The sequence below is a fragment of the Bactrocera neohumeralis genome, unplaced genomic scaffold (assembly GCF_024586455.1).
Source record: "Bactrocera neohumeralis isolate Rockhampton unplaced genomic scaffold, APGP_CSIRO_Bneo_wtdbg2-racon-allhic-juicebox.fasta_v2 cluster10, whole genome shotgun sequence".
NCBI lineage: Eukaryota > Metazoa > Arthropoda > Insecta > Diptera > Tephritidae > Bactrocera > Bactrocera neohumeralis.
Genome location: NW_026089623.1, coordinates 6,307,857 through 6,379,945, shown reverse-complemented (window position 1 = coordinate 6,379,945; position 72,089 = coordinate 6,307,857). Strand labels below are relative to the sequence as shown.

General features: G+C 36.1%; 2 pseudogenes; both read right to left on the bottom strand.

The window, feature by feature from the left end:
• Positions 1–23,825: 23,825 nt before the first annotated feature.
• LOC126765156 (uncharacterized) lies at positions 23,826–24,908 on the bottom strand (annotated as a pseudogene).
• Positions 24,909–43,829: 18,921 nt separating this feature from the next.
• On the bottom strand, positions 43,830–46,402 carry LOC126765155 (histone-lysine N-trimethyltransferase SMYD5-like; annotated as a pseudogene).
• Between the last annotated feature and the right edge of the window lie 25,687 nt (positions 46,403–72,089).

The window sequence follows — 72,089 nt, the reverse complement described above, 5'->3', positions numbered from 1 at the left end:
CCAACGTGGGGCTAGTGTTTTAAATTGATTCAGAAGTAGCGATTAAATTAAATAAAAAGTGTAATTTAATTTAGTCAAAATTTTGTACCCAGCTATCTAACATAAGTCTATCGTGATTCGTGCTCTTGGTGGTCATCATAAGGCTCGCGCATAATAATCATCATCATCATTATCGCTGGGGGATCGCATCGTTGTACAACTTAGTTGGACATTTCTTCGCAATAAGTTGCAGAGGCTTGGATAAAGGTCATTGTAGTCCATACAAAATACAGTAATACCTTACTCTTAGACCTAAATCAGTTATACACCGCTGCTCTGCACTGCTCAGAATTGAACGCCGTCGCTTCTGCTAATTCTGCCATCGTTGCTGTTCGCTGCCACTGCGAACGTTTGTCATCTCTGCTACTCTCATACTGCACTGCAAATACTGGATTCGTTGTCGCTACTACTGCTTAGCTATCAATATCGCTGAAAAGCTAATACGTCGCTTGTATGTGATCACGCATCACATTGCATCGCTGCCGCTGCACTTGCAATTCTTTCGTCGCTCTTATTTCGTCATACCATCGCTATCGCTTACTCGCATTTCGCTGCAGCTCCCAACATATTCATTTATACCCAACGAACCATTTGAGCGGAATTCTGGATTCAAAGCAATCTAATCGCAAGTATAAAACTATTTATATTGTATTCATTCGTCGTTATATCGCAAACTTTATACCCTTTTCTAACAAGCATATTTTTGGAATTTTTCGTAAATTGTTGAACATTTTAAACATGTCTTTGGAAGAGCTCAAACAACAATGGGCTAATATTAAGAAAAATATTTCTCGCATAAAAAACATTGTCGAGGCCAGTCTACGGCCAGGTGCTAAAATACTTTCAGCAGCCGAATACAAATGCCGACTTGGTATTCTTGAAATTTTATTTCAAAAATGTGCTGTCTACACAGACGGAAATTGAAAGTATAGGTCCTGAGGATTGCGGTCGCATTGATCTTGAAGAGCTGTATATAACCAAAAAGTTACTTATTCAGTCTCAAGTTACCGAGGATTCCAACACCACACTCTCAGACACCACTTGCGTAATGCAGGCAGGATCGAAGCTGCCCAAACTCAAACTTCCTACATTCAGCGGCAAGTACTCAGAATATCAAAATTTCATAACTTCCTTTCAGCAAATTATTGATCGAGAATATTGCTTGTCCAACATAAAGAAATTTAATCATTTACGCAACTGTCTCAATGGACCGACATTAGAAACCATTGACGCCTTTCAAGTTTCCAATGAAAACTATTTGAAGTCATTGGAGAGACTCAAAACTCGATATGACAACCCAACTCTCATATTTTTAGAAAATATTTCCTCTTTATTTGAGCTTTCGTCTATTTCTAAGCCTAATGGCTGTCAGTTGAGAAGTTTAATTGATAAGGCATCTGCAATTTACGGCTCGTTATTGTCATTGGGAACTGAAAGCCAAATTTCACAGGCAGTGCTTATTTATTTAGTTTTAAAGAAGGCAGATGAAGAAACCAATCGCAAATGGAAGGGGTCTCTGGACTTTAAAACTTTGCCGAGCTGGGAAAATTGCACCCACATTTTGGAGAGACGTTGCCAGTACCTCGACTCAATTGATAACGCTCACACCGTTGGATATGTACACCAAAGCACTACCAACACGCATAAGCAAAACCTTTACGTAAAGGCTATTCGTTTTCCTGTTCCAGCTCATGTTGTTCGATGTGTTCCAGCAACAATCATAAAATACACAACTGCGACCGTTTTAAGGCACTTAGAGTGTCGCAACGCTTTGACCATGTAAAAAAGATGCCTCTATGTATTAACTGCTTATCAAGGGAACATTAGTTATCGAACTGCGCATCAACGCATAAGTGTAAGATTTGTTATCGTCAACACCATACCTTGTTACATCGTAGGAATATCCCAGATTCGTCAAAAACTACTTCGACATCCGCTGTTCATACACACATGAACAACTCGTTTGACAACATCATCCTCGCCACAGCAGATGTTCCAGTTCTCGACGTTTCCGGAAACTATCATCTTGGCCGTGCTTTGCTGGATTCTTGCTCACAAGTTAATTTCACAACTGAAGAATTTTCACAAAAACTGATGCTTCCACGTAGCAAACACAACATAGAGATTGAAAGTATTGGTAAGTCCTCTACCAATATCAAGTATAGAACTTCCACAAATATTAAGTCGCAAGCAACAAGCTTGGAGTTACCTCTCGATTTTTGCCTTACTTCGCACATCGCCTATCATCCAGAACCGGAGATAGATACATCTACTTGGCATATTCCTCCAAACATTGTGCTTGCTGATCATCAATTTAACAAATCAAGGAAAATTGATTTACTTTTGGGGACAGAGAGCTTCTTTAGTTTACTTTCTGTAGGACAAATTAAACTTGGTAATAATTTTCCGATTTTACAGAAAACGTTATTAGGATGGGTAGTTTCGGGACGCTATCGAGCAAACACTAACGTGCTTAATGTCAAATGCTTGTTTGCATGTGAGGAGTCTATAGATTTAAAATTGGAAAAGCTGTGGCAAATTGAAGAAATTGCAACAAAGCCGAATGTGTGGACACTTGAACAGCACAACTGTGAATGGTTATTTAATGACACCGTATCTCGAAGTCCCAACGGTAGGATCATAGTGAACATCCCGTTCAAAGATGGCCCTTCTTGCTTGGGTGAATCATATAATACAACTTTGCGCCGATTTAATGCGCTAGAACGCCGATTGCAACAGTCCCCTATGCTCAAGAAAGAATACGTATACTTCATGGATGAATATGGGAGTCTAGGCCACATGGAAGCACTGCCCAATCCAAAATTGGATGAACCTCACTACTATATCCCTCATCACTGCGTTTTGAAACCAAATAGCACTACAACGAAATTAAGAGTTGTATTTGATGCATCTTGTCGAACAACTACGCAAAAATCGATAAAAGACATTCAAATGGTTGGACCTACAATTCAAAGCGAACTTGTAATTACCTTGCTTCGTTTTCGTTCACATCGCTTTGCTCTTACTGCAGACATCGTTAAAATGTATAGGCAGATACTAATCAATGAGGAATATCGGAGGTTCCAATACATTTTGTGGCGGAGTTCGCCTAAAAAGAATATTCAGACATTTCAGCTCAAAACTGTCACCTACGGAATGGGAGCCGCACCCTATCTTGCTGTGCGTAGTCTACACTACATCGCGGATCAGTAAGTGTCGCAATTTGTTGTTGGGTCAGATGTAGTCAAGTCATCATTCTTCGTCGACGATCTTCTGTGTGGAGCTGACTCACTTGCGGAGCTATCAAGGATAAAACATGAAGTAACAGAGTTGCTAAAATTAGGTGGATTTGAGCTGTCAAAATGGCATTCGACATTGGAACCAAAGATGTCATCACAAATTATTGCGCTAATCAATTTTCATTTAATCCCTCCTAGGGCACCTCATTTTGGTGGCATTTGGGAGGCCGCAGTTAAATCAGCCAAAGGGCATTTGAATCGTAGCGTTATGAATACTAAGTTAACATACGAGGAAATCACTACAGCCTTGGAAGAAATAGAAGCAGTTCTCTATTATCGGCCTCTATCACCACTTTGGCTAATTGGTCGTGTCATAGATGGTATCCCAGGAAAGAATGCACGAATCAGAGTGGTTGATGGGCGAACTTCAAAGGGTGTAATTTGTCGCCCAATCCACAAAATTGCAGTTTTACTTATTTGAAAGTCCTTTCAACGGGGCCGGGATGTTGGGTCACCTAACTTTACACCCTATTAGCTATTAAGTTATTTTAAGTTTAGTTACTCATAAGTATATAAGAGCACAGACTCAATTGTACTAACAAACTAAGGTATTATAAATTGTACGTGCACAATGCTCCCACATAACACATTTGTATGCATGGCTACATATGTATGTTCGCAACAACATAACAGCGAGAGTTTTTGTCACTCATTTTGTGTGACTCTTTCGCATGTGCAAGCATATCGTCCCCTCAATATAACAATAGCGTATAATTTTTTTTGAGTTTTGAGAAAATCGAGTTTAAAGTTTTTGTCAAATTAGATGTCTATTAAAACCTCAATATAGCGGTAAATAAAAATTCTTCATAGTGGATTTTTCTATGAGTACATTAGACCGTTTCTTGTCTTTAAATTTACCAAGTTTTTTTATTCTACGCATCCTTTAAGACCATAATTATGTTATTCAAAGCGCAAGTCCTCCATATAGGCCATTTTATTTTTTAAGGAATTCGTATGATGTATCTGATACACTATTTTATTTTGTATGGTATACGCTGTTTTATTCAATAATTTTACCGTATTTTTAATAAAATATCTGATCTCAAAAGTATCAATTTGTAACATTATAAAACAGTAATTAATTCAGAGTTTTGTTAATTCAGTGGCATTTATTCATTACTTTCCAATTTGGGTTATTATAAACAAAAAATTATGACAAATGAAGGTATACATTGCGTAAATCAAAAATAACTAGAAATTCATTCGTCTTCATTCTCTTCCTCTGCTACATCTGGCTCATCTAAACAATTTCGCTTGTTTCCAGCTCGTAAATTAAAAAAAATGACTGCGAGCCAAGAGGAATTACACTCTTTTTGGACAAATTTTGAAGATCATGCAGCTTTCGATTACAAATTGGCAGCTCTTTATTGTATTTGCCAGTAAGCGAAAAGTTGAACACCTCTTTTTGAGGTATCTCTATGTCCGGCAATCCCACAGCGAAATCAAACTCATCAGTCTTTGGAGCAATTTCCACAACGACTGGTGGTTTCGTGTCACAGCCTGTTGATATTTACTTTACTTACTTCACTTACATTATATAAAAGACGATACTCACTCAGATGTTTAAAATCCATATTTTTAATGAACAAACTTTCTCTGCGAAATGAATTTGCAAGCTGAAATTTCAAATGACTACAATATTTCCTTGGCATTCATGTAGTCAAAACAACGTAAAAATCGCATAGGCTACTACACTTGTAAATTTCTGATAAAACTTTCGAATTTGTATTGAAAATAAAACAGCTTATGTGGAGTATAGAAATGGTCGGAATAAAACTATTTCTCAAACAATAGTGTATATTATTATAAGCTATTTTATGAGTTAAAGTTTTGATAAATTGTATTTATTTCTACAGGCTAAAATGGAGCATAATGCGCATACACTATTATTCTTTTAACAACTTTGCAGTAGCAATTTCAAGCAAAATAGCGCATATGAGCTTATACACTTATTGAAGGAAATTTTTGAACATGAAATTATACACCATTTTTTCCAATGACATTTTGACCCACTTTGTGGAAGTAGAATTTGACGAAATTTTGACCAGACATAGAATCAATGACGGAGATTCTAAATATGCAATAAAAAAATAATGGCGTATGAGCACATACGCTATTGTTATATTGAGGGGACGATATGGACATCCATCGAAAATATAAGCATAAACCTAATCTTGTACCTAATTACATTTTATTTACCTTAAATAATATACATAGTCTACTGATGACCACCAAGGCGATAAGTTTGGATTTCCTCATTCTTCTTTCAATTTAATTACACAGCCCAAATTCTCATTTAAATTATTGTTGTTTCGTTGAACTAACGCGGTTGGGAAACACTTTTCCTGATCCTACACAGGGGTTGCCCTGTATATAAAGATTTGAAATCGAAGTTGTCACAGGGCATTCAATCACGCCGTAACCAAATGCTGAATATTTCTCCCTAATATTGAAATCTTCGTACATATTTCCAAACCAGTAAAGACAATGCTACACAAGGGAGCTATACAAAAGTTGTGAAATGTAATACTGCACAAATGCAATTTCCCCAAAACCAACCAAATGGAAGCGTTGAAACTATAGGGGTATTCGTTTGCTCTTGCAAGATTGCAGATTGCAAAAATACTATGTATACCGAAATATACAAGAGCACGAGAGCACCCATTGCAGAATCTAGTGATATATGAACGGCTGATTCGGTCAATTTATTGTGAATGATTATTATGTATGGCTGTTTTGAATTGGCCCACTTTCTGCATACACTTTTAACAAAAATAAACTAACAAATCTTTATAATTTAAATAGAAATTATAAAATCTATTTAAAACTTACCTTCTTCAACGATGTAATATGTCTTTATGTAAAATGACAGCTAAAACAGGGTTGCAATTATATTTTTGCGTGACATTGCACGCAAATATACATGGGTTTTGGTCTGACATATTTTACAGCCATTGCAAATAATTGTCTGCGTGTGTTTGTTGTTGTGCCGGTGCACCAAGAGGAAATATATGCAATTCTTGCACCGTGCAAGGGTTTTGCAAGAGCAAGAGAATGTCCCTTATGTTTTTCAACCTTACCCAATGTATGACACAATTTATGGCTTAAATGCAAAATATGATTTAAGAGATAATCAAATCACAAAACCAAATGTTGCAAACTTTTTTAAGTAAAAAATTAGTGTATTGAACATATGTTGGTTAGAAAACGGTTAAATCAGATTTCTAGCAGGTGGAGATTATAATGCAAAACACTCGTATTGGGGCTCACGACTAATTAATCCAAAAGGACGACAGTTGTATCACACTATAATAAATAGGCACAATAACCTTGACATAATATCTCCTGGTAAGCCGACATATTGTCCCAGTGATCGTAACAAAATACCAGATTGAATTGATTTTGCTGTAATAAAAAATATAGATAAATCGCACATAACAGTTGATACATGCACTGACCTATCTTCTGATCACTCTCCTGTACTAATAAAGACTTGTGAGCAACATATATTGGTTGATCCAAAAGTGGGTCTAGCTTCTTATAAAACGAATTGGCTAAAATATAAAAAATACGTGACTAGCCACATTAATATTGAGCACAAAATAAATACAGGAAGAGATATTGACGAAAGCATAAGAGAACTCAATGATATAATAACTAACGCAGCTGTCTTAGCAACACCAAACAAAAGCTATAAGCCGCTTGGTCCCAGAAAAATCCCTAATAGAGAAATAGAAAAGCTTGTAAATGAAAAAAGGCGTGCAAGACAAGAATGGCAGATCCATCGCCTCCATTCCACTCAGCTTCAATTAAAATCAGCAGTACGTAAATTAAAAAAAAAGCTTAAACGTGAGGAAGAATTCAACACTGAAATGTATAATATAAAGAAGCTGTGTCCAAATTCAAACAAGCAATATTCCCTTTGGAAAGCCCAAAAGTCATGAAGCCACCAACTGACTCCAACATGTCTATACGAGACATGGGTGGAAATAGGGCTCAAAGTGACGAGGAAAAGGCTAATTGTTTTGCAAATCACCTAGAAAAGGTATTTCAACCAAATTGCCCAAAGAACAACTTTGAGTTGTCCAGCTTACCCAACACAGTCAACGAGTCACTCGAGTCTTTTAAGACTTCACCTTCTGAAATTATTAGAATAATAAAAGCATGACATGATAATATTACCCCAAAAATGCTAATTGAGTTACCAAATATTGCTATAGAAGTGCTCTCTTTGCTCTTCAATGCAATTCTTAATCTCGGATACTAACCTAATTCATTGAAAAAGTCGCAAATTATCTTAATAGATAAACCTGGGAAAGACAGCCGTCTTCATACAGACCAATCAGTCTTCTACCCTGTCTTTCTAAAATATTTGAAAAAGTGTTACTATCAAAGATGCCTCCTTTCCTCCTCGAAAATAATATAATACCAACGCACCAATTCGGGTTTCGTGAAAAACATAGCACGATAGAGCAAGTAAATAGAATTACTAACGAAATAAGAAAAGCATTGAGCACAGAGAGTACTGTTCAGCTTTATTTCTGGGCGTGGATCAGGCGTTTGATAAGGTGTGTCAAGAAGGGCTTTCATATTTATATAAAATTAAAAATATTCTACCTTTAGAATTGTATAAAACATTGGAGTCTGGAGTGATGAACGACAGGGCTGGTGTACCACAGGGCAGTGTTTTAGGCCCAACTCTATACGTCATATATACAGCTAATCTTCCAACAGCTAATAATGAATTAACATCAACTTTTGCGGATGAAACAGCTTTAGTGAGCCGTAACAAATGCCACATAATACATAATAAAATTTCTCACTACTTTCTCTGACCTTTTGATTTGCCGGCTGATTGCTCTGTTAGAAAGACCATTTTCCTTCAAAATGTGAATTTGGCCCTTTTCCACATAATTTAAAAACTTTTGTTTAGCCATTTCAATCACACTGTTGTCAACTGAATATTATCAAATAAAATAAGTGTAAATGTTACCAAACTTCACAAAAAAATATATATATGTATCTTACCTAGCAACTATTCTTTACAAAAACGAAAATATCAAAACTGTCGCGTGTACAGTTATTTTTTTTATAATTTAAGAGTGCGGCTAACTAAAATTCGCGCACTGTAGCATCAAGAATATTAGCCGAGCACTTAAGGTCTGTCGAAGAAAGGCTAGCCAACTGGCGTATAAATGTGAATGAACAAAAGTGTAAGCATGTTACGTTTTCGCAAAGACCAAAAATGTGTCCGACAGTAAAAATTAACAATATTTTAGTACCCCAAGTGGATGAAGTAACTTACCTTGGTATTCACCTAGATAAAAGACTTACGTGGAGAAAACATACATCTAGTAGAATAACTTGCATGAAAATAAGAGCTGCAAATTTAAATTGGCTTTTAAATAAAAACTCCAAACTTAGCCTAGACAACAAAGTGCTTTTATATAATGCGGTCATAAAGCCGATTTGGATGTATGGCATTCAACTGTGGGGCACGACCTGTGAAACTAATATTGACATAATACAAAGGTTCTAATCAAAAATGCTTAGAACTATCACGTGTTCACCATGGTACATGCGTAATGAAGATATCCATAAAGACCTTGGTATTTCTATAGTAATGAAAGAAGTAGAATATTATATATATATATTAAGGTGGGCCAAAAAAAAATTTTTATTTTTTTTTTCTTAGTTACCATGAAAATCTCATCCGACATGACTAAAAACAAGTTCTGGTAAAACCTGAGCTCTTAATATTCATATTAAGAGGTGCCTCATCGACATTTCCGACTTCCCATATAAATAATACAGGTAATTTTGTTTTTTTTTGTTTGGAGTTTTAATGTACACAAACAAATAATTGGTAAGCGAGAATCAACACTTATTCTTATAGGAAATTTAACGATCTACAAAAAAGGTCTAAAACATTTTTTGGCTGAGTCAACTCATTCAAAGTTATTCGTAGTTAAAGTCCAAAAAAAAAATTATAAAAAATGATTTCCACAATTTTTCATCTTATATTACAAATTGATGGCTAAGAAACATAACAAATCATATTTTTCGTAAAACTTATCGAGTGTTTAGCGATGTAACCATAGAATTTTCACAAAATATCGATAATCGTTTAATAAAATCAATTTTTTAAGTACTTAATTTAAACAAAAACTTTGAACTCTACTCTGTGTGAGTGATGACTTAGAAACCTTAATCGTTGCCTAAAAAAATAATGTGTCCTATTTGCTCCTGACTCTCGGGAAATGTAAATTAATAAGAGCCATTTTTCAGTAATTTTTCGATTGCATTACAAATTTTTATTTTACATCTCTCACATATTGTTTATTTCAAAATTAAACTAAAGTCGTTTTTGTTACAATCGGGAAATTTTTGTCGGTGATTTTTAACAACTTGCAATAAATATTGCAATTGTTCTTCATTTTTAGTAAGACATTTGTTGTACTCCTCTATTAAAGCAACACCTCTTTCTACTACATCATTGACCACGCAGAGACGCTTAAAAAATTCCTGATTCTCTTGATAGCTTTCATCCTAGGTTCCACATTTTTGTCAATGAAGTCAGTAGGTAAATCGAATGTTTGAAATATAGTCATTGACTTTTTCGAAATAAAGTCACTCAGATCTACTGATAAGAATTGGTCTGAATTTCTTGGCTCAATTTCAATTTTTTTTTTCGGATCAGTGTTTATTTCTTTTTTATACAAAGCTTGAAGGCAAAGGAAGGAAGGGAGTAGAGTTTTTGGCTGTTCCTGCTATAAACAAAGTTGGAGAGATTGACGTAACCTTGAATAATATTTACTTATATTGCCATATAGGTGTCGCTAAGATCGATAATTGACTTAAGCGGTAAAATACAAAAATAGTAGTGAAAATTAACAATTAAGTTCAGCTTGACTAGATTGCATGAATTTCTTTTATGAATTAATTAAATAAAAATGAGATAAATCGAAAAAATATGATTTGTTGTGGAAATCATTTTTTATAATTTTTTGTCGGACTTTAACTACGAATAACTTTGAATGAGTTGACTCAGCCAAAAAATGTTCTAGACCTTTTTTGTAGATCGTTAAATTTCCTATAAGAATAAGTGTTGATTCTCGCTTACCAATTATTTGTATGTGTACATTAAAACTCCAAACAAAAAAAAAAACAAAATTTCCTATGTTATTTATATGGGAAATCGAAAATGTCGATGAGGCACCTCTTAATATTAATATTAAGAGCTCAATATTAATATTAAGGTCTTACCAGAACTTGTTTTTAGTCATGTCGGATGAGATTTTCATGGTAACTAAGAAAAAAAAATAAAAAAATTTTTTTGGCCCACCTTAATATATATATATATATATTTAATGCAATAATAATATAATTTATCCCGTTTTCTTTTTTATTTATATATATTTAATATATAGGAATTTATCTTGTATTCTTTTCTCTTAAATAAGGGCACTTGTGAGTGTCATGATTCTTGTTTTTGAAATACTCACAGTGAAACAATTTTTCATACTTAATATTAGTGTGATTATTTCCCATTTATTTAATAAATATAGGATTTACTTACAACTAAATTGATGTTGTTGTTGCTAGTGCTGTTTTGGAAACTTGTTGTTTTTTCCACTATGCTTGGTCGCTGCCTTATTGCTTTTAATGCGGAGTTTTCACTGGGACACTGTTTATTTTGATTTTTTTTAAGGAACTCTGCATTCTGAATATTTTTGAAATTTCATTTCTTTTTGATTTTTGTTGCACTTTGATTAGTTGCCTGCGCAAATCGTCAGGTTGCGTGGTAAATGCAAGGGATTGTTGCTTACAATAACAATGCTACCTTTGTAACTGATTTTTTTTTTTAAATTTTGTAACTTTTATGGTCCAACAGGAGTTTTTTGTTGCTCCTGGCAGTAAGACTTTTTGTAGTTTCTTTCGCAGTTTTCCTTTGTTGTGGAAGAGGATAAGTTGTATGGGAAATCACGTTAGTTATTTGCTTGTTTGTATTTTTGTAACAGAAGCGAAGGAAGTGTTTGCAGGGATGGGGGTAAGTGTTCTGTTACTTCTCGCATTGAACATTTTTTCTGCCTTTATTTTTAAAATATTTTTAGATTGTTGGTTTTTCAGACAATAACGTGAAGAGGAAAGATGATCGCCTGAGCAATTTATACAAGAAGTGCGGTTGCATGGCGAGGGAGACGAGGAGGGAATTGCACGTGTCGCAGGCTGCGTTGTTGTTGCAACATTTAGTTGTGTGGCCGGAAAGCTAGTAACTTTTACATCTCATGGGGTTTAGAAAATAGGCTCTAATCTTTCTAATTTTTCGGAGAGTTTGTAGAGCACAAATGAAAGGAAAGCCACTTCACTAGCTCTTTCTTTGGCTTCTATACTTTTAGTGAATTTATAGACGGAAGTAGCTAACTGATCTTTTCAAATTTCGACAATTTCTTCTTCTGCAATATTGTTTAGTATTGGAGCGTAAATTGTGCCTTTAGAGCAATTCAAATTGTTATGTAATTCCACAGTAATATCGCAAATTCCATTTAACTTCTTTGTTGTTAGAAATTATTCAGAGTTTTTCCGATTCTGAACAAGTAAGAGTTGATTATCATCATAGACATAATTTCCAAGCATGTTGATTCTAAGCTTTTATGCACTGCGAAACAAGGGTACTTGGAAAGTATTTTATTCGGATCTGCTGCAGAGATTAAAACAAACTTAGGGCAATCTTTTTTAATTTGGCGTAGTTCTGAAAAATTTCCAATTGGTTTATATGTACGTTTTTTTTCTTTTGAGGTTGGGACTAGAGGCAAGCAAGGCAATTTTATTATCCGAGGCTTTTGAATGACCTCTACGTCTGCATAACGCTTTCCTTTCATGGGAAAATGCATTTTTCCGAAAAGGAAGAAGTCACACGGTGCCATATCAGGTGAATACAGGTAGTGCTTAAAGGTTAAAATGTGATTTTTGGTCAAATAATCGTCCTTCGAATGTTGGATTAATAAGTTAATTTGGGCGGAACAAACCGTGCACACACCTTTCGTAAGCCCAAATGTTTGCTCAAAATGCGATAAATCGATGTTTTGGAGATGTTCAATTCCATTTCCATGAATTTCAATGATGATTTCGGCTGATTTTTGATGAATTCATGCACAATTTCGATGAAATTTTCGGTGATCACAGATTTTGATTGGCTCACATGTTGATCGTCATTTATGTCCTCACGACCACTTTGAAAACATTGAAACTACTCGTGCACTCTGCTACGGGATAGGCAATCATCGCCATAAACTTGTTTCATCAATTGAAACGTTTCGGTAAAAGTTTTACCAATTTTAAAACAAAATTTAATGTTGGATCTTTGTTCGAAGCTCATTTTCGCACCGACAACACAAACATACTGACATTTAAAACGCAATAACTTCACTTCCAATCTATGAAATGTCATGAAATTCTCACTGGACAATCGATAAAGAAAGCAGATTCTAACGCATCAGTCGACATATAGACGGCGCTACCAGGGGAAGCGAGATTCAAAAAGTCCTGTTTACTTAGGAACACACCTTGTATAATAGTTATACTATTTCTTAATATTTGCACATTATGTACATACCTGTATGGTAATTAAACAGTAATTATTTATATTAGTCAATTTAGAATTTAATCCTAATGGGAACTAAAATTTTTATAATTTAAGAACTCAAATGGTGGTATTGAAGTCTAGCTTGAGAACTTTCCATTGAAATCTGTAAATATATAAAGTGAATAAAAAAGAATAAAAAATTATTTAAGTTTTTTTTACTTGATAAAGTATCTGTATTATATTTTAAAAATAAATGCATGCAAGTTTGCGGACTGCAATATTTAACATGCTACTAAAAATAAACATATTTTACGGTAGTTACCTTGGTTTTCATGGTAAGAAACTTCAAAACTTGTACTGAAATTTTAACATAAAAATCTTTGTTTCTTTCCAGTAACATTTTGTGTGCTTTCTCATGTTGAAATAACCAAACAAAATGTTAAAGTTTCATTTGATAATATTTTCAAACCAATTAAAGGATTGGTTTTTAAAGTGAAGAAGTATTTTATTAAAAATTTTGTGCTAAAATTAACCAAAAGAAACAATTTTTAATAACTGTTCCAATAAATAAAGTATATAGTATATAGGTATATATTCAACATAGAAATATATAATATTGGCCAGTTATGATTAAATTGTTCATAATTATAATACTTTCATCATTACAGTACCGTTAGGCGCACTACAACGGAATTTAAAATACCGAATTAAAAATTATCGTTAATAGTGTAATAGGCCAGTGTCTGGAGTTGACTATGCCACATGACCTGCGCACCTACGCATTGTGTCAAATGGTGCTTAGCGGAATTCACAGCAGCCTCCCAGCAGCATGCTTGATGTGGAGCACCACCATGGTCCAAGATGTTCCTTCAGGATTCGGTATGCACCAACAAACGCTGTACCGTTATCACTATATAAATCCCGGCAGTGACCGCGTCGGCTGACGAAACGAGTAAAGGCAACTAAAAAGTCTTGTGCCGATTGGTCATCAATCACACCGAAAGCGATGAAAACGTAAAAGTATAACACTCAGCCAATCCTGAAGCGTTGGGCCTACCAATTGAAGTTAAATGAGATTCCATTTATGGTAGGTACCGTTGAACACCACGCGGAACTCTGCTGTAACCGCATCATGAGGAATGTAGTACTAATTGGTATTATCCTAAGCAAATCTAATTTCCTCTAAGGACTGTGGGCACAACTTCGTTTCCATTTCTTTAAGCACATGGGATGTCAGCTTCGAAACAGTGCTTTGACAAATCACAATCAAATAGTCAATGCCTACACTGTGCTGGTATCCACCGCTAGCCAAATGTGAGAGCGTGGTTGCTAATTGTAGCACTGGAGGCACTGCTCCGACGTCAGATTGCGTTAAACATATATTATTTAGGGCATATTCAAAAGGCTCATTAGTTAGACGAAATCGTTTTAAAAATCTGCAAAGAAAACTTCGTTAATGAGGTTTCATGATTTATTTTTTATATACCTACGCTGTATTCGGTAGTGTCAAAGGATTGCTCCGATCTCTTTGTTGCCTCTGCACCATTTTTTCATCTCCATCACTTTCACTAGAGCTCAAATAAAAAAAACAAACTCGGATCCATCTTGATATTTAACCATTTGATATCTAAAGTAACAAATTTATTCAATATTTTGCAACAGTTTTCACAGTTCCACATCTATTGTGACCTAAAAATACGATCCAAAGCAATGTGGAATTTAAAAACTACGATTGACGTATGACGTAATTTTCTTTCGTATGTTTGCCGATCCGTGCACGGATGTAACGATTCGACCCCTGTATCAATCTTGCACTATGTGCTCCTGCAATTTTTAATATATCTGCGTTAACCGAGTTTATGCCTAGATCACGCTCTATATCAGCATATCTACAATACCAAGCCGCTTTAGTAATAGTCTTATAGCCCTGACAGACGACAGCGCAAATATGCATTAGCGGGCTTAATTTACATTTACTTGCGCATTTGACCCATGTTAATGCAAGTTTGTAATACATAAGAATTTCGTGCATTTAGCTGAATTTACCAAATTTGAGTAGGCAAGACTGCTCAAAAATGGCGGATTTTTGCCAATAATGATAGAGAAACATGTAGAATGATTTGCATATATGTAAAAATTACGTCCAGAAGCACTTAGATTTAAGTAATTTTGTAAATTGTAGCACCAAAGTAAAAGAATTGTTTTTCAGAGCTAGAATGTGTTTTAGGGTTGGTTCCTTAAATAAAAACTTAATTGAAAATATGTACAGCAAAAAAAGAATATTAAATAAGACAATAAATTGATAGTTGGTCACAAAATATTCAATATTTTTAATTGCATAAATGTATATAGTTGAAATAAACACAGCAAAGAGATAAAATTAAATAATACAACGAAAATATAATGAAATGAATATGTAGGTAAATGTTCACTATAAAATATTCACTTATATTGATATCTTTTATTAATATTCACTTATATGTATTGATGTTAACTTTTGATGATATTCATGTTTTTGTATGCCTACAATACAAAATTGATTCTTGTTGCAAAGAAAAACAAGCAACTGAAAATCAGCTGATTGTACGTTGGTCAACCGCGACGTAGATGCGCAGAACGAACAAAATTTGAACTCGTCATTGCGCAATCTTGTTTCTATCATTCTTGGATTTTTGGTATTTTTTGACAGATGTCGCTTGAAGTCTGCCGCCTCCTTTGCGTTTACAGCATCAAAGGTAAGCAGTTTTATATTGCTAATTAAATTATGTGCAAGTATATTAACAAAAACAAATTTTAATATTTTTAGATGGCAGAAAATAAACAACGCACAGTTTGCTATCCATTTTTCCGATATTCTTAACTTTGTCGCACACTTTCACCCTATTATCTCTGAACGTTGTTAATAATAAACGTATTTTTTCGTTAAACTTATATTGATTTTCCAAAAATACCAAAATTTCTATTAATAATTTATCTTATTCATTTTTATTTCACTTTTTTTTTTTAATAAATAAACATATTTTACTATCAGCTGTCTAAATGCACAAGTCTGCCGTCTGTCACCATAAAATTTCAATGCGTATTAGCGTTGCTTAAGGCGCATTAATTTTGCTCGTATGTCAGGGCTATTATAGTTTATATAATATATATACATTTATAGTTTATTTATTAAAACAAAAAGTGAAATAATATTGGAAAAATGGATAGCAAACTGTGTGTTGTTTATTTTCTGCCATCTAAAAGTATTAAAATTTGTTTTTGTTAATATACTTGCCCATAATTTAATTAGCAATATAAAAACTGTTTACCCCTGAAGCTGTAAACACAAACAAGTCGGCAGATTTCAAGCGCCATCTGTCAAACAATAGCAAAAATCTGTCATTTTTAACCAATGTTGCCTACTAAATTCAGCCAAATGCACGAAATTCTTGTGCATTACAAACTTGCATTCACATGGGTCAAATGCGCAAATAAATGTAAGTTAAGACCGCTAATGCATATTAGCGCTGTCGTTTGTCACGGCTATTAGTTATATGGGGAACGTGAGTGCCTTTTTATGCCGTCTTTAGGTAAGGTTTGGATTTCATTGTTGAGGAATTCTCTCATTCCAATAAGATATGGATAATATCTGCTGTATACGGGTATGTTCGAAGAGGTCCTAATTTCACCTGAGAGGGTGTCATATGTTCAGTTCTGATGTCAATATTGTTTACTGCAAGGGAAAGTTTTTGTTTGATTTTTATTTCTTTACTATTACCGAACTTGATTATATTAACTATAGTATATTAAATATAAGAATGTTCGCATTATTTATGTGACCTACATAAGTTAATTATCGCATGGTGTGTGATTTCAATCGTGTATTCAATAAATTTTCCGAAAAATGGGTTTCATTAGTGATTGGATTTAATATAAATTGTGGCTGTATGTAATTCTTACTGGATCCTGTATCTATGAGAATTTTTGGACATTTTTCGTTCTTCGTTCTGAATTCTACATTAAGCAATGAAGAACGTTTCATTCTAAAGCTTAGTATCCAGCTCTCAAGAATTGTAAAAACTTCATATAAAAAAACGCTTAAGTAATGGTCAAGAAAATTTCCTGCAGTAAATTTTCTTGTGCTGGTATGCAGATCTAAAGAAACCTAGTACTAATTTTTAATACATTTTTTCACTAAAATGCGAATATGGCAAACCTGGTTTTGCGAAGAAATATGAAATCAACAATTGTTTCTTGAAGGAAATTCAAAGTAATCGTTAAATTCATCCTAAATTAGTTAAAATCATTATTAGGAAGTATATTTCATTTTGAAATGTTGTATAAAACTTAACAAACATCAACAACATTCCTTAAATCGCAATGACAATATTTATGTTGCTACATACATACATACATATAACGCACAAATTTTATTTTCTTTGTTTATTCTCTCTTGCTCTTCTAATGTGGATCATTCACAATGCGTAACCAGCTGTCAAAATTACTTGAAGAAATAATGTATTTTTTTCTTGAGCAATTACTTAAGAGCTGGATACGGACCTTAAACAATTTACTTCTATATAATCAAATTGGTTAATTTGATAGTGAGGATATTGTGAATCGTATGGTACCCGTGGAAAACATTGTTCCTGGGTATCGGTTTCGATGTGGAAGTTTCGGTGAGGTTTCAATGGTGCTTGGTGCATGAATTGAAAGAATTGTTTAATCCTTTTCAATGGGCGATGCTGTGATTTTGGTGCCATTGGCCTTAGTGGTTGAGCTTGGTGATAGTTTGACCAATGTTGCTGAGGATATTGATTTGGTTTAAAAGCTTGTTGATAATCGTGGTACCGAAGCTGCTTGTACAGCCCTGAACGGCTGTGGATAAAATGGTCGAGTTTTACTTATATACTGCACGATGTCGGCTTTGCCGTTATTTTGTTTCGGACGACGGATGATATTCCAAACTATTTTGGAGTGCCTTTCATAGATTCATAAATTTCCATAACTCTATTGACACTTTTTTCCAGGAACTATATTCTCCCGGGTTACCGTTAAATTCCGGTAGACTTCTAACAATATGTGGTATTTTGTCTAAATCCGATAATTGTGATCTATGTTCGGGTCTTATAATTTGGTCAGAAGCGTACATTAAGCAATTATCGTCCTTCGTTTCTCAGAACTTTACTAACTATTGATGATATTATCAGCTCTACACTGGGGAAGAATTAATTTCTAAATTCGAAATCAGATTTGAGGATGGTTGGGAAGCTTTAGGAGCATAAGCTCGACGATCTTGTAAGTTGCGAAGAATACTTGGGCGTATCATTTCTTAAATTTAATGCATTACATGCTTAGTTGTTTACCTTTTGCATAAAAATATTGCAATAGAAATTGTTTTAATGTTTAAAATTCATGATTTCTTTTCAAAAGTTTTCACTGCCCTGTAATAATTTCATTTAAATATTTTTTTACCCTAACAACTTTTAAGTTTTTCCAAAATGTTTATATTAATCACTTTCCGGGTTTTTCAAAATTTTTTTCCTTTTAACAACTTTTGGGTTTTTTCAAAATTTTTATTTTAATAATTTCATTTTAACAACTTTTGGGTTTTTTCAAAATTTTTATTTTAATAGTTTAAATCTATTCCAGATATCAGGAACACTCTGCAAGCTGCTAACACATAGTGTTTTCTTTTTTCCATTAGTTCAGGCTACTATGGGATCTCATTTCCTTACTCCTGTTCGGTTTCGGTGTTGAAATTATCCTTGCGTTTTTAAGTTAAGCAGGTTACGCGTTCGATAGATTTTTTAATAACATTAGTTTTTTAGCACACGAGATTTATGTAATTCTAACGTTTTTATTAACCCTGGTTCCGTTGTAATTTTCGCCCTTTAACCGTATCCTTGGACTCTTGGATTTAATCCGGGCTAGGGCTCCACCTTCCGAGACACGTGCATGTATGTGGTTTATCGCTTTCACCGTGTGTATAAAATAGTATTAGTAGATGAGACTTAACATTATTAGAAAAAAAACCTAAAACTAATCTTAATATTCCTAAACATCAGTATTGAGTGTTATATGTATAGAAACACTTTAAAAATACATAAAGTAAATTAATAAGTAGTTAATTTACGCATTGCACAGCTATCCTTACCTGTGTAGCAGGTTGACCAGAAACCTGCGCGAACTGAGCGTTCACCATTTCGGCAGGTTATCACTAACAAACCATTCGAAACGCCGAATCGTTAGACGGAACTTCAATGTCATACATATACTTCGTGCAAAGCGTGGATCCCACCAAACACTAAAATATTATCGTTGCCCACCACAATGACGCAGCGCTGCAAGATATCGTGTACATCGTTAATTACGCGCAGACAGATCTGTGAGCATGCGCTTTTTAATGAACAAAATCATGTGCTGCAGATTGCAAGGTAATACAACCTATACGCAAGACAATGTATGTGATTAGTCCATCTAACCTTAAAGCAGAAATTAAGGCAGTCTAACTTAGAATGGCCGTTTGGAAAAACTCGATTTCCAGCTCAGGCAGCGCTTTGAGTTTTATTCCGTCCTTAGCGATTATATTTAATAAATTCCTAGGAATAACAAAAAAAACGCTTACCTCAAAAATTTCTTCCAAATAATGCCGGCGATTTTTGATGAAATTTGTATAGCGTTATGTGCCTCACTTTCTTACGCATTCAACAAATATGTATAATGGATATAGCTACTCTTGCAACAGAAATTTATAGAATTTTTAAAAACGAAAAGTTAGACTTTAATATGTAGTGGTGTAAGAGATGAATCTTTACAAGTGTAGTAGTGATTTGGTTACTTCCATCTTGTTGGGAATATGGTATCGCTATTTGCAATACCTGAGTATAAAACAGCTATAGTGAAGATGCCCTCAACAGAAATCTCTGGTAGCGCTCTCTAGTAATTAACATATGATTCCACCGATAAGTCGCATACTTTACTTTACGATTTATTCTCATGTTCGGCTGCAATGTCAGGTTATGTTAGCAAGACGAGGGATTCCACTTTGACTGTTATGTACAGTTCAAACCTATCACTTAGGTTTTTTGTTTCTATATCCGCTGAATGTCTAAAAATATGAGATCCAAGCTTTTTTACCTTGATTTGGCAAAAGCGGGACATTCAAGTATAAATTCTTGAGATGACCATATCTCATATTCTTCCAAACTGTTAATGCAGCTGGCATCCCATGAGGTGTTCAATCCAACTTCATGAAACCCAGTGAGACAGCATCAAGTTAGAACTCATACAATTGAAGGTCATCATTGAAAGGTGGACCTTGCCTAGAGCGAAGAGCTCCCTAGACCTCTTGCGATTTACCCTGGATCAGAAGGACAGCTGCTGGTAGGTAACCAACGGCTGCTGACTCAAAAGTACAGTTATAAACCACAAGAAGCCAACGGAGCTCCTATCTATTTCTATTCTGCAGTTATTGAGTCTGAAGTACCTGTCCTAAAAAGCTCATCAGCCCCCGAAGGTAACTTGATGCTAAATATAAGGAGTCTAGACAACCCTTCACCAGTCTTAAGCGCACCTCCACTTGAAATGCGCAGCAGTGATTCCCTAGAGTGTTCAGCTGCACTACCTCTGCTCGAAAGCTTTTATCGACCATAAGTAGGCTCCCCTTGCTCTTCTCCTCCAGCGATTACCTCTCTCCCACGGCTCCCTTGAGAACTTCAGAGTTCTTGCGGGGCATCTCGACAGGATAAAATTTATGTCATACTAACTGTCAAATCTATTGCTATTGCCATTGCCAAATCTGTATGTGGGCATTTGTTATCATAACATAATCATTTGCGAAAAGGCGTCGGGAAGGTAGGTTCGAGCTGATGTAGCGCGTGTTTTGAGCTCTTGAACTGTTTAAATCTTTTATGTGGAAAAAAAAACGGGAGAAATATCCGTTTTTTATAAATGTATTTCTGGTAAAAATAAGAATTCATATTTTTGGATTACTGTATAATAATTATGGCATAAATTTTATATACCATTTAAAATAATAAATTTAATATGAGCAATGATATTTTGATTTATGCTTGTATAAGTTTATTAAATTTAATACTTCGCTCATTTCTCACCCCTTTGCATAATGTTCCTGTAAATTAACAATATTAAACTAAATATTAATTTTTTGGAAAAAAAGTTATTTTGAAAATGTATTTTATTTTTATAATGTAAGACAACCGCCTTAATACTCTCTCTACTACATTTAATACTACCGAAATGAAAATGCCGTCGGCATATGTGTAAATGAGATATGTTGCCTCTTCGGAATTTTCATAGACATGAAAACTGCGGTGTCAAACTGCTGAAGTGACAGCTATTTGCTTTCAATATATAACATAAATTTTATCCTGTCGAGATGCCGCGTTAGGCTCACAGTCATCTAAGTATATCAAGTTTCCCTTGTGGGATGCCTCTACTCACATTTCGTACCTGTGCGCTACACCATTCCGCCCCGATCGTCCTATAGCGGAAATGTTCGAAGATGAGAAGCTTTAGGTTCAACCCCAAACCTATTTAAAACTCAAATAACCGCTTTTGGCTAGACGTTGTTGAATACTCTGTGTCCCCACTGGAAACTCCTTGTTCTATAATCCTCTCGATCTAGAAGGCAAGGGTGTCCGAGACGGTATCCACTGACCTACCTTTGCAGTATTCATGATATACCCTTGAATTCTTCAGATTCTACCCCTTATCGCAAATCAATGAATCTCTCTAACATATTCAATCAGAAGGAAGAGAGGCGTATGAGTTCAATATCCTTTGCTGACACATATTACTAGCTGCAGTCTCATTAAAAATAAAAAGCAAAGCTAAAATGATAAGTGTTAACACTTCATTATTCAAAATGAATGTATCTAAGGATGTGTGCCAAACGGCAGAAAAATTAAAATTCTGACAGATAAAAGCAAAATTTGACGTTTTTGGAAGTGAATCCGAATGCCTGAGTTTTACCCAGCTGCCGAGTTAAGTAAAACGCCTTATGAATATGAATACATGAATGCATTCCATAATAAATTAATTTAAAATTACCGCTGCATACATAACAATTTTGTTATAAAATATGTTATTAATTCGTAGTTATTCAATTATTTATGTTATTACCATATTTGCTCCATTCAATATAGAAATGATACTTTAGATAAGGAAAGTTCTTGATTTCTTCTGAATTTTTGCTATTTATCTGAAATTTTACAAACTAAAATTAAGAAGAAATAATTAAGTAAAAATATTACCTGAAACAATTAAAAAAATTAATTAAGAATAATTTGAAATAATTTAAAATATTACTGCTGTAGTTGATTCAAAGATCATAATATGAATGTATTTATGTATATCTATATGAATATATAAAATAATATACCGAAAGCAAGTACGTCGTAGTAGCCCAGCACTTTGCCTATAATTCGAATATATTTAATATTTTAATTAGCAAAGCAAACATGCAAACGACTCAATTGCGTTTGTTTTGAGCTTCAAATCATGGTATAGAGGAGTAAGGAAAGTCCCATTCACAATATAAAAAAGAGCCATTCACAGTCCTTAACCTACCCCTCAAGTGTACGTTCACAATAAAACATCATGGCCACCTCTGGTGAATAAGGGTGGCGAGAGGTCAAAACGGGTTGCAGAAAGCGAAAATACTATAATATAAAATTATAAATTTATAGTACTAAATTTGTACATGTATAAATACTATTTTCAATTTTTGTTATAGAATGAAGTTTAATGCTATTATCAAAAGATTTAATTATATCTTCTTGATATAAATAAATATGTTATATATTTTTAAGCGTTGTAGTTAATTTATTCATGGACAAATTGAAAACTATTTTTGATAATGAGTGTACCAAAAGAGATAACTATTGTGGAAAAATTTGGTATTACATATAAAGGTTGGTACGCAGCTCTCAAGTAATTGCTCAAGAAAAATAATACATTATTTCTCAAGTAATTTTGACAGCTGGTTACGCATTGTGAATGATCCACATTAGAAGAGCAAGAAAGAATAAACAAAAAAAAACAAACTTTGTGCGTAATATGTATGTGTGTATGTGTATGGTAACATAAATATTTTCATTGAGATTTAAGAAATGTTGTTGATGATTGGTAGGTTTTATACAACATTTCAAAATGGAATATACTTCATAATAATGATTTCAACTAATTTAGGATGAATTTGACGATTACTTCGATTTTCCTTCAAGAAACAATTGTTGATTTGATGTTTCTTCGCAAAACCAGGTTTGCCATATTCACATTTTACTGAAAAAAAGTATTAAAAATTAGTACTAGATTTCTTGAGAGCTGCGTACTAGCACAAGTAAATTTATCGCAGGAAAGTTTCTTGACCGTTTCTTAAGCGTTTTTTTATATGCAGTTTTTACGTTTCTTGAGAGCTGCGTACTAAGCTTAATATAATAATTTGTCTGAACAGTAAAACACAATTTTTTACTGTAAGATAAATCAAGAGATAATTATAATAGCCATGTTTTCTGAATTTTAAGTATAAATTTTTGTAATCACAAACTACATATACGTTTTATATGTCAGAATTTAGCTATATGCCGGCGATCAGGAATCCTACTCGTTCCCAAATGGAGTGTTTGATTATCCTAACAGATTTACCACATTGTTTTATAGTTCTAAGCTAAGTTTTTAAATAAAAAGGATTCTTAAAGAAATTATTTTTTGAATTTGCAATATCTATATAGTAGTAAAAAGTAGTTTAAATTAGCTTACGCAACACTATTTTGCCATGCTCAGTAGCAATACTGGCATAGTATTTAAAAAAATAAATGATTGTTCGAAATATATTCCGTTTGAAATTATTCAAATCGATAATAACTTGTTTGGCCCAATTAAAAATACAACTCAAATTATTTAATTTTTAATAGCGGTTCATTATTAGCCAAATTACATTTATTTGTTTTTTTAAGTTTAAATATCAACTTCCACACCATTCATAATCGACCATAATTCACTAGATGTAAAAACGAATTGTAATTCGCGTAGATGCAAATGTTTCTTTTCAAATCGCTACTTGGTCACCAACGCTGCCAACTTTCATTTGATGAGCGTTGTTTATTATTTGCGTAGTTCTTCCCGATATTCTATCGGATTTGGTGGAGCTGGTTCCCCCCACTCTCCCAATTCGGCATCATAATATTGCGCAGCACGATATGGTCACAATTCCCATGGTATTTGCTCTTCCATGGAGGTCAATTGTACACCAAAATTCTTCAACCACGGTATGTCGGAGGGAACGACATCGGTAAAACATTCGCGATCGACACGTTCCGTATGTAGCTCACCAATAGGTTGTTCAGGACAGATCAGCTCAGTGAACTTGGCTTTCAATAAGAAGGTAGGATCGCAACGCATGTCTTAACGACGGTATCCCCACCATTTTTCATTTTTGCGCATAACACGATGAAACCAGTCAATTAATTCGCTCAACTGGTAACGCTTTGGTCTGCAAGGTGGGTGTTTAGCATATTAGAAAGTATGTAAATTCAATTTTGCTCAAAACCTACACAACAGCTTAATAAAGCTGACCAGCAGTATCGGCATCCTAAGCGCAATTGACAATAGCTCGTACAACATCCGAATGTGCTCACCGGAGTATTTGCTCTTCAAAAAGTTACTTCCACCTTCAAACACAAAGCTCATTGGTTTGGGACTAGCGTTTAAAGCAGACAAATAATCAAACGTTCTACACCAGCTTCTTTGCTGATTTTATAAAAAAAAATAAAAATTACATGGTAAATCTTTTGAAATAAAGTTTAATTTTAGCTTACCTAGCAATGCGACGTGCACCTTCCACAAGCACGTCATTGAATTTAAAATTTTGTCTCGAATTCACGACCAACTAAGTTCATAAATACATTTGAGTACTTCACAGCATCGCGTATCGCTTTTACATCTCTTAAATCATAAAATTGGAACAGCACCTGACCCATTACGCAGCAGTATTAACGAGGCCATGTTTAGTTATTCCGTACTTTTATTGGAATAAAATCCCAACCCGATCTGTTACTTATCGTCTCAAGGGAAATTTGCACACTTCTTCCAGATTCAAATAACTAAATAAACCATCGTAAAGCATTTAACCATGAAATAAACTCAAACAAATTGTTTTGCAAAAACCTTCGTTACGATGGCAAAAATGTAAATATGGCTGTGAATGAGCATAATCTGGACCCCACTATTCGGCATGGTTGCTTATTTGTTCGTAACATTTTTCTGTGGTGAACATTTATTACTGTGGTAAGTTAAAAAGAGGCATAAATTAAAAACTTAATTTTTCATGTATTTGCTCATATTGTTCTCATCTTTAAGAATATATATTAAAATAAAACGATTTTCTTTAGAAAATATATTAAACTTTTATATATAACCAATATTTTTGGGACAACTTTTCCATAAATTTTAAGAAAATAACGCAATGCAACCATTTTCCGGTCAAAAGTCAGCCATCTTGATTAAAAGTCGGCCATCTTGGATTCCAATAGAAACTCAACCCCGGACTACACTTGACGTTTCTACAGTGGCACCTCTCAGCTGTGCCTTTGTTTACATAACATCAGCTGATAGTGACCTTACTCCTCCTCTACCGTGCTTCAAATGCCAAAATTTTACTTGCCATATGGCGCACCAAAATGTAAAATTTGTTTACATAGGAAATTTTTTCACCCCAACTCAACCCAGATATAATTGTTACCGCTTGACACACAGCCTAAGCAACATTTATTGCCTTTCGAGATACCCCATTTCTATGGGTTCCCTAATGCCAAATTGGTAATTCTAACCGAAATCTGGTGTACGTGAGATCATTCACGCTTTTCTTACGCCCACACACACACCGGAAGAATTAACTATTGTAACAGAATTTGGTACTATGTACATGTCATAATAATTGTTAAGAACATAAAAACAAAATTTATCATTGGATAATTTAAGTAATAGTTTTTTTAGCTTAGGTCATCATTTAGCAATGAAAATAGATATGTACTGTTCATTAAAAATTATTTTCTTTAGTTCTAGATTCAGTTTTAAAACATAGCTTAGGCAACCCTGCTCAATGGCAATACTGGTGAGATTTTTGAATATTTTAAATTTGATTTCTATTTGAATCTGTAAGATCTTCAATGCGGGTGACGATTGTGGTTATTGTGTGATTGAGCCTTAATATTATCAAAATTACTCGATATTATATATTTTTTATGAAATTCAATTTCGCAAATGATAATAATATGATGATATACATGGTTGCTTATTTAGGCTTGAGATTTTTCAGTGGTGAGTATTTATTGATTTACCCCAGATAAAAATAAGCCATAAATATAAAACTTTATTATTTTAATTTTTGAGACAACTTTTCCATAAATAGTAAGAAAGTAACACAATGCAACTATTTTCCGGTCTTGGAAGGCGATAGAAACTCATCCCAGGACTCCCCTTAACATCTCGCTATGAACACTTCTGAGCTGTATCTTTGCTTATATCGGGTGATTTTTTTGAGGTTAGGATTTTCATGCATTAGTATTTGACAGATCACGTGGGATTTCAGACATGGTGTCAAAGAGAAAGATGCTCAGTATGCTTTGACATTTCATCATGAATAGACTTACTAACGAGCAACGCTTGCAAATCATTGAATTTTATTACCAAAATCAGTGTTCGGTTCGAAATGTGTTTCGCGCTTTACGTCCGATTTATGGTCTACATAATCGACCAAGTGAGCAAACAATTAATGCGATTGTGACCAAGTTTCGCACTCAGTTTACTTTATTGGACATTAAACCAACCACACGAATGCGTACAGTGCGTACAGAAGAGAATATTGCGTCTGTTTCTGAGAGTGTGGCTGAAGACCGTGAAATGTCGATTCGTCGCCGTTCGCAGCAATTGGGTTTGTGTTATTCGACCACATGGAAGATTTTACGCAAAGATCTTGGTGTAAAACCGTATAAAATACAGCTCGTGCAAGAACTGAAGCCGAACGATCTGCCACAACGTCGAATTTTCAGTGAATGGGCCCTAGAAAAGTTGGCAGAAAATCCGCTTTTTTATCGACAAATTTTGTTCAGCGATGAGGCTCATTTCTGGTTGAATGGCTACGTAAATAAGCAAAATTGCCGCATTTGGGGTGAAGAGCAACCAGAAACCGTTCAAGAACTGCCCATGCATCCCGAAAAATGCACTGTTTGGTGTGGTTTGTACGCTGGTGGAATCATTGGACCGTATTTTTTCAAAGATGCTGTTGGACGCAACGTTACGGTGAATGGCGATCGCTATCGTTCGATGCTAACAAACTTTTTGTTGCCAAAAATGGAAGAACTGAACTTGGTTGACATTTGGTTTCAACAAGATGGCGCTACATGCCACACAGCTCGCGATTCTATGGCCATTTTGAGGGAAAACTTCGGAGAACAATTCATCTCAAGAAATGGACCCGTAAGTTGGCCACCAAGATCATGCAATTTAACGCCTTTAGACTATTTTTTGTGGGGCTACGTCAAGTCTAAAGTCTACAGAAATAAGCCAGCAACTATTCCAGCTTTGGAAGACAACATTTCCGAAGAAATTCGGGCTATTCCGGCCGAAATGCTCGAAAAAGTTGCCCAAAATTGGACTTTCCGAATGGACCACCTAAGACGCAGCCGCGGTCAACATTTAAATGAAATTATCTTCAAAAAGTAAATGTCATGAACCAATCTAACGTTTCAAATAAAGAACCGATGAGATTTTGCAAATTTTATGCGTTTTTTTTTTTTTAAAAGTTATCAAGCTCTTAAAAAATCACCCGATATATTACAAAATAATAGTTTCTTTACTGCCCCTTTACGATGCTTTCATGTAGTGGAGTTTCGGCATTTATGACTTGTTAAGACATTTTTAACAATTCACAGTGGTGCCCCTGATGATGATATTTTATCTTAAGAAGAGTATTTTTCGGTTTAAAGTACACACCTAAAGCAAACATAGGCACAATTCCGATTTCTTTGACGCCGCGATCTGAAAGTACCGTTGGAAAGAAGAAGTCCCTTACTAAAAAATATTAGGCTTATAGGTACTGCAAACGCTTAGTTTACGAGATATTTGACTTTAATGTTCACAAATTCTCAAAACTCGAACATTTCAACAAGCTGTTTCACTACATTCAACACACTTTATGCAATTTTTGCGCTTCAAACTAATTTGAATAAACTGTAATATTTAAGCAAAAAAAAAAGGAGGATGGAGTCATGTGTAGAAGTTTATGCAAGTGAGAAAAGTTCTCTGATCGTCATTCACTTGGGAGTGGCGAGAAACGATTCTTTTACATATAGCTCAAGCAGCTCACGACTTCCGGTCTTTGACCAAGTATCCTCTGGGTAGCCTAAGAACATCCGTTTGCAGGCGAGGTAAAGTGAGAAGGCGAAACACCCACTACACAGGGTTGTGGGTTTAAGACCCGTCACGTAAACAAAACGCATCCAATGAAAAATAGCATCCAGCTTCGGATGAAAGATCCTCATTATGATGACGATCATGGCAAATGACTTAAAGACTACGATGTGAGGTCATGCACCCGGAATGTCCGGTCCCTTAATTGGAAAGGTGCCGCAGCCCAGCTGGTCGATGTCCTCGTTAGAGTGAAGGCTGACATCACCGCCGTTCAAGAAATGCGATGGACGGGACAAGGACTGAGACGAGTAGGTCCTTGTGGTATTTACTACAGAGGCCATATAAAGGTGCGCAAATTTGGTCTGGGATTCGTGGTGAGAGAGTACTGCCATTCACCCCGGAGGATAAACGTCTATCCACAAGCCACATCAAAGCGAAGTTCTTCAACATATCGCTGATTTGCGCCCACGCCCCGACGGAAGAGAAAGACGATGTGACCAAAGACGTCTTCTATAAGCGCTTGGAGCGCACTTATGACAGCTGCCCCCGCCTCGATATCAAAATCTCGTTTAAGGTTGGTATGCAGCTCTCAAGTAATTGCTCAAGGAAAAAAATACATTATTTCTCAAGTAATTTTGACAGCTGGTTACGCATTGTGAATGATCTACATTAGAAGAGCAAGAGAGAATAAACAAAGAAAACAAACTTTGTGCGTAATATGTATGTGTGTATGTGTATGGTAACATAAATATTTTTATTGAGATTTAAGAAATGTTGTTGATGATTGGTAGGTTTTATGCAACATTTCAAAATGGAATATACTTCATAATAATGATTTCAACTAATTTAGGACGAATTTGACGATTACTTCGAATTTCCTTCAAGAAACAATTGTTGATTTGATGTTTCTTCGCAAAACAAGGTTTGCCATATTCACATTTTACTGAAAAAAAGTATCAAAAATTAGTACTAGATTTCTTGAGAGCTTCGTACTAGCACAAGTAAGTTTGTCGCAGGAAAGTATCTTGCCCGTTTCTTAAGCGTTTTTTTATATGAAGTTTTTACGTTTCTTGAGAGCTGCGTACTAAGCTTTAGCGAAGAAGGTATCTAGGCACTACGGTCGGTAAATTCAGCATCCACGATGAAACATCCCCAAATGGCTTGAGGCTGATCGACTTCGTTGAGGCCCGAGGTTAGAAGTTTAAAACACAAGGAAGGTTCGACGTCGAGAAACTGCAATTACAACAGACCGCTGAACAATTTTTTTCTACTCGATTTGCACTCCTGCTCTCTGAGAGCACTCGTCAACAACTCGGTATAAGGGAACTGTAGGACGGCATTTCAAGCTCCTTACGTACAGCTGCAACCGAAACCATTGGTTTTCGGAAAATAAAAAGAACGACGAGGAGTGCCGTGTCGCAGCGTAGAAAAAACAGACTGCATACCTAGCAACGTTACGATCGACCACTCTCCCATCCCGGACGAAGAGGGAAGCGAGACGCATTTGAAGACAGAAAAAGAAACAGGCCGCAATGCGTGAGAGTGAAGAGCTTGATAAGTTGGCCAACAGGAGTGATGCTCGGAAATTCTACCAAAAATGCGGCGGCTAACAGAAGGTTTCAAGGTCGCAGCATACTCTTATAGAACCCCTCAGGGTGATCTAGTGACCGATGCCCAGAGCATACTAAAATTATGGAGGGCTTCTCCAGCCTGCTACGTGGCAGTGAAAGTACAACGGCAGGAGAAGGCGAACACGATTCCCCAATAGATGACGATGGAGCAGACGTTCCGTTGTCCGACCATGAAGAAGTTCGAATAGCAATTATCCGTCTGAAGAACAACAAAGTAGCGGGGGCCGATAGATTACCGGCCGAGCTATTCAAACACGGGGGCGAAAAACTGATAAGGAGCATGCATCAGCCTCTTTGTAAAATATGGTCGGACGAAAGCATTCCTAATGATTGGAATTTAAGTGTGCTATGCCCAATCCATAAAAAGGCAGACCCCACAATATGCGCCAACTACCGTGGGATAAGTCGCGTATAAGGTTATATCGAGCGTATTGTGTGAAAGATTAAAGCCCACCATCAACAAACTGATTGGAGCTACCTTTATGCCGCGATGTCTGAATTTGGTATCCCCGCAAAACTAATACCGCTGTGTACACTGACGTTGAGCAATACCAAAAGCTCCGTCAGGATCGGAAGGACCTCTCCGAGCCGTTCGATACCAAACGAGATTTCAGACAAGGCGAGTCCCTATCGTGCGACTTCTTCAATCTACTGCTGGAAATGCGATCTGCAGAACTTAATCGAGCAGGTACAATCTTTTATAAGAGTGTACAGCTGCTGGCGTATGCCGATGATATTGATATCATCGGCCTCAACACCCGCGCCGTTAGTTCTGTTTTCTCCAGACTGGACAAGGAAACAAAGCAAATGGGTCTGGCAGTGAATGAGGGCAAGACGAAATTTCTCCTGTCATCAAACAAACAGTCGTCGCCCTCGCGACTTGGCTCCCACGTCACTGTTGACAGGCATAACTTTGAAGTTGTAGATAATTTCATCCATATTGGAACCAATATAAACACCACCAACAATGTCAGCCTGGAAACCCAGCGTAGAATACCTCTTGCCAAAGGGTGCTACCTCGGACTGAGTAGGCAATTGAGAAGTAAAGTCCTCTCTCGACGAACAAAAACCAAAATCTATAAGTCACTCATAATTCCCGTCCTGCTATATGGTGCAGAGGCATGGGCGATGACGGCAGCCGATGAGTCGACGTTACGAGTTTTCGAGAGAAAGGTTCTGCGAAAGATTTATGGTCCTTTGCGCATTAGCCACGGCGAATATCGCATTCGAAGGAACGATGAGCTGTACGAGATATACGACGACATTGACATAGTTCAGCGAATTAAAAGATAGCGGCTACGCTGGCTAGGTCATGTTGTCCGAATGGAAGAAAACACTCCAGCTCTGAATGTTGTTTGCTTGGAATCTCCAATTGGCGCCACATAGCGAAAAGAAGAAACGACTGGCGCGCTGTTGTTAACTCGGCTATAATCGCGTAAGCGAGGTCTACACCAGTGAAGAATAATTAAAACAAAGTCACAACTTAAACTTTTTGCAGGTTTTAAAAGTGAGAAATCGATATTTAAAAAATTACTTTTTACACTCATAGTGAGCATCATTTCTATTCTAACAATTATGAGGAAATAGGGCGCTGCCAGATGATAATAAGCAAATATGAGCAACTCGCTGCGATATCTCTTTTTCCCTATAATTCCTCTTTCTTTATTTAGCACTCTTAGTTCTAATGAAAAGAAGTGTCTATAAATTATATTTCAAATTAAATTAAGTAAGAAAATCTTTCCATGCATATGTTTATTTTATTATTTAAATATAATAAACAAATAAGTAATATTATATAAAAACATTACGTAATAAAATACTTAGATTACTCCGGGTATTGGCTCGACCAGGTACCACGCCCATTTTCCAATTTTTACCACGGCCCCTATAAAGCCTTGTCATACCGTCCCGGCGGTAAGTTCTAGCGTCTCTGGCGCATTTAGTTGTGAATTTATCGCGGTTTTTGTAGTTTTGAACAGTACCGTTATATTCGGAGTGAACGGGGTTATCTTCTATTTCATCCATTTTCATACCATCGGTAGGAATTCTTATGAGATTTGCGCTTAGCAAGTTTGGTTGTTGTAGTTTTCGTGGTCTAGGAGATATATACATTAAACTTATTGGACGGCGGGGCTACACCCACTTTTTCAAAAATTTTTGCCCACAGGTGCTTCTGGCTACTGCAATCCCCTGTGCCAAATTACAGTTTTATATCTTAATTTAGTGCTTAGTTATGGCACTTTATATATTTTCGGTTAATGGCGATTTGTGGGCGTGGCAGTGGTATGATCTCGCCCATATACGAACTCGAATATTTTTTGTAATCATTTATCAAGATGTCTTAATTTTTACTCAAGTTACAGCTTGCACGGACGGACGAACAGACATTCAACCGGATTTCAACTTTTCTCGTCACCCTGATTTATATATGTATACAAGTATGTAACTATAATACTCTGTAGCAACTGATTACAAGATTATAATAACAAAATAAAAGAGAAATATAAACTTATTTCAATGTTTAGAGTGTACATATATTTAAATATACAAAGTGAAAAATGTGAAACGTTGAGAAATACTATGTGATATAATACAAATTTTTGAGTTTTTAAATCTGAATATTTTAAAAATATAAGTGTTTGCAACAGTTTAATCGGAATCGTGCCCGAAGATAATTAACATAACATTAGTGTTATAAGCTTGATATCCTATATTTTAATAATTGCACTTCAATATGACAAAACAGTTAATCATTTCAAAACACTTACACGTTTTAAACAACCTAAGCATAAACAACACTTTTTTGGGCCAAAAAAATTCATGTAATAAAAAAAATATATATTTTTTTTACAACTTACTCGAAAGTTAATAACACATGTAATAGATTGTAATTTGACACTACTTAGCAAAACAACCTACAACAAATACTCATTGTATTAAATTCCTTTAAATTAAAGGTAGAAACACCCGTAAAATTCAATAAGGAATTTAATCTAACAAATACGCTCTCTTTTCGCAGTTTATTTCAGTTGGATTGTGATAGCTCGTCGATTTGCCATTTGTTCGATAGCCTATTAAAGACAGTGTTTCCTAATTATTTATACTAGTAATAACCCCCGATAATCGGGGGACTCCGTTATTTAAAATGAAAAAAGTAAAAAAAAAAATTGTTTATAAAAACTCAATTTATTCAAGTACTTCATGGAAAACTACATTCGTAGTGGTTTTATTTTGGTCGTAAGTCTTAACTTTAATATCTTGAGAAGATCGTACTCGACTCAATGCGACATACAGCTGACCATGCGTAAAACAATCCTCCTTGAGGAAAACACCAACTCTTGCTAGAGTCTGCCCTTGAGATTTGTTTATTGTTATTGCAAATGCTACAATTATTGGAAAGTGGCAACGCTTTAAAATAAAAGGAAGTGTTGATTCGCTGGGCTGTAAAATTTGTTTCCCTTGTGATTCACCGGTTAAAATTCCGACCTCCAAACAATTACAATGTAGTGCTTTTACTATCAAGCGAGTCCCATTGACCAACCCTTCATATGTATTAAGATTGCGGATTAACATCACAACTGTTCCAACCTTAAGCCTTAACTCATGAGGCGCTACTCCACTGAAATTAAGGGAGTTTAGAAATTCTGTAGGGAATCCGACATGCTCTTGAGGATCTTCAGAAACGACAGTATCCACGCTATAATATACCCTTTCTTCACCGGGCAACATATTTACTATTTCGCTATTTAATAACACCAGACTGAGGCTAAAATACCCAATCCACTAAATTTTCATTTAGCAAAATTATCTCTTCTGGTATATTGATTTTCGACTCTGGAGAGAGCTCTCGACCTTCTCCAACACGCAAAAGAAAACTGTTGTATAAGGATTCTTTAGAACGCATATTCGTTGAGAGTTTGAGACACCTAAAAAATTTCCAAAGTGAGCACCGTTTCAAACAATTGCCAACTATAGCGTGAGCTATTGGGCACCACAGGAAGAACTTGCCTGAAATCACCACCTAATAAAATAACCTTTCCACCAAAAGGTATTTCATTTTGGTGAATATCACGTAATAATCGATCTAAGCAAAAGTAGCATGCTAATTCGGCGAGCATTGCGATTTTCTTCTCAGGCCCTCTGTTCCTCTTCGCGTTCAACCTGCGCCATATGCTTATACTCATTTGCCAAGGGGTTAATATTTGAAAGCATTTCGTGGATTTCTCTCAGCAAATACCTATCGCAGTTTGAATTATGTTGTGCCCTTATATCAGTTGCTTGAACCGTGTCAAGAATAAACAGCTGGGCGTAGGAGGATTCTGAAGGATGATCTGCATGCAATGGACTTACCCTATGATATATTGATCCATGTATTCGGAAGCAATATGGTCCGCGCCCTGTAGGCTCCGCAATTTTCGCTTCGAATGATGCAAAAGCAAACGAACTATTTAGCTGCCGAATATTCTCCAAATATATCTCCGCCAAGAGCTCAAATCATTTTCTAACACAGCTTTCAAAAACTCAGGTACACGTAATTCTTGAAGTTTAACTTTTCCGACATGACAACATGTCGTAAAGCCATTTCTTACCTAGTAACAATTTCAACCAAATATTAAGACAATAAGTATGTATATACATATATTACGAATATAAAACAATGAAAAGTACAGGTACCTTTTCACTTCCGAAATGTTTTGCTTTACAGTGTAAACATATATTAGTCAAACCCCCAAGCGAACTATACTCCGGAAGAACTACGGAGTTTAGGGCAGCTTTGAAATAACTTGCCATAGATCCTGCATGACTACGGCTGTAATAAAACAGGTCAATTCATATACATACATACATTAACATTTAAAAATTACTTTTTATCTATAACATTCACCTCTTCTCTTCGACCTGTTAAACTCCTTTTTCGTCTAATTCGCCTTTGGTTTGGCATTTTATTTTTAATAATTGATTTGAATCTGAACTGAAATTCGATGTAGTATGTATGTATTCGCTGCTAATAGCCGCCTTGACTTTTGGAAGAAAACTGAACCGACTCAAAGCTTACCTAACGCACTTCTAATCAAAATAACGCCGACAACAATATTTCTGTTAGATTTTGCACTTGCGTCTTCGCCCATACATATGTATATATGTACATACATATGTTTGTAAGTATTTATGTGTGAATATAAAACAAAGTAGAGTGCGCATGTCAAAGCGCAGTGTTCCTTAGCTCGTACATACATATTCGTGCAACATAGAAGAGAGCGCATGTCAAATCGTAGATAGCGCCTTAGCGCATGCATATGTATGTATGTACCAGTGCACATGCCAAAGCAAACATTTGTAATTTGTAATATTCGTCATTCTCTTATTGTCATAGATAACTTGATTAGAATCTCTTTTCTTGCTCTCTCGCTTGCAGCTGATCTGTTTTCTGAGCTGGCAACAAAACACAATCAGGGTGCCGTCAACCAGCAGTTAGTGAAAAAGGCGGGATGCCAGAAAAGCAGCGCTATAATTACTTGACGAAATTAGTGTGAAATGAAACTGTGCGAACATATTTTGGCAAAATAAATGTTTATGTAAATTAATTAATGATTTTGCATTTTAGCATTTACATATATATGTATGTATGCATTGGGATTGGAGGACGGAGTCATGTGTAGAAGTTCACGCTAGTGAGGAAAGTTCTCTGATCGCCATTCACTTGGGAGTAGCCAGAAACGATTCTTTTACACATGACTCAAGCAGCTCACTACTTCCGGTCTTTGACCAAGTATCCTCTGGGTAGCCTAAGAACATCCGTTCGAAGGCGAGCTAAAGTGAGAAGGCGAAACATCCCCTGCATAGGGTTGTGCGCTGGGTTTGGGACCCGCCACGTAAAAAGCCTACCCCAATGAAAAATGACAAACAGCCTCGGATGAGAAACCCCTCTTTCGATGACGACCATGGCAAACGAAATAAGGACTACGAATTGAGGGCATGCACCTGGAATGTCCGGTCCCTTAATTGGGAAGGTGCCGCTACCCAGCTGGTTGATGTCCTCGTGAAAATAAAGGCTGACATCACCGCCGTCCAAGAAATTCGATGGACGGGACAAGGACAGAGACGAGGGGGTTCTTGTGGCATTTACTACAGTGGCCATATAAAGGAGCGAAAGTTTGGTGTGGGATTCGTGGTGGGAGAGAGACTCCGTCGCCGAGTACTATCATTCACTCCGGTGAATGAACGTCTAGCCACAATCCGCATCAAAGCGAGGTTCTTCAACATATCGCTGATCTGCGCCCACGCCCCGACGGATGAGAAAGACGATGTGACCAAAGATGCCTTTTATAAGTGCTTGGAACGCACTTATGAGAGATGCCCTCGCCACGATGTCAAAATCGTGCTTGGCGACTTTAACGCCAGGGTGGGCAAAGAAGGTATATTTGGCACTACCGTCGGTAAGTTCAGCTACCACGAGGAAACATCCCCAAATGGGTTGAGGCTGACCGACTTCGCTGGGGCCCGAAATATGGTTATCTGTAGTACTAGATTCCAGCACAAAAAGATTCATCAAGCTACCTGGCTGTCTCCGGATCGAAAAACTACCAACCAGATCGATCATGTTGTGATAGACGGAAGACACGTCTCCAGTGTTTTAGATGTGCGTGCGCTCCGAGGTCCTAACATCGACTCGAACCACTATCTTGTTGCAGGCAAGATTCGCACCCGCCTCTGTGCAGCAAAAAACGCACGTCAACAAATACAAGGAAGGTTCGACGTCGAAAAACTGCAATCACAACAGACTGCCGAACGATTTTCTACTCGGCTTGCACTCCTGCTCTCTGAGAGCACTCATCAACAACTCGGTATAAGGGAACTGTGGGATGGCATTTCAAACTCCTTACGTACAGCTGCATCCGAAACCATTGGTTTTCGGAAAGTGCAAAAGAACAACTGGTACGACGAGGAGTGCCGCGTGGCAGCGGAGAGAAAACAGGCTGCCTACCTCGCAACGTTACGATCGACCACAACACGTGCAGGATGGGATAGATACCGAGAGTTGAAGAGAGAAGCGAGACGCATTTGCTGGCAAAAAAAGAAAGAGGCCGAAATGCGTGAGTATGAAGAGCTTGATAAGCTGGCCGACAGGGGTAATGCTCGAAAATTCTACGAAAAAATGCGGCGGCTTACAGAAGGTTTCAAGACCGGAGCATACTCTTGTAGAACCCCCAAAGGTGATCTAGTCACCGATGCCCAGAGCATACTTAAATTATGGAGGGAACACTTCTCCAGCCTGCTAAATGGCAGTGAATGCACAACGCCAGGAGAAGGCGAACCCGATTTCCCAATCGACGACGATGGAGCCGAAGTTCCATTGCCCGATCATGAAGAAGTTCGAATAGCAATTACCCGCCTGAAGAACAACATAGCGGCGGGGGCCGATGGATTGCCGGCCGAGCTATTCAAACACGGCGGCGAAGAACTGATAAGGAGCATGCATCAGCTTCTTTGTAAAATATGGTCGGACGAGAGCATGCCCAACGATTGGAATTTAAGTGTGCTATGCCCAATCCATAAAAAAGGAGATCCCACAATCTGCGCCAACTACCGTGGGATTAGCCTCCTCAACATCGCATATAAGGTTCTATCGAGCGTATTGTGTGAAAGATTAAAGCCCAGCGTCAACAAACTGATTGGACCTTATCAGTGTGGCTTTAGACCTGGAAAATCAACAACCGACCAGATATTCACCATGCGCCAAATTTTGGAAAAGACCCGTGAAAGGAGAATCGACACACACCACCTCTTCGTCGATTTCAAAGCTGCTTTCGACAGCACGAAAAGGAACTGCCTCTATGCCGCGATGTCTGAATTTGGTATCCCCGCAAAACTAATACGGCTGTGTAAACTGACGCTGAGCAACACGAAAAGCTCCGTCAGGATCGGGAAGGACCTCTCCGAGCCGTTCGATACCAAACGAGGTTTCAGACAAGGCGATTCCCTATCGTGTGACTTTTTAAACCTGCTTCTGGAGAAAATAATTCGAGCTGCAGAGCTTAATAGAGAAGGTACCATCTTTTATAAGAGTGTACAGCTGCTGGCGTCTGCCGATGATATTGATATCATCGGCCTTAACACCCGCGCCGTTAGTTCTGCTTTCTCCAGACTGGACAAGGAAGCAAAACAAATGGGTCTGGCAGTGAACGAGGGCAAGACGAAATATCTCCTGTCATCAAACAAACAGTCGTCGCACTCGCCACTTGGCACTCACGTCACTGTTGACAATCAGTATTAACACCACCAAGCCTGGAAATCCAACGCAGGATAACTCTTGCCAACAGGTGCTACTTCGGACTGAGTAGGCAATTGAAAAGTAAAGTCCTCTCTCGACGAACAAAAGCCAAACTCTATAAGTCGCTCATAATTCCCGTCCTGCTATATGGTGCAGAGGCTTGGACGATGTCAACAACTGATGAGTCGACGTTGCGAATTTTCGAGAGAAAAGTTCTGCGAAAGATTTATGGTCCACGGCGAATATCGCATTCGATGGAAGGATGTACGAGATATACGACGACATTGACATAGTTCAGAGAATTAAAAGACAGCGGCTACGCTGGCTAGGTCATGTTGTCCGAATGGACGAAAACACTCCAGCTCTGAAAGTATTCGACGCTGTACTCGCCGGGGAAAGCAGAGGAAGAGGAAGACCTCCACTCCGTTGGAGGACCAAGTGGAGAAGGACCTGGCTACGCTTGGAATATCCAATTGGCGCCACGTAGCGAAAAGGAGAAACGACTGGCGCGCTGTTGTTAACTCGGCTATAATCGCGTAAGCGGTGTCTACGCCAATTAAGAAGAAGAAGAAGTATGTATGCATTTTCAAAGTGTTTAATTTAGTGTTTTGTATAATTTATTAAATACCCAAGTTAATATTTTTCAGCAGTGGCATCATTGGCAAATGTTATAAATAATGCGAGTTTTGACAGCTCTCTCTCGAACCAAAGAGTCTCGTATCAAGTTATCTATGCTTATTGTCATTTTGCTACCGAGCAGACAACATTGTTGTTGTTAGATTTCGCAATTGCGCCTTCGCGTATATGGGTATGTGTGTAACGAAAGCAAATGACAGAAACATTTTTAATTATTCATTCTCTTACATATATGCTCTTTTCTGTAGAAGCGCTGCTTATATTAGCTTAATGTAAAAATTGAAGAACTTTAAACGCAAATATGTCAAAAGTGGTTCAATGAATTTAAAATCTGTAAAATTTGTGCAAAGTTTCACATCGCACACTTTAATTTGATGTATTATTTGTCTCTGTACGTTTTGCAGATCTCTGGAAATAAGCGCCTTGTCTTAGAATAATATATAGATATTATTAACTGTCTTTGTTTAGTAACTGCCCTCACGTCTAAAAATTTACATTTGAAAGCAACAACACAGTTATCGTGTTTATTTTTCTTTTTTTAGGTTATAAGAAGCGCTTAAAATGACTTCGAACTATATAAGGATCGTCTTCCAACGTGAGTGGTGTACCCATTAAAACACTCCCACCTTTTACCATGGAATTTTCCCTTGCCACGCAAAGTTGCTGAGATGGTACTTATTGCAGATCAGTTTCTAATGTCCCTGCGTCCAGGGATGCCACGGCTTTGTGGCGCACATGCTATGGACTTGAATTCTCCGGGATCGGGGAATTTGCGTCCATGTCCGTTTTTTAGTATCTAGACTAGATAACTAGATTTTCCACGGCATTTAAAAAAAGTATGGCTGGCATCATCAAGTGGCTGAGGTATTTTAGAAAATAAGAGTAACCGGAAAGCATCTGTGTTAATTAGTAGTGTACCTCGCCGTGTTTCTTACTGTGCCACATCTCTATATCATTGATTAGTTTGGCGGTCCATCTTCTTTTAGGTTACCTTGTCCGCCAATAGTTTTAGGATGAACTTGCATGTTCACCTCCAGCGGAATGTTTTTTTAATAAGTTGAATCAGCTCGATTTTTTTCCTCAACTAGGTCAAGACCGTGTGAGTCAAGCTATGTCTGTTGCCGCAACATAACTTGTGTTAGTTTACGTCTAGCTATGTCGGTATTGCGACCGGTTATGACGGCGACGACGTCGTCCGTATAACCAACGAGATAGAATTCGTCTGACATTGCAATCTTTCTAGCAACTTCCCTGCCGTATCTAATATGCGGGAGGTGTTTCTGGGTCTAATTTATCTATACTTATCAGGGTTAGTTGCTGTCTCTTCCATAATTCTGGGAGAATGTACTCGTTTAGATATGCATTGTACATGGATAGCAATAAGTGCTAACGGTCTTTGGCGATTATCTTTAACATTTCCTAACGCTTCCCATTTATCTTTCTTTCTGTTCATTATCACACATTTCAGCTCAGTTTTAGCAGCTTTATATTCCTTATATTCTTCCATTCCATTTCTTCTTCTTCTAGCCTTGCATATTGTCATCGGATACGCAGCCTTTTTTATTTCATCCCTCTACCAGTAAGCTGCTTTCTTTGGATATGCGCACTTTATTTTTGACATTGCTGCTTAACATGACTCTATGATGCTGCTTATTTTATCTTTGAAAATTTCTCAGGTCTGCTGCTAGCCATGTATTTTAGTGGGGTTTCGTATATGGTCACGAGAAGCTTTTTTCTGTATAGTTTAGAAGCATTTCATTTGCGTGTTCTCCCGTTTTAGCTGTTTTTGTTCTTTTATCTCGGCCCACACTACCTGTGTAGTCTTTTAGCACTTTCCACTCACGTAACTGGTTTGCAAATCCTTCAGACTGCATCGTAATTTCGACGGTTCTGTCGTTTCATCCCGGTGGTTATTGTTGTTGTTGTTGTTATGACGGGTACTTAGGCCCCGTTAGGATGGTAAGGGTTCGTCATGTCGTTGTCGACGTCATATACCGGAAATCCCAAGAAACGTTTTATTTCGACGGGGTCGGAACAAAAGGACAGGGATGTTAGATGAGTGGCGTTGGTGGAGCATGCAAAGCGGTGACCAGTTTAATGGGGGGACTCATTGCACGCAGCACATATATTGGATATGTTGAGGTCTATTATAGATAAGTAGGTGCTTAACCTGCTACAGTATTCAAAACGAAGCTACGCTCTCGTTTTTTGCCGCCCTTCGTATGCGATTGGTGGTGGTTTGACCCCGAGCCCGCCATTCACAGGAAGGGAGTCGGTGAAGGTGTTGATGGCCCCACTGTGAATGGCTGTCAGTGCTTGTCGGAAGTTTGTTGCGTCCGAAGTCTGGTCGGCGTACTGTCTAACGACGTCGATGTAATTGCGGAATGATCTCTTGATGTTCTTAGAAGTCGGTTCCGCTTCAAGGTGACTGCAGGGGTGATTTCTGCGAAACATCCCAGCAGGAACTGCCTGGAGAGGAGTTCATTATGGTCCTTAACTGGAAACATAAGCGCTTCACTATGTAGATGTTCAATGGGAGACATCAGGAAACATGCTGTAGTAGTCCGGAGTGCAGTGTTCTGACTTGTCTGAAGCTTGTTTATCTGCGTTCCACTGCATCCGATTGCCTTGTAAGTTGCCAACAACGTTTCTTTGTCCTTTTCCCAAGTGCTGCCAGACAGCGACTTTAGGATTTCCTCTACCTCTATACCTTGGCGATAATCGCGGTCGTATGAGGTATGAAAGAGCATAGACTATCAAAAGTTACACCTAAAATCTTAGGATTATTGACAGTCGGAATCTTGACGCCGTCGACTGCAATATGAAGGTCAAGTCTGTACACCTTAGTTCAGTTTGTAAATTAGTATTGAGTATTAAGTTCCGTCCAGAGAAGAAGCGAGAAAGATCGGAGAGATAGCCGTTTACCTTACACATGCCATCGATTCCTTTGTCCGAAACTTTCCTGGTGGCTGTGGGAGTTCGGAGATATAGAAGTAAAACAATAGCGGGGAGAAGACACCACCATACGGAACCCCTTGATTAATACTCGTCAGTTTAAAATTTTCTCCTCGAAACAGTACGGCTGATTGTCGACCGCTCAAGTAGTTCATGGTCCAGCTCTTCAGTCCTGGGGGAGCGTAGTTTGTTCTATGTCCTGCAGTAGCGTTGTGTGACCGATTGTGTGAAATGCTTTTGACAAGTCCAACGCTACACTTTCACATGGTGTTTTCTGGTTAAGACCACGAACTATCTGGGCGTATATGACGCTGAGTAATGTGGTGGAGCTGTGCACTTTTCGGAGCCTATGCTAGTGGTTTGCTAGGCTGAGGTGGTGAGTGAAAGTCGGGAGTAGCAAGATCTCAAGTGTCTTCACTACTGGGTTGAAGAGAGTTATCGGACGATTCAAATCCGCTTTGTTGGCGGGTTTCCCAGTCAGTAGTGAAAGCACTCTTCCGAATATCCACACTTCGGGTATTTGAAGAGTGGTCGGCGACAGGTTGAGGACCTTGGTGAGGTAGCTTACTCCCGTCGAGCCTAGATGCTTTAGTTTAAGCATGTTGATTCCATCAGGGCCAATGGACTTATGTAGATGGTTCACAGCCGTCGGGTAACTCATCGTTTTGCTTTGTCTACCGAAGGGTGCAGTGTAAATCGCTGGCTAAAATAGCTTGCGCACTTCTTCGGGTCCGAAAAGGCATGGCCATTGCATTGAACTTTAACTCAATCATCATGTCTCTTCGGATTAGACAAAGCCTTACAGTGGACCAAATCTTACTCACACCGATGGAGAGGTTGCAGGACTTTAGGTGCTCTAAAACGGCTGCTTCGGCTGGGAAATTTGCGAGCGGTAGCTGCTGCGATCACCTTGCAGAACCGACGTTCGCCAACGGACACGTCCGTAGGAATAGGTAAAGCGTTGAAGGTATTCTCAGTAGTTTCTGTGAAACCGGCCCATTTAGCTTTGTTAAAGTTAACGAAGATACGGTTGTCCACAGAAACAAAATCGGGAGGTTTCCTGATCGAGGGAAGATGGTCTGATTCGAGAGTTAGAATAGGTCGCCAGATTATGCTATTTATCAGACCACCACTAGCAATGGTAATATCGGGCGAGCTATTACAGGTGCCCATAACTCTGGTGGGGGCTTCGTCATTCACTGTGCAGAATGTTTAATCGTCAATATGTTCCGCCAGCACCGTCCCCCTACGATCGTTTGACAGACAGGAATGCCAAAGATCATGGTGTGTGCTAAAGTCGCCTAGTACTAAATGGTTTTCGCCACGAAGTAGCGCACCTATGTTGAGGTGATATCCTGACATTCTAGGGTAGTATCCCTACAGTCGATGTTTTCATCGATTAGACGATATTTAACGGTTTTGTGCAATATGAAGTCTAAGCCACCACCATTATCTCGCAACTCAGGAAATCTGAGAGGCTGTTTAGCTTGGTTTCTTGGACCGCGGCTATCTATACGCGTTCCCGGTTCATGAGTGGAACTGTATCTTCGATCTTACTCTGGAGTCCGTTGCAGTTGAATTGAAGTATTGGGGTTTGTGGCGGATTTGGGTGATCCTGCGGGTGAGGGAGTGGCGTGTAGGTGGTGACAAGTCAGAATGGGAGCTATGTTGCCCGTTCGAGCTCCTGGGGACCGTGGAGGTCCTCTGTTGGTCACTCGGGGTGAGTGGCGGCGTAGTGCGGGAACTGGGTGCAGATTGCACAGCCGAAGAGGCTATTCTGGCAGTAGCGCGTTGGCAACATGCGGCCACGTAACTCGTGGTCCACTCCCTATGCGTCCTAAGACCTGAGCAGGTCTTAAGAGGGCTCCATCCATTGCATGGATTACACCTGACTGAGGTGTAGTTTGGATGGAACCTTTTGGTGCAGACACAGCAGAAAAATTTCTCCTGGCCCGGGTTGGACTCAATGCAAGCATGGGTCAGGAGGACGACAAACTTTAAATAATACTTATCAATCCAATCGGGGTTAGATCGCCGAAAAAACAGACCTTGGCCAGAAAAATCCGGGTCGAGTCCGCTGATGATACCGCTTTCAACACAACTATGTCGTTTATATAAAGAAATGTCGAATTAGTGTGCTTAATCTTGCTTTGAAGTAGATAAAATCCCGCACCCTCAGAGTTGAAAAATTCACCCGCGACTTTAAGGAATAAACATTTATACGTCTTAAATAATAATAGAATATTTAACTATTAAGTAATTGTTGTTAACTTATATTCTCCCACTTTATTGTAAATGTCATCAATATATTCGCCAAGTTTTGTTTCATCACCTTCAGGCATTGGTAAATCGCTCACATTTTTCACCCATTCCGCAGACGGACTCGCCGCAATGCCCTGACTATTTGTGCCAATCATACCCAATAATGCCTTCAAAGCCTCCTCGTTGGGGAACTAAAGGCTAACTCTTGAAAATATGTTAAGCAATTTTCGGAAACATTACACTTAAAGCAGTTAATTACTCGTCCGAAAATGCTGTACAAAATGCTACAAAAAGTTGTTACATTTGTTGTTCAAAGACTGCTTACAACATTTTGTGATATATTTTCTGTTTGTAATCACTGTTAGCGATTGGAAAGATTGAAGGGACTGAAACTGTTTTTGTTGTTACTTTGTTTATATGTAGATGTCCATTAAACGAATAACTAAGCCGTGTTTTATTTGACCATCACAAGCTAATAGCTAAATCATGGACAAATAAAACGCACTTAGCTTAGTCCATATATTCGCTTAAAAATGAATTGGGTTGGTAATGCGGACAAGAACAATCAGGTGATATACAATTTAGTTTGAAATTTCAAATTTTTAAACAGAATATTAATATACTTATTTTAGTTATATTTATTTTAGTTATTTGAGGTCTAGAATACAAAAAACTGGAAACTTGTGTTCATATTTGTCTTAATTCTTTTTTTTCAAAAAATCTGTAATTTTGGTTTGTTTACATTTTCATCTGTCAAAATGAGGTTTCTCGCTTTACTATTTTTTTTTTTTTGGGAAAAACTTTGCTATTGTGAATGAAAAAAGCTATGAACTGGCAATGCTTCTAGTTCAATATTCAAAATAAGCTAATATACAAAATAAGCTAATAGCTTAATTTGCTGGCCAAATAAAGCACCCCTATAATTGTACCAGTTCCCGGCGGATATTGCATATTTCTGAAAGTATCGAAAATGTTGGTACAAGTACAACACTTACACTTACTTCATTCAATGCATTTTTTGATTGTGTCATCTGTGTGGAAAGAACCCAAACAAGCATGTCGATGGTTTTTAATTAAAGCCCTCATACGACAATCTTCGGAACAGTATTGAATTTTATAATTGGGACATTGTGTAAATTGTTGCAACCATGGTGTTGCTAGATCGTATTCTAGCAAAGGCACTACCAATGCATTGTTTCGCCAAGCGAGGCACATTTCCTACAACAGTTTTTAAAATCGAATCTAAAAAGATAAAAATTGTGTGTGTGCGATTCACACATGATAGAAGTGAAACTTCAGTAAATCGACAAAAGAATGAGATGAATATATACATATAACAAGGGTAGGCAATTACAAAGTTTAATTGTTTAAAAATGAAAGTATTTTGTTTAATTTTAAAAGATATTTTATATTTTATTTAACATATATTGCATAATCTATTACTCAAGTTCCATATTTTCAGTTTCCACAAATAACTGTTAAAATAAAATTCAATAACTGATTTTATTGATTGGTTGGGAGAGATGTAAATTGCTACAATCAGAACTAAATCTCCCTGGTCATTTCTGATTTCGCAGGCTGCTCAAATATCATTGAACATGCTTATTTATATGCAAAGCCGAAATTATACTAAATATAAATATCTATTTATATATTATTACATATTTTTTCTTTTATTTTGCTGCATTGCATGTAAATACATTATGTATGTATGTATGTATTAATATATAAATAGATATTTATATTTAGTATAATTTCGGCTTTGCATATAAATAAGCATGTTCAATGATATTTGAACATTTTGCCAAGGGAAAGAAATTATTATTGAAAATTAGTGGGCTGTATATGTTTTTATGATCTTAAGTATTACAAATTTCTTAACTTATCTTATTTAAGAAAATAAACATGTTCAATTTTGAACATTCTGCCGGACAACAAAAGTGACTTCCAGCCGCAGATTGTAATCGACGTTTGGTTTTTAGTTAGTCCGTTTGCTTTAACGCTGCCATGGTATTAGTAACTCCCAAATGGTTGTTACTACATCTGCTTTTCCAACTGGATCTATTATGGCTATTTCAATAGTTTTATTTACGTCTTTTTTATTATGGTCTTTCTCCTTTTCTTTATCGCGTTGCGTATCCTTCTCCACTTCAGGTTTCTTTGATACATAGTCCTTTTTTGTATCAATAGTTTGTTTGTCGTCTCTCGTCTTAGAAGTTGTGTCTCGTATCTTCTTGTCTTCATCTTTTTTTGTTGTATCCACACGTCTTTTGGCGACACTTCGACTGGCATCCGACGATGATGACATTGTTGCGTAGCCATAACAACTTGTACCCGGAGTTCGGGAGTTGGTGACCACCTTGGCTCCGATAACTTTGCCATATTTAGAAAATATAGTTTTCAGATCACTGGCTCTCGTTAATGAAGATAACCCCGATACCAAAAGATTACGTGAAGGTTTTGTCTGCTTTCCTGTGGACGACGATTTTGTAGATGTATTCACTTTGTCATCCTTCTGCGAAGTTTTGTTTGAAGATGATTTTTGTTCACTAATGTCTTTATCCTTTTTGTCGCCGGACTTCTAATCTTTTCTCTTTGACTTATCGTCATCACGCTTGCTGTATTGGCGTTCGTCCTTACTGCTGCTGGATCCACCCTTGGATGTTCTTGTGTCCTTCAAAGCTGCAACCGTTTTTGTACTCTTTTGCGCTGAATTCCTGCCGGTATTATCACCTTCTGCATCGGTGCATTTTTCCTTTATGTATTTTAGTGCAGTAGTAAAATCTTCCTTCTGTGTTTTAGCATCATCTTCCAAAATATGATCAGCTACTTCAGTTTCGTCTTCAAACGATTTAACCTGGACTTCACTTTCCCACATTTTTCCAAAATGTGAGCCTGCCGGAAGAGATAGATGACAAGTTACCAATTTAGTTGGTTTTTCCTCAGTTTTTGAAGCTTTATGAAGTTCTTCAAGTGATTCTTCTTCAACTTCAACTTCAGATATGTTTTTGTCTTCCTCTATTACTTCTGCTGTTTCTTCCTCAGCAGAAGACAGATATATACAAGGTAGATAAAAGATTGGAACTTTTGTACATTTTAAATCCGAGTCAAAACGGTACAAAATTTCAGGTTCTTCTTCTATTGCAAAATCTTCAAACAGGACATCACGCTGAAGAGAAATATAACTAATTTCGGGCTCTCCTTTTTGTAATCTCGCTGTACAAAGTTTGAGATTTTGGAAATACTCCGCCGTTATTTCAAAATATAAATTTTCAACTTCAGGAAAAATTTTTGAAAAATAATTTGTGTGAAAATTGTGCATTTGAGAAACACAATTTTCAAATGTTTAATATGATCACTTTTTATTATAGTGATTTGGTGGAGATCTTCCATTACTTCTCTGAGGAGTTGAATTTTCCTCTTGAATATGAAGATTCCAAGATCCAAATCAAATGTATGTGACTTGTATTTATTTATCATGTTGCTGCTTGTTTTTCTCCAAAGAAATCGTTGAAGGTATTTGATTTGGTCGCCTAGTTGACCTTGCTGTGCCTCGACTCACAGCCGCGGAATATTTCTTGGATAGCAGTTAGATCACTGCGTTTAGTCTCTGCTAAAACGGCTTATGCGATCGGTTTTAATGCAGGAATATACACCCGTCTTATTATTATTATTATTTTTATTTTGTCAATATGCGGGAATATTCACCCGTCTTACAATTTAATTTTGCCTGTATTTGTATTAATAACAGGGTTTTTTTAAATTTGGCTGAGCTCTTTTTTTTTTGTTTTAGGCTCGATAGGACCAAAAATGTAAATAAAGGTTCTAATATGCGGGAATATACACCCGTCTTACAATTATTTTTTTATGTTGCCTGTATTTTAAACAGGGCTTTTTTGTATGTTGCCTGTTTTTTAAATACAGGACTTTTTGATTTTGACCGAGCTCTTCATCCGGCTCGAAGGACCAAAAATGTTTGAATTATAACATCAAGCTGTTTGATTTGTAAGATCAAACTTTTGAACTCAAAAAAAGATTATTTATTCCTTACCTCTGGTGGGGGGAAATAAAACGACCTTCATTGAGTGAGAAATATTCCATTCTTACAACTCAAAAAAGATTATTTATTCCTTACCTCTGGTGGGGGGAAATAAAATGACCTTCATTGAGTGAGAAATATTTCATTCTTAAAACTCAAAAAAGATTATTTATTCCTTACCTCTGGTGGGGGGAAATAAAATGACCTTCACTGAGTGAGAAGTATTTCATTCATTAGATATATATTTATATTTAGTTAGTATAATTTCGGCTTTGCATATAAATAAGCATGTTCAATGATATTTGAACATATTGCCGAGGGAAAGAAATGATTATTAATGGACTGTATATGTTTTTATGATCTTAAGTATTACAAATTTCTTAACTTATCTTATTTAAGAAAATAAACATGTTCAAAAGTGACTTCCAGCCGCAGATTGTAATCGACGTTTGGTTTTTAGTTAGTCCGTTTGCTTTAACGCTGCCATGGTATTAGTAACTCCCAAATGGTTGTTACTACATCTGCTTTTCCAACTGGATCTATTATGGCTATTTCAATAGTTTTATTTACGTCTTTTTTATTATGGTCCTTCTCCTTTTCTTTATCGCGTTGCTTATCCTTCTCCACTTCAGGTTTCTTTGATGCATCGTCCTTCTTTGTATCAATAGTTTTACGTTTGTCGTCTCTCGTCTTAGAAGTTGTGTCTCGTAACTTCTTGTCTTCATCTTTTTTTGTTGTATCCACACGTGTTTTGGCGACACTTCGACTGGCATCCGACGATGATGACTTTGTTACATAGCCATAACAACGTGTACCCGGAGTTCGGGTGTTGGTGACCACCTTGGCTCCGATAACTTTTCCATATTTAGAAAATATAGTTTTCAGATCACTGGCTCTCGTTAATGAAGATAACCCGGATACCCAAAGATTACGTGAAGGTGTTGTCTGCTTTCCTGTGGACGACGATTTTGTAGATGTATTCACTGAAGACTTTTTTGTCATCCTTCTTGTTTGAATATGATTTTTGTTCACTAATGTCTTTATCCTTTTTGTCGCCGGAATTCTCATCTTTTCTCATTGATTTATCGTCATCAGACTTACTGCATTTGCGTTCGTCCTTACTGCTGCTGGATCCACCCTTGGATGTTCTTGTGTTCTTCAAAGCTGCAACCGTTTTTGTACTTTTTTCCATCTGTTGAGCTGCTGCTTTCAACTTAAAGAGGTCACGTTTTGGGTCCCATTGCAACCCTAATGTCTTCACTGAATCCGTTTCTTTGATTTGAACAATTTCTTTATCTTCCTTCTGTGTTTTAGCATCATCTTCCAAAATATGATCAGCTACTTCAATTTCGTCTTCAAACGATTTAACCTGGACTTCACTTTCCCACATTTTTCCAAAATGTGAGCCTGTCGGAAGAGATAGATGACAAGTTGCCAATTTAGTTGGTTTTTCCTCAGTTTTTGAAGCTTTATGAAGTTCTTCAAGTGATTCTTCTTCAACTTCAACTTCAGATATGTTTTTGTCTTCCTCTATTACTTCTGCTGTTTCTTCCTCAGCAGAGACAGATATATACAAGGTAGATAAAAGATTGGAACTTTTGTACATTTTAAATCCGAGTCAAAACGGTACAAAATTTCAGGTTCTTCTTCTATTGCAAAATCTTCAAACAGGACATCACGCTGAAGAGAACCTAATTTCGGGCTCTCCTTTTTGTAATCTCGCTATACAAAGTTTGAGATTTTGGAAATACTCCGCCGTTATTTCAAAATATAAATTTTCAACTTCAGGAAAAATTTTTGAAAAATAATTTGTGTGAAAATTGTGCATTTGAAGAAACACAATTTTCAAATGTTTAATATGATCACTTTTTATTATAGTGATTTGGTGGAGATCTTCCATTACTTCTCTGAGGAGTTAAATTTTCCTCTTGAATATGAAGATTCCAAGATCCAAATCAAATGTATGTGACTTGTATTTATTTGTCATGTTGCCGCTTGTTTTTCTCCAAAGAAATCGTTGGAGGTATTTGATTTGGTCGCCTAGTTGACCTTGCTGTGCCTCGACTCACAGCCGCGGAATATTTCTTGGATAGCAGTTAGATCACTGCGTTTAGTCTCTGCTAAAACGGCTTATGCGATCGGTTTTAATGCGGGAATATACACCCGTCTTACAATTATTTTTTTTTTATTTTGTCAATATGCGGGAATATACACCCGTCTCACAATTTAATTTTGCCTGTATTTGTATTAATAACAGGGCTTTTTTAAATTTGGCTGAGCTCTTTTTTTTGTTTTAGGCTCGATAGAACCAAAAATGTTTAAAACTCATTGAAGATTTTATCAAACCTTACCACTGGTGGGGGGAAATGAAAAGACCTTCACTGAGCTGAGAATTATTTCATTCTCTTTATTTTATGTTGCTAATATGCGGGAATATACACCCGTCTTACAATTATTATTTTTATGTTGTCAATATGCGGGAATATACACCCGTCTTACAATTATGTTTGTTCTAATTTGCCTGTATTTTGAACAAGGCTTTTTTGTATATTGCCTGTTTTTTAAATACAGGACTTTTTGATTTTGGCCGAGCTCTTCATCCGGCTCGAAGGACCAAAAATGTTTAAAGTCAATAAAGATTATTTATTCCTTACCTCTGGTGGGGGGAAATAAAATGACATTCATTGAGTGAGAAATATTTCATTCTGATCAGTGGTAAGGGGTAAAAGAAAATTTAAAAATAAAAATTTCAAATAAAGGAGCCGTTAGCTATCACTTATTGCCCCCCACCCGAGGTAAGGAATAAGTGACGCAAACTGCAATAACCTTTATTAACATTTTGCAATAACATTTATTTACATATTTTTTCTTTTATTTTGCTGCATTGCATGTAAATGCATTATGTATGTATGTATGTATTAATATATAAATAGATATTTATATTTAGTATAATTTCAGCTTTGCATATAAATAAGCATGTTCAATGATATTTGATCTTGAACATGTGCTCGTAAGCTTTGACAGTAAAAGGTAAACAGTGACATCACTTTTCTTTTATTTAAGAAATCATATAAAACATTTCCAATTGTCTGAAGTCAATTTAAATTGTGTAATGTTAACATTTTTAACAATTCTCCACATACTCAACAGAGAAAATGAAGAGTAATAAGTATATGTATTTTCGGCGTATGGTGACGTGGCATGTATGCCCAAGCAGAGAATATGAAGAGACATAAATATATGTATGCATGCTCCTTATGATACTCCCAACAACAGCATTGTGATATTTTCAAGCTTCAATTTTTGCTTTCAACCAGGAAATCGCTTGTATGTGCTTTTGTGTTTTGCCCTCAGCAATTCCATATTGACATGTAAAAACAATTATGATATGAGTATAATTTTGTATGAATGCATACATAATAATATTTATAGTCAATTTATTGACTTACTTGAATATTTAATAATTTTATTTGATTTTTACATAATATAGTATACCGTAAATATTTTTGTATTATATTTCTTACTAATAGAAATTAAATTCATCGCAACAATATATACATATGTATGTATGTATGTACATCTTCTATCATATTAATCTTATGTCTCTGCACATGCTCATATCATAATCTTATTATCTGCTCATATAAATGTATGTATACGCATGAGCGCATTCAGAAATTCAAATAATGATTTTATCACTTATCAATGTATTACATGTGCGCGCATTGATCTACATGTTCATATACATTCATTTATACTATACTTAAATGTACATATATTTGTATACATAGCCGAACAAATAATTCACAAGCATACGAGTACAAACATACATATGCGTACACATGTGAATATGTCACCAACAATAAATTTAAACATTGTTCTACAAAAACAACAATTGTCTAAATAACAGAAGCAACACAAGTCAATATGGCAGCCGAATTGGCGAAGCCCAAATATAATAAATTTTACAACAAACGATTTCATTCATAAACGCGGGCGCAAATTTCACAAGCCACCTCGCTTCATTCATAAAAACAGACGCCGTAAAATCATTAATTAAACATCTTTCTGGAGTTTGTTCTAAGAACGAAGTGAGAAAAGTGGCAACATAGCTGTTGTCGATTTACAATATTTGTCAATTCTAAAATATTTTTCCGTGGCTCGCAAGAATCAGCGTCGATATGTATGCAAGCTCATACAAAAACATACATATATACGCTAGCTTTTTGGCGAAGCTATTCGAGCAGCAAGGGAAGCGGTAACAATCGGCGATCGTTTGTTAGTTTCTTTCGGCACAGCTCGGATTTTCTACCAACAACACAACGTTGTGGCGCTTTGTCGTCGCCTCAGTGCTTCGACAGATTGACTCTTTGACACTTATGAATGTATGTACATATGTATGTAGCTCGCATTTGCTTTCGTAAACATACAGACAAATGTACCAAAGAAATAATATATGTATGTATATGCCAATAATATAAAATAGTATGTACATTTCTGTCTCATTCTTTCCTGGCTTTATCCTACACATTTTCGTATTTGTGTCTCTTACCTGTAGTTTTTTCCGTTGCATCCGGTTTGAAATCACAACGATTCTAAAGAAGTTTCACTTAAAAAACAAAACATAAAAATGCTTTGTAAAACACATAAAACCGTAATCAAAAATTTACATTGGTAGCGCTAAAAGTAAAAATTTAAGAAATAAATTAAATACCAAATCAGAAATTTCCGTGTTGTTTGTTACATTTTGGGGTTTCACAATATGTGTGAAATTTCAATATTATATCAAATATATTTAAAGGTTCTTCGATTTTCGCTGTTCTGAAAATATTATAATTTAATAAACATTAATAAAATGTTAAAAATTAAATAAAATTAGCAACTTACCTGACGCTCTTAAAATTTTTTTTCGAATGGCGATTCAATGGCGGCAATTTTTATAAGCTTCGTTGTCGGTATGAGCATCTCATTCTTACACATTCAAAAATTATGTATGATGAATTTTGCTACTCTTACAACAGAACTTTCCATTTCAAAACAAAAAGTTAGATATGAATATATAGTAGTATAAGAGGTGAAACTTTACAAATTTAGTAGTGAATTGGTTACCTGTGTCTTGTAGGGTATGTATTGATATGAATATTATTTTGCGAACTTTTACGAATGCATGTCAAACTAATAATATTCTAATAAAAAATGAAATATTCAAAGTAATATTTATGGTTAATTTGGACATGAACGTTTAATAATTTTCTTTGGTTTTTATATAATTTACTTACTTAATAAATATTATTGCATTATATTTGTTGCTAATAGATTTATTACAACATAGTCCATACATATGTATGTTTGTAAGTACAATTCAAATTTAAATCATGATAGTACTTATCAGTAATAAAATAAGCGCGCACTACTCTATATGTACATACAGGTACATACATATGCGTGTATGACATTGCCGAACAAATAATGTATTCACAAACCTACCTACATACATAAAGCAGCGTTACAAGTCAATATGGTAACCAAATAGCCGATGCCCAAATTATAGTAAAACACGCAACAACAATATTTTCATTCCTGAACGTAGCGCACTTTCAACAGGCAAACGCGCTTCATTCATAAAAGCAAACACCATTTAACTCTCCGACCATGACTTTGCCAACAAGTGTCAAAATCTAATAAATAGAACAATATCTGATGATCGTTCTAGAAGAGAAAAATGTCATCCTAGCAGAGCATAGAAAAAAGTTAAAACATAGCTCTTGTCGATTTAAAATATAACGGCAACAATCGGCATTCGTTCATTTGTGTTCCTCCTCACACCTCGAATTTTCTACCAACAACACAATGTTGTGACGCTTTGTTGTCACGTCAGTCCTTCGATTGATTGAGTTTTTCACAAACCTTGAGCAGAGATAAAGAGATGTCCAACTCCTCTCTCACTGGAAGTGAGTTTTAACGTTTATCAATTGGAAACGAGCCATGGCCAGATTGAAATCTTACCAAAAAAATATGTAAACGGAGGGATTTGTTGCATCGTTCAAGACCACTTATAAAAAATGTAAAACAATGAAAATTAATAAATTTGTGTAATTTAAAGGTATTTGATGAAACGTTTTTTAATTTGAAGCATCATAGTATTATTTTCAATGGAAAATGATTAAAAACATTTAATGATTGAGAGCTAACAAGCTTAAATCCTTTTATTGGGTATTGAAAGGTCAAAAGTCAGTTGTAAATAGTTTCTCCATATAATAAATAAATACTTTATAGTAATTTTTATTCGTACTAAATGTTGGGTGTTTCAATTTAAATGTCCACAAATTATTTTTTTGTTCAGTTATGTTTGTAAATTTGTCTACACACCGCTTTGTAATACACACAATCATTGTTTTATACGAAATCTTCGTTGTCACGGACAACAAATGGCAAAGCTCAAGGCAGGAATCAGAGATAAAGAGATGTCCAACTCCTCTCTCACTGGAAGTGAGAGAGCAATTGCTAGACGTCTAAACTTCCTGAACTTTGACAGTTGATCGAGTTCAGGAGGTTTTGTCGTTTAGCAATTGGAAACGAGCGATGGCCTGATGGAAATCTTACCAAAAAAATATGTAAACGGAGGGATTTGTTGCATCGTTCAAGACCTCTTATAAAAAATGTAAAACAATGAAAATTAAATAAATTTATGAAATTTAAAGGTATCTGATAAAACGTTTTGTAATTTGAAGCATCATAGTATTATTTTCAATGGAAAATTATTAAAAACATTTAATGATTGAGAGCTAACAATCTTAAATCCTTTTATTGGGTATTGAAAGGTCAAAAATCAGTTATTCTAATATACTATAAAAATATTTAAATAGTTTCTCCATATAATAAATAACCACTGTATAGTAGTTTTTATTCGTACTAAATGTTGGGTATTTTGATTTAAATGCCCAAAAATTATTATTTTGTTCAATCTGGTCATAATGGAAAATGTTATAAAAACCGCTAATTTTGAAGCGCTCTCAAACTGGAATAAGTTGGACATCCCTTTATTCCAGATTCCTTCCTTGAGCTTTGCCATTTGTTGTCCGTGACAACGGAGGTTTCGTACGAAACAATGGTTGTGTGTATTACAAAGTTGTGTGTAGACAAATTTACAAACATTATGTGGATGATTCTTACAAACCGCTTGGTTTGTTAAGATGTTATCAAAACTTTTAATACCCACTGGAAATAAATATGTATATAAATACATATATACAGCCCCATTCTGAGAAAATCTCGCAACTGATTTGTGAGGTTTGTTTTGTGAGGTTATTCTTGTTCAAACCTCACAAGAAAAAAGCACAATAAACTCAACATCATGAGGTGAAAACCACTTTGCTGAGAACCAGCTGTTTTACCACACAAACAAAACAAAAAAAGAAATGGACAACAAAAAAAACAGTTAGTAGTTTTGCAAATCTATTAAATTTTGTGCATATATATATAATAATTTTATTTAGTTTTAGGATTTCAAAATGTGAAAGATCAACTTAGGAGCAGCTGCAGTATTACAGCATTTTATTTAAACATAAATATCTTTTTATCATGTATGAAATACATCCATACATATATACGTATTTATGAATAAAATGTTGTTTGAATTATTTAATAATATGTACATATATATAACATAAAAACCGTAAGTTACACATATATTGTAATAGACAAATACTTTTATTTATAATAGATAACGCATTTGGAAAAATAGCTCCTCCACTCTATTTCAATTAAATTGCAAATTTCTTTACAAATATTGAAATTAACAAAATAAACACAACCGATTTTGCATTGTGAGTTTTGCTTTCAAACATCGCAAATCTGCGACCAAATTGTGAGCATTTGGGCTTTTGAAATCACCTCCGCGTACTGAAAGCATCACAATAGTGAGTGTTGTGATTTTTGTGAGGGCATAAGAATAAGGCTGATAACTCATTAAACCTACATTAATTAAGTAATTACAGAATAATATACACCTTACTTTATTACATATCTTTGAACATATACACTTATGTCCTTTGATACCAAATTTATACAGATTACCTATAAATAATGTGCAAAGTCGGTTGCGCTACTAAATTTAAAATAACCGAAATGAAACCCCGTCGGTATACAGTACGAGTATGTAGTACGAGTATTAACACGGTTGTGTTAAATTGTATAAATAAAGTAAGAAATAATAAGTAACTACATTTTCAAATTAATGTAATATATTTTTCCAAAACATTAATATTCAGTTTAATATCCGTATTGTTAATTTGCCGAAAATGTATACAAAATTGATTGGCGAATGAGAGATTATGTATAATAAGCTTATAGCCCTGACAGACGAGCAAAATTTATGCGCCTTAAGCAACGCTAATGCGCATATAAATTTTATGGTGACAGACAGAAGACTTGTGCATTTAGACAGCTGATGATGAAATTTGTTTATTTATTAAAAAAAAAAAGTGAAATAAAAGTGTACGAAAAAGTTAATAATATTGTCAAAACGGATAGCAAACTGTGCGTTGCTTATTTTCTGCCATCTAAAAATATTAAAATTTGTTTTTTGTTAATATACTTGCACATAATTTAATTAGCAATACAAAAACTGTTTACCTTTGAAGCTGTAAACACAAACAAGACGGCAGATTCAAGCGACATCTGTCAAACAATAGCAGAAACTAGCCATTTTGGGGCAGTGTTGCCTACTCAAATTTGGTAAATTCAGCTAAACGCACGAAATTCTTGTGCATTACAAACTTGCGTTAGCATGGGTCAAATGCGCAAGTAAATGTAAATTAAGCCCGATAATGCATATTAGCGCTGTCGTCTGTCAGGGCTATTATACAAGCAATTCGAATGCTTATGGAATTATAAAAGTTCCTCTTACAGGATGATTGACTTAAAAATAAATAACATCATCAGATTGCAAAAACTGCTAAAATCCTGTCTATCTTTTCATAAGTATCAATTCATAAAGCCTTTTCAATTTTCTTAACGCTTCTATAGCTAGTACTTGACTGCTCGACGCCATTTCGTAAATGAATATGTTATGATAACAAATGCCGACATACAGATTTGGCAAAGGCAATGGCAATAGATTTGAGAGATAGTATGCCATAAACCTTTGCAGGCGCAGCATAAGCAATTTGGAGTCTCCATAGGCAATACGTACAGCAATACAGTTAGTATACCATAAACTTTTGCCTGTCGAGATGTCCCGTTCGTGTGGCAAAAACTTTTGTCTGTCGAGATGCCAGGTTAGCAAATGTGTAAGCGACTCGTTACTGTTCACTTTTGCGTACGTTAAACTATAGGGGATTCTCTTACACTATAACACAAAATGCAAAAATTTTATACCGAAATATGCAAGGTTAAGAGAGCACCCTTTGCAGAATCTAGTGATATATAAACGGCTGATTCGGAAAATTTATAGAAAATGACTATTATTTGCATTCTTAACAAAAAACTGTAATAACCCTTTATTCCTTCTTCAACAATTTAACGGCGTGGTATGTCTTTATCTAAAATGACAGCTAAAACAGGGTTACAACTATATTTTTACCTGTCTTAAATTGCACGAAAATAAACATGAGAATACCCCTCTTGCTCTTGCAAGATTGCAGATTGCAAAAATACTATACCGAAATATACAAGAGCACGAGAGCACCCATTGCAGAATCTAGTGATTCATGAATGGCTAATTCGGTCAATTTGTTGTGAATGACTATTAAGCATGGCTATTGTGAATTGGCGCACCTTCTGCATACATTTTTAAGAAAAAAAAACTGTAACAAATCTTTAAAATTTAAATAGAAATAATAAAATCCGTTTAAAACTTATCTTCCTCAACAATTTATCGACGTAATATGTCTTTATGTAAAATGGCAACTACAACAGGGTTGCAATTATATTTTTGCGTGACATTGCACGCAAATAGACATAGGTTTTGGTCTGACATATTTTACAGCCCTTGCAAATATTTTTCTGCGTGTGTTTGTTGTTGTGCCGTTGTAAATCTGCAATTCTTGCACCGTGCACCGGGTTTTGCAAGAGCAAGAGAATACCTCTATGGCTTTTGGTCTGACATATTTACAGCCATTGCAAATAATTTTCTGCGTGAGTGTGTTGTTGTGCCGTTGCACCAAGTGGAAAATTCTGCAATTCGTGTACCGTGCAAGGGTTTTGCAATAGCAAGAGAATACTCCTTATTTGTTACTTTCGTTCCGATTCATTTGATGTTCAATGGTTTTCTCGTTCTTACCAATTGCAAATATGGCATGCTGTTTTTTATATGTTACCTTTATATGCCTTCCTTGTTTGTTATGTTTTGGTTAACAGAATGACATATGTTCGTTATCAAATCTTTTAACAGTCTGTTAAGGGTAATACATACTTTCGTTAGCGAATAAGTTACATATGTGTTACGCATAGCATATACATTTGTTATGACATGCCGGTAACGCGCGCCGGTTTAATTGTCACTCTTTCCTATCACGTTCTTAAGGGCGAATCAAAAAGTTTCCCAAACTTTTGAATATATGTGATTTTTTACCACATTCTTGAGCACACATTTTCTGCTACAATAAAACTATATACATACTTCCTTTTCACACTTTGGTTAAATTGAAAGCAAATGTCCCATATTAGCCTGGTTAAACACACGGCCTGGTATTCTGTGAGGCTCGAGTTCAAATCTCAAAATTAAAGAATTTATATTTTTTTAAATTTTTTTAATTATAAATTTTTCTGTAATTATTTTTAACAAAAATCCCATTGTTTAAATTTCATTATTAATTCATTCACTTGAATCTCAGAATTAAAGAAATTACTTTTTTTTTTAATTTTTTTAATTAATCATTTCTTGGGTAATTATTTTTAACAAAAATCCCATTGTTTAAATTTCATTATTAATTCGATATTTTGAATTCAAATTAATTGTTCTCTTTCTATACTATTTTTGCTTGTGCCTATGGTGGGACATTTCGATGGCTTTCCGAACATGTTTTTCATAAGTTGCCAAGCCATACGTTACATAATATAACATCTAAGATCTATAAAGTATCATAATGAAAACAAATTAAAACAAACCCTTTTAAATAAAATTGAAAAACAAAATTTACCATATAAAATGATAGAAACCAGCAGGAATTCGGGGAAAAGTAGCTTCCCACTCCTACCGTTACATAAATATACATATATGTATGTATGTAAGTTTGTCAAGCGTACAGACTTTCCAAAACATCCTGTACACTATCTGAACTATCTTTTAGCCTCGAAACGAATTGTTTCTGTAAATAAAAAATAGTATGTAAAAATATAAAGATTGTTTATTGAAAAAATGTTTTATATGTATTACTAACCGTTGAAGACGCAAATTCGTTACATTTCAATCTTTCGTCCAAAGCTGTCGACTTCTTCACCAGCCATTGGGCATTTCGAATGATGAATTTTGCGGATAGGGATCTTGCATTCCCGGACCATTTTTGTTGCGTTTTTCTTCACTTTTATATAATCTGAAAAAGGAACAAATGTATGAAGACTTACATTTTATTTCAAATGACTATCGAAATTTGAAGTTTCCAAATTGCCTACCCTTGTCGTCAAAACTTCAAGTTGTTTTGAAATTGTAGTGGTTTGAATTTGTCTGGAAAAAGGGAATAAAATAAACAAGTTAAAAAAAATATATATATGAGTGTTAGATAACTGTTGCCATTCACAGATTGTTTTGAAAAGCTGGCCAGTGCGTTAAAGCAAACAGAAGTGTTTGACTTTTTTCCCTTAAAAGGAAATTGCTCTACAATAACAAATACGTAACACTAAATTAAAAACGAAATAATGTAAGTTTAAAATCATCTACATATCTTTTGCGGAAGTTGAAGACGTTGTTGGACAGTCCTCCAGTCAATGTCGTCAAATGTATTTTCCATGAAATTGAGAAATTAAAATTGGCGGTATCAAAGTTCTTTTTAAAATATTTAACAAAATATAATAAACTTCGAGAAAAATATACATAGATACTTTAAAAAATACAAATTTGTCCTCATGTGAAATGGAGAAATATTTGTAAACAATGTCGTTTTTTTTATTTAAAGATTTTTTTATCTAATGACTTCGCCACCAAACTACCTAAACCAGATTAGAATCCTAAACATTCTTCAATGTAGTTTTCAACATCTAAAAATTTTTCTTTTGCCATTCCTTTTATGTTTATGGGGCCTAATTTTTCACTAAAACTGATGGCGATGGCCCCCTTCGCCCCCGCCACTAGCTACGCCACTGCTAACACCAACGCACTTGTTGAGGTTATTTTTTATTTTAAAGTAGATGCGATGAACAAAAGTTATCTCATTTCATTAGGTTTCCTCATTCGTTTTGTGCGAATTGTCAATAGTGCCATAAGAAAATCCCAAAAAGTGTAATAAAAAAACGACAGAAAGACGCATGTCATTCGCGCTCATACAACAAAAAGTTAATAATTTTTTTATTAAATATATTTGTATATATATCATAAATTAAATATTTAAGTAAACTATAGTTTTGTTAATAATAATTATTAGTAACTATACAATTAGAATTAATTCTGTGAGAATTGTGTATTAATAAAGAAGAAATAAAAAAATTTTAATTTAAAATGTTTGTTTAAAATAGTATAGTTTTTTATATGACACTACTAAATGAGAGCAACAGAGATGTATGATCACAGAATCTGCACAGTGCCTGTGGCAGGCTCTTTTCACCACTTCTGAGTGTTTGCAAACCTAGTGTTTCACTAGTTTTTTCACTACTTTTGGCTGGCAGGGTTCCTGCGTGCAATAACAAAAAATGGTAGTAAAGATCACTACTAATACAATCTTTTAGGACAAAGATGCCTAGGCATCTCTCTTTTTTAATTAGCTACTGAAGTAGCTTTGTACATACATCAAGATCTACAAGATGCATTGAAAATTTAGCCACCGTTTTGAAATTACCTAATTATAAAAGTGATCTGTGTGATCTGTCAATTCTATTTTTAAAAGAAAATCCGGTTCTTAAGTGATTAACTTGTTTTAAAAAACAAACTCCTCTCTCTCTAAAATCTCCGATTTGATCGTATTTCGAATAGCTACTTTTTCCAGTGTACGATTGCACACCTGTGACGAAAGCTCAAGCGAAAAAATCTCAGCAAAATAAACGAATGTTAAATTTCTTCTTATTGGGATAAGAATCTACCCGAAGACCTTTTAAATAAGCTACTTCTTCACAAAACTCTTTTCGCTGAAACAGAGCTTTTCTGTTCCAGAAAAACATGATACTGTAAATGGCGATTGCTTTGGAAAATCAACGATGGACGCTAAAATTGGCCATAATACCTTGTTCGAATAAGGCCATCTATTCCTATATCAAATACAATGTTATCTTTCATTTCAAGGTTAGGAAATTAACTTTTCTCAAAATAGTTTTCCTCTACATAGAAACGTGCCACTTGGAATAGTTTAAATATTAACCTTTTTTCTACTTGTACCCAAAAAAATTTTTGGCTGTTAAAGGCAAATCCGCTAAACTTATTTTTCGCAAGGTTTGAAGCAAATCAGTTACTGTATGTGGGGACTGTGGGACACTCTATTCCGTAAAGCCCAACGTTTTTTCTATGTATTTCTACTAAAATTTTCGCATTGTCACTATCGCTATCAGTGATATCCTGGCTGTCACAATCATTTAAATATATACAAGTATCTACAAAGCTCCATTCCTGTACAGAATTCGGTATGACGCTATGTTTTCAAATGTTACAAAAAATAAATGATTAATTTCACTAAATCAGACAAATTTTATTTTAGATTATTATGCCAAGTTTCAAGTGCCTTAAAATTTCTGTTGATTTTAGATCATTTTTTGCTGACGGATTTGTAACTTACTCGAAAATTTCTTAAAAGTTCATATGGGAGTTTGTTGGATTTTTATAAATGTTGTAAAATGTTTGAAATTTTGATTTATATGCTTTTTGAACTAATTCGTACCAAAAGATCCGTCAGGATCGGGAAGGACCGTTCGATAGCCAACGAGGTTTCAGACAAGGCGAATACTTTTCGTGTGACTTCTTCAATCTACTCTTGGAAAAAATAATTAAAATGTACTATCTTCTGTAAGAGTGTACAGGTGCTGGCGTACGCCGATGATATTAATATCATTGGCCACACCAACCGCCGTAAGTTCTGCTTTCTCTGAACTAAATAAAAATGCTAAGCAAATGGGTCTGGTAATGATAAGCAAACAGTCGTCGCACTCGCGACTTGGCTCTCACGCCTCTGTTGACAGTCATGACTTCGAAGTCGTAGGTATTTTCAAATATCTTCTAACCAGTATTAAAGCAACAACAATGTCAGCCTGGAAATCCAACGCAGGATAACTCTTGCCAACAGGTGATACTTCGGACTAAGTAGGCAATTGAAAAGTAAAGTTCCTCTCTCGACGAACAAAAAACAAACTCTATAAGTCACTCATTACTCCCGTCCTGCTATGTGGTGCAGAGACATGGACGATGACAACATCTGATGAGTCGACGTTACGAGTTTTCGACAGAATGGTTCTGCAATAGATTTATAGTCTTGGCTGTAGGGCGGCTACTGAAGCGTTGGGATGCTGGCCTTGGACAGGTAGCTGTTCACAAGAAAGGCGGTGTGAGAAGGGGCGTTGTTGTGGTGCAACTTTCAATCGGCTGCGATGTCTTGTCGGACCCGATTGACCCTTCGCGTACATCTACTCTAACGAACGAGGCATTTTCGGCTTGCACCCCTCACAGGAACACGTCGTGCGAAAATGTTTGCCTAGACTCTCCAGGATCTCGGAGACAACTGACCAGCCGCTGGTTCGTTAGTTAGGAACGCCCTCTACCCAATCCAGTCGGTGCGCGCACGCTCCGAACTATAGTCGCGTCGGAAGAAAATCAGTCCTATTACTTTCCAGCCAAACCCTGTAGTTCAGCCAATTAAAAGACAGCGGCTGCACTATCGAGGTTATGTCGTGCACATGGACGAAAACACTCCAGCTCTATAGTATTCGACGTAGTACCAACCGAGGACAGTAGAGGAAGACCTCCATTCCGTTGGAAGAACCAGGTGGAGAAGATCTGGCTTCGCTTGGAGTCTCCAATTGGCGCCACCTTGCGAGAAGAAGAAACGACTGGCGCGCTGTTGTTAACTCTGCTATAACCGCATAAGCGGTGTCTATACCAGTAAAGAAGAAGAAGAAACTTAAACCATCCAAAAACTCATAAATGTACACTTTAATATAAATAGTCATAAGTTATTCAAATAAATTAGCATTCAAATTTTGAAATAGAAAGAATAAAAAAGTGCACGTGACTATTTATATATTTTATTTCTAGTATAAAAAAGTTTAACTTATTACCTCGCGCGAGTTACATCTCAGGTTACGTCTGACGTCATGCAGTTGTGCACCACATCGCATGATCAGCCAGTACGTGACCAAAACAGCAGACTCAGCATATTTTGAGTCTTTTGGAATGTGCGGTACACCCACACATTCGGGCAGACTCGAGTTGCTGATCTGATGGCAGAGTCAGACTGATGCTCACTACCGAACAGTAAACAACGTTTTTAATCTATAACTGGCGCAGTCGAACGGAACGATTCCATATTCTCTCTCAGCTCCGCTCAGCTAGTAAAGAAAAGCTAAATAAAGGCTAAATAAATTATTATGAAACAAAAGTACTGTTATTAAAAGAAAAGTGGCAAAGATACAGCTAATCATATAAATCCCAAAGCAGAACAAAATAATACATTTGAGTTGGAAAATTATAGCAAAAGCAAAAACAAAATTCAAAAAGTGAAAGAATTTGTGAAAAGTGCAAAACAAAAATTATTTTGAGAAAAAATAAAGAAAACTGTTGGAAACCCTAAAAGTGAGCTCTAAAATATTCCATTGGATTACTGCATTTGGATTACCTTTAATACAAAAACAACTGCAGCAACAGCGGAGACAGCAGGAGCAGCTATAGTGCAGAAAAGTATTAAATATGCTACAACAGATAAAGAATATGTCAAGTCAGCACAACGTCTCCAGACAAGTGGTGGAGCTGACCGGAAACGAAGACGGCGACGAAAACCACGAGAAGGACGGTGAACGAAATTCAAGCTATTGACAGCGGCAAAGGGAAAGTGAAATATTTATGATCAACAGGGAGAAGAGAAGTTTCCAACGACAATAACATTAACAAAAGCAACAACAACAACATTAACAAAAGCAACAGCAACAATAACAGTAACAACAGCAGCAAAAAAACAGAGCAACATTAACAACAACAACGACACCAGTAACAGTAACAACAGCAACAACAAAACAACAACAACAGCAGCACCAACAGCAAGGTAAAATAATATTCAACTAATAATTTAAAAATTTAAGTAGTAGTTTTATTTGAAGCCATTACTTTCTTTGTAAAAAAAAAAAAAAAAAAAAAACAAAAAGTCAACGCAGAAATTATACTCACTAAATGTTTCAATCAATTCAAAACCAATACCGTTAGAAAAAGAAACGAACAAACGAGAAAAGAAACAAGCCAACAGAGTTGCAATTGTTTTATAATTTTTGTTGCAAAAAAAAAAAAATAAAAAAAAAATAATAATAATAAAAATAAAAAAATATGGCAGAGCAAATAGAAATGCCAACTCAATGCTTGGCATCGTTAACACAGATAGCTGCACAAAATGCAGCAATAAATCAACTTACAATTAGGCAAAGAGTCGAAAGAAACTTAAGATATGTATCTCCCTTTGAAGGAATTGTAATAATATTAACATTTTTTGAGAAAAAATTTTATGCTTTGGTCGACTCTGGTTCAACCATAAGTATAATGAAAAAATCTAGTTATATGATTTGTTAATAGGAAATGATTTCCTTTTTAAAAAACGTTAAAACCATTGATTTCGAAAAAATGACAAAAATTTAAAAAAATGGTGTGAATCTTCCATTCTATATGAAAACTATGCAAGAGCAAGTTTATTCATTAGATATAAGTGAAGTAAAAAACATCAACCTTGATCATTTAAAAACAAATGAGAAAAAGGAATCGAAAAAATTATTAAAGCATTTCAATAAACTTATCTAATTAGAAAAAGTCACAGTAGATATAGCTCACCTATTCTAATAATACCGAAAAAGATAGATAATTCGGGAATTCAAAAATTCAGGCTAGTGGTTGATTATAGGAGGTTAAACCAATTGACTGTAGACGATAAGTATCCTCTACCGAATATCGAATGAATCTTAGATGAATTGGGCAAAGCACAGTACTTTAGCACCATAGATCTAGCAAAAGGTTACCATCAGATTTTAATGGCAGAAAGGGACATCCAGAAAACAGCTTTTGTCACTCCAGCAGGACTATATGAATACGTCCGAATGCCTTTCGGGTTGAAAAATGCCCCAGCTACTTTTCAGAGATTTATGAATGATAGAGCAGAACAATTAATAAAATATTTAAATGCCGAAAATGTAGAAGTCCATCATACAAAACCAAATAGCCATACAGGAAATGCAGACATTGGGAGGCTACACTCAACCTTGTTAGAAAAACTAACAGAAATTGAGGATCCAAGTCTCTCAACAGAAATGAGGATACAGATCGTTATAGGTAACTATAATGATCGCTATCACTCAACCATAAAATGTACACCCAATAACGCAAGAAATAGTATTGATCCAACTATTTTAAAAAATACAATAGACCAGAAGAAATAACTCACCATACACAATAGAAATAAGTACAGAGAAGACTATATAAAACTGAGATCGACCGGACCGATAAAAAATTACAAAAGAGTACGGCATAAAGATCAACCGTATTACCGAATTAATCCACTACAGAACGTTCATCCTACTAATATAAAAAGTCCAATGAAATTGGCAAATATTGAAAACCCAAACGAGAGGGATGAAGATACATTTAGCTTAAGGGCATTTAATGGGGATTATAACAAATAAAAAAAAAAAACCGTCATAAACATGAAGTTCAAAATAATATAGCCGCCGCTAAAAACAATTTAATACATCCGGGGATGTTAACTAAAGAAGAAATAGATAACTTTGACATAGATTTTTATAAACTGAAACTGGCCAAGGTAGGAGTAGAAGCTTTCAAAAATGAAGCACTTGTGTTCGCCATTCAAATACCAAAGAGTTTTTTTAAAGTATATGTAAAATTAATTATGCCTCTTCCAAACAAACGAAAATTGCAAATAGTTCATGAGGATGAAAAAATTTTAACAATAAATAAAAAACATTATAAATATGAAGATAATACGTTATTAAGAAAACTAAAATTAAGTAGGAATTGTATTTTTTTAACGCTTGTGAATTTAAATATAACAATACTACAATAATACAAGAAATAAGCGATGATACTTTAATCATCAAGAATGCAAAAAAATTGAAACTTATACAAAATTGTGATGACAGAGATTTTGTACTGCAAAATAACTATATATTAAATTTTGAGAAATGTGAAATTAAAATTAATGACGAAAAATTTAGTTACAACAAGACTAAATTTGTTGATAGACTGATACATCCTATAAAAATTTTAAACCAAAGCTATGAGTCAAAAATAAAATTTGAAGATATTGTACCAAATCATTTCAAGAACATTAAAGAAATAGAGGAACTAAAATATCATAAAAACGTATCCTATGGCATAAGTGCCTCACTAATTATAACAATATTAATAAGTATAATTATTGTTACTATTTACTTATGTAAAAGAAAAAATGAAAAGATAAGTTTGAAAATCATAAATAAAAGAAGTCAGGAGACTTCTCAGAGTGGCTCTGGGGGAGTTACATCTCAGGTTACGTCTGACGTCATGCAGTTGTGCACCACATCGCATGATCAGCCAGTACGTGACCAAAACAGCAGACTCAGCATATTTTGAGTCTGTTGGAATGTGCGGTACACCCACACATTCGGGCAGACTCGAGTTGCTGATCTGATGGCAGAGTCAGACTGATGCTCACTACCGAACAGTAAACAACGTTTTTAATCTATAACTCGCGTAATTTAAATGGACCAGTCCAGGTCAAATTTCTGTCTGTCTGTATACTCGTATAAGTGAGCTTGTACCTCAGAATAACAAAACCAGTCACTTCAATCTGAAGTCTTTGAACAACTTTTTGTAGCATTTTGTAAAGCATTTGCTTTAAAATTTAGTATATGAAATAGTTTTCAGATTGTTTTGCTTTGTAGGACCTTGTTTTGAGGGTGTAGCTTCTGCAGGTGTACATGGGCTCTTTTCTTCAGAAATCATTTTTTCCACTTTTAGATATTTTGTTGATTTAGATTCCTTAGAATCTCCGTTCATTTAGTTACTATAAGAGGTGAAAATAAGAGAAAACGCATATTTCGTTTTCCTTATTCCCAGTTCTTATTTAGTTGTGCTTTTAACTTTGTTCTTGTTTTCTTTATACAAGTATTCTTGTGTATACGAGCGATAGTGAAAAGAGAAAAAAAGGTTAATAACCTTTGTATATGAGTCTGCATAATATGCTTAAATTTTTTTGTTTGCAATCCTGCTTGCTTGTGCTTTAACAAGACCAAGAGGACTTGTGTTTTAACAAGAACCAGGGGTATTGCTGGAAAGGTGCCGAATTATTCTTTGAAAGTATGTACGAATATGTATGTATGTGTGAAAAATTAGAATGCCAATACCTATGTACAAGTATGGGCTTTTTTTGCAAATTGTATTTTTTTTTTTTGGTTTTGACCTTATAGTCTTTTTTTGATTACTTAATTTTTAATAAATTCAATTTTCCTAATTCCTAATTAATGCTCCGATTAGTTTTTCTAAATTTTTAATTAATTCCCGAAAGTTTAAAAAGTTTTAATTTAAAGGTAGTATATACCGGCATAGGCAAATTGTATGCCGTATGTATGTATATTACTTTACAGTACGAATAAAGCGGGAAAAGAAAATTGGTGAGGTACAAGTATGCACTTTAAGTACACATGGAAATTTGTGTAAATTTGTGGAATTTGATCGTTATTATTTATATACATATTTGTGTATTTTACTTTCCAACTTTGGTTGTTACTTAAGGTCGATTGTATAAAATATGAATATAAGTGTCTGCATAAGTTATTTTTTTTTTGTTTTTTTGTTTTTTTCTATTACTTTTCGAACTTACCCAAGCTTACTATTTACACAATCCTGGAATGGGAAGGCACTGATCTTAATAAAGGAAAACACAACGCAAAGAACTTTTCTTTTCACGATATAATATTTATTTATCGTATGTAAAACACGATGTATTTGAAGAAAATCCACTGCTGGACACTGTTGGCGAACTCGATGATCACGTCACTCCGTCACTTGGTGGTTTATGAAAAAGGAAAGTGCGGTGGTTGTTGCTGTAGAACAAGTGAAAAAATTAATAAATACGGTCGAACTTCTTGCTTCACGGACGAAACGATAAGAGACGGATCCCGTTCGGATCTATCCCTCTTGATAGTTTGGGTGGTGAATATTAGATTATTCCGAGTCGTCTCGTTGATGATCGTGTGGTTGTTGTGTTGTAATAATGAGCGGTGTTAGGTACTGTGCTTGATATGTGTGTGTGTAGTGGTGTGTGCTGTGAACTGTTGTGACGTGATGTGATGTGATGTGGGATGTTGCAGAACGCTCATAACTCATGTGAACATCCCGGCCCCCCTAAGCGAATTAATCGGCTAGGAGCCTCTGCAGCTGTTGCAGTGTACTCAGTACAGAGGTCAACCCTGTTGAGCGTCGTTGTTGCTGGCGATGAGTGTGGCGTGGCGGAGATGGCCGTGAACGTATGGTGGTTGGTTGGCTGCTTCGTCGTCGCCGAGTAGGATCGCTGCGTGGTCTGGTACGGGTGTTGGAGCGATTTTCCGAAGTATTGGCTCAGCGGGTAAATCGATGAAATAGAGTGTGATGTGGCCTCTGGCAATATTGACAGGCGCCGTCGGCCCAGCACTCTATGGTGGCGTGGTCATTTGCCAGGCAGGATATGCAATGCCCGTGGGCTCTTGAAACCTGCTGTCGTTGAGCGGGCTTCATGCTCTTAAAAATGGTACATCTTTTCAGGGCGTATGGGCGATGGCAGAGGCTGCAACATGGAGGCCTCTGTGGCTCCAACAGCTGCTCTACTCGTATCTTCCTGACTGCTGCGGTGGATGGGGGTGGTCGCATAACCCGGGTCCTTGGAGCGGCTACAGGTGTATCCGACGCTTTGGGTGTAGCCATTTCGGACCTTACGGTGTTGGAGGTGGTTTGGGTCTCCTCTACGTCCATTTCTATGGGAATATAAGATTGCATGAAATTGATTTTATTTATAATGTTATAATTTAGTTGTTGTAGCTACATATCTATACATATGTATATGTATAATTGCTTGTTCTTCAACGCGCTTGTTTGAGTTTATTTTTATGTACGGATTATAAAGCGCGTTAATTTCGAATTACCGGAATTGATTTATTATTTTTCGATTAATTTTGCGAGTTATTTTGCGGTTTTTGGTTGAAGTTGTTGTACGCTGTTTGGAAGAAAACACATTTTGGCGACTGGTCGAGTTAATATGCCGGTTGGTGTTCGAACATCGACTACTCTTATGTGATCATCTGATCCTCGATGAACCTTTTCAATGCGGCCTAGTCGCCATTCTGTTGGAGGAAGGCATTCGTTCTGTATGATGACGCATTCTCCTGCATTGGCTTCCTTCTGGGCCGTTTTCCATCGATATCTCTTATGGGACCTCCATTTGAGATAGTCTTCCTTCCATCTGTGGCTGAATTCGTGATGGAGAATCTTAATTATTTCCCATCGATTTACTAAATTGAGTGAGTCTCCTTTTGTCTCAGGTATGGCGAGAAGAGGAGCTCCTCTGAGGAAATGACCAGTTGTATGAGCTGTGAATTCGGAGGGATCTTGCGAGAGGGGTGATATGGGTCTTAAATTTAACACGGCTTCGATACGAGTGAGCAGTGTAGTAAACTCCTCATAATTGAATTTATGACTACCAGCCGTTTTCTTTAAATGGGACTTAAAGACAAAGACAGCCACATACCCTTTTCTAAATGAAGAAGACCTTAACATGGAGGCCTTTATCTGGAAAGGTCCAGCAAAATCAACCCCAGTGATGGTAAAGGGTAGAGCATAGTTGCAGCGTTGAGGTGGTAAAGCTGCCATGATTTGCGTACCCATTTTGTGTTTGTACATGGTACATGGTTTACGCATGAAAATCGTCCTTTTGATTTGTGGCTTTAGTCGCGGTATAAAAAATTCTTGACGGACCATTTGTTGCATTAAGCGATGCTCACCATGCAGTGTAAGCTGGTGCAGATATGTTAGAAATAGGTAAGTAAAACGGGATTTCTCTGGAATAATGATGGGATGTCGTTCGTTGTAACTTATGCTGGAGTTGGCTAGTCTTCCATTTGCCCGTATTAGCCCCTTAGAGTTCAAGAATGAATTTAAGACGAGAAGTGAGCTTCCCTTTTCGAGAGGTCGCTTTTCGAGCAACTTTGATTTCTCTTTGCTGAAATAGCGAGTTTGTGTATATAATATTAGACTGACCTTGGCATGTTGCAAGTCGGAATGCGTTAGTTGTACGCAAGGATCATTTAGTACTCCTTTCATTTTTTGTTTAAGTCTTTGAATGAATTGGTTCATATAAGCGACTACCCTTAGTGCTCTAATAAATGATGAAAATCTGTAGAGAATATCATTCTCTTCTGGAGTGATATGAAAACTTTCTATTTTCCGACTTTCCGGAGGTATGATATTCCGAGCAGGAGACTTTGGCCAGAATTCTGGTGATTCTGTTAGCCATGTGGGACCGTTCCACCAGAGTGTAGTGCTGGTGAGGTGCTGTGGCTTGCAACGTCTTTTCCCAAGATCCGCTGGGTTATCTGCAATTGCAACATGTTGCCATTTTGCTGAGCCAACTAATAAGTCTAAGATTTAAGATATTCGGTTAGATACATACATAGGTCTTCCAGGTATAGGGTGGTTTTTCTAACCATGCTAAAACTATCTCTGAGCTTGACCAAAGATACATTTTATGATCGTTTAATTTGAGATGGGTTTGGACTGTTGAAATTAATTTTGCTAACAGAAGACCATTCAGTTCAAGCCGTGGCAGACTGAGTGTCTTCAAAGGTGCAACTTTTGCTTTTGTTACTAAGAGGTGTGAAGATATTTTGTTATCGTACTGAATGCGTACGTAAACTGTTGCGCAATAAGCCTTTTCAGAGGCATCACAGAAACCGTGTAATTCTGCGTTAATGTTAGGGGTGAAATTTACCCATCGAGGGATTCGAATTTCAGATATAGTATGTAAGTTGTTAGCAAATTGAACCCATTTCACTAAACGTAAATGTTTTACCTGTTCATCCCATTCAGTGCCATCTTGCCACAATTCTGGAATGAGGATTTTAGCTTGAATCATTATAATTAAAAGTTTTGCCACCGAGGAAAGTATTTGGCGTTTTGTAATGGCGGACATTGCAGATATTGACTCAATTGTATATGAGAATTGAATCTGTTATCGCATTCCATTGAATCTCTAGGGTTTTTGTTGTACTGGCCGTTTCAAATTTAAGGAAATTTGTATCTAATAAGTCTTCCTTTTTAATGTGTTTTATTATTTCAGGGTGATTTGATGTAATCTTCTTTAAGGGGAAACCTGCTGAATTTAATGCTTTGATCACTTGCGATAGTGATTCGCATGCTAATGCGATACTGTGGCTACCTGATAGTATGCCGTCCACGTAAGTTTTGTGTTTGCAACACAGAAGATGCTAAAGGCAAATTTGTTGCATTTTTTTGCCACTTCATGTAATGTTCTAATGGCCAAATAGGGTGCACAATTAATGCCAAAGGTGACGGTTTTAAGTTTGTAGTCGCTAATTGGACTATTACTTG